Below are 60,948 nucleotides of genomic sequence, written 5' to 3' on the forward strand. Positions count from 1 at the left end.
TCCCTTCCCCTGGTGCTATTTCATGGCGCTTCCAGGTCTCCTGCTCCTTGGGTCCCCTATAACCATCAATCAGGTGGGTCCCTTGCCTTGGTGCCTGGATTGGATCCTGGGTCTCAACCCTATGTGCACACACCCCGATGCCCTTTCATGCCCTCCTGTCTCTCTCCTTCTGGCCTCCTTCCTTTTACTACCCTCCTTTGCCAAGACCCTGGCCGTAGATTCTTCTCTGATCCAGGACACCTTATGGGAAACAATGCCCTGCCCCTCCCCTGGGCCCCTTGCTCTCCCTGGATGCTTGGTCCTGCACCAGGAACCTTGACACCTGGAGGTGGCCCTGGGCCTGAAGCCTCCCCCCTGCTGGATCTCCTGCATTCCCTCCCAAATCTTGTCCAGTGTCCTTAGGCCCATGCCCAAGCCCTGGCCCTTGGCTCTCTGTTCCCTGGCCTGGCTCCTCGCTTGAGCCTCTGGTGGCCCTTTTGCTCACTGCATTTCTGGGCATGTCTGAAGGCCCCTTGCTGGGGCCACTTCCCTGCTCCCCTTGGCTTTCCTGTACCTCAGTACCCTAGTGCAACCCTGCATTCCTGGCCTGGTGATCCTTGCTCTACCCTGGCCTTGCCCTCTTCTAGGTTCTTTGCCTGGGCTCCTTGCTGGGTTCTGGCCCCAACCTTACCCACACCCATCCTGCGGCCCTTTAGGCTGTGTCCTCCTTTGGCCCTCCTGTCCTTTCTCTGCCATACCTGCTTTCCTGATCTCCTTCCAAGGCTGCTCACCTGGGCCAGGAGACTTGATCTGGCCTCTTGGCCCTGGGGGCTCCCTTTGAGAAAACGTAGCCCTGCCCCTTGCTTGGGTCTTTAGCCACCCTCAGCCTGGGCCCTGCTCCCGAACCCTGATACGCTGCAATGGACCTGGGCCTTAAGACCTTCTCCCCCTGGGCCACCCACTCCACTTTCTCCCCTCCCACTGCTCCCCCTCCATGTTTCCTTTCATTCACCCAGGCCCAGGTGTTAGCACTTGGCTCTCCATTACTGGACCCAGCTCCTTGCTTGAGATCCTGGCTACTTTTCTTGAGGACCCTTTCTCTGTCCCTTGGTTTCAGGTCCCTTTTGCCAGGCCTTTCCTGTGCCTCCCCTGTAATCCCCTCATGCTGTGGTATCCTGGCATTTGCTGGACTCTCCGCTCCCCCTGCTTTTTCCTAGCCTATGCTGCTTATTGGCTTCTGGCAGCCTGAACCCCCCCCCTCACACACACACACTTCTGTACACCTGGTATCCCCTCAAAGTACCCTCTTTTCTCCCTCCTTTTGTCCAGGCCCCTCTCTGAGGATCTATTCACCTGCAGAAGAGGAGCGGAATTGGCTTACCTCTGCTACCTGAATGCTCCCTATGGAAAACATAGCCTTGCCACTCGCCTGAGTCTCTTTCATTGCCTGAACCTTGAGGCCTGGCAGTTAACATGGAACTTGCCCCAAGCCAGCCCTGAGTGATCCCCTCCCTTATCTCCCCTGCCCTCTGGCCTTGCATGCTGCCCCTACCCCAAACCAGCCTTCCCTAACCCAGACCCTTGGTGCCCCTGTCCCCATCTTGTGAGCTCCCTTGAGCCCCTGGTGCTTTCCTCATGTCCCTTTGCATAGCGTAGTCTCTTCATGTTGGATCTGAACTGGGGGCCCCTTGCTTGGGCCCACCAGAGGGCTCCACTAGGTGCCTCTTGAGCTTCCCTCTGTCTCATGGTTCTTGTGCAGCTCATCCTCCCAGTCTCCTCATGAACTCCCCTGGTGCTCCTGAGTCTCCTGCTCCTTGGGTCTCTTCCTAAGTTGGTTGGTTGCGTACCTTGTCTCTGCACCTGGCTATGGTCCTGGCTTTCCTCCCACCATGCACCTACAGTGACTCCCAGTCATGCCCTCCCATAGCCCTCCTTCTTGCCCCCTTAAATTGCCAGGCCTACTTTGCCAGGTCCCTCTCCATGGATTCTCATCTAGGCCAGAGCACCCTACAAGAAACAGAGCCCTACCCCTCGCCTGGACCACTTACTCTTTCTGGAGTGGAACTGGGCATTTGGATCTGTTGGTTCCCTTTGGGAAAACATAACTGTGCCCCTTGCCTGGGATTTTGGACTCTCTCCACCAGGCTCTTCTCCTCGATCCTGACACCCAGCAGTGAACCTGGGCCTTGAGACTTCCTCTCCCTGTGCCACCCACTACCCTTGCTACCCTTTCTCCCTTCCCCATCCCTGTCTGTTTTCACAGGATTCAGGACCGGGTCCTGGCACTTGGCTCCCCATTCTTGGGCCTGGCTCCTTGCTGGAGCATCTAGTTGCCCTTCTTGAGGACCCTATCCGGGTTCCTTGATTTCAGCTTGGCCTCCCTCCTGTTTCTCCCCTCTGTTCCTCTTGTACTGTGGTATTTTGTCATTGCCAGAACCCTGCTCTCTCCCTGTTTCTCCCTAGCCTGGTCTCCTCCAATGGTTGCTGGCTCCCCACCGACACCCCCCCCATCCCAGATCAAAGGTATCCCTCACATTGCACTCCTTTGGTACTGGTCTCTGAGTATCTATTCACCTGGGGCAGAGGAGTGAAATTGGTTGGTCTTTAGACCCTGAAGGATCCCTATGGGCAACACAGCCCTGCCCCTCGCCTGGGCCCCCTTTGCCCTCCAAACTTGACAACTGGCAGTGGACTTGGGCCTAGTGATCACCTTGATCCCCTCCCTTCCCTCTCCTGCCCACAAGCCTTGAAAGCTGCCCCTAAGACAACCCAGCCCTTCCTCACCATGTCCCTTCACTCTACAGTCCTCTGGCCTAGCTGCCAGCCTGAGCTCCTTACTGCATTACATGGGTTGCATTCCTTTCTGTGGTGTCTCTTCCTGTCTCCTCTGACCTGGATGCTGCTTGATTTTGCTCCTAAGCTTGCTCCCCTAAGTGCTCTTTGCACAGCCCTCTGTATCCTTATCCTAGTGCTGATCCTACCTCTCCTTCCCCTACTGCTTTTTCCTGGAGCAGGGGCCTCCTGTTCATTGGGTCCCTAATACCTTTTGGTGGGGTCAGTCCCTTATCTGGGCTCCTTGTTTGGGTCCTGGCTCTTGCCCCTCTCTGAACTCACTGTGACCCTACACTAAGCCCTCACAGCATACTCCTCCTAGCCCCTGTCCCTTGCCATGCCCTTTGGCATGGTCTCTGGCCCTTGATCCTCATCTGGGCCAGAAAGCCTTATGGAAAATAGAACCCTGACCCTCAACTGGGCAACTTGTTCTCCCTAGGCTTTTGGGACAACACCCAGAACCCTGACACCTGGCAGTGGCACAGGGCCTCGAGCTTCCCTCCCCCCCTGCTGGATCCCCTGCCTTACCTCCCCAGCCCTGTCCACCGAAATGAGCTCAATGCCCCAGCGCTGGCCCTTGGCTCTTCATTCCCTGGACTGGCTCCTCTCTTGAACCTCTAGGAGTCCGTCATGCTCTGTGCTTCCCTGGGCTTGATCTATGGGCCTTGCTGGGGCCACTTTTCCACTCCCCTTGTCTTCCCTGCATCTCAGAACCCTAATGCAGTCCATGCCCACCTGGCCCTGCCCTTCCCTACTCTTCCCTAGCCTGGGCCCTCCTCTAGGTCCCTAGCCTGGGCTCCTTTCTGCGGTCCTGACCCGCACCCCACAAACACCCTTCTTCCAGAACTTCATGCTGTGTCTTCATTTGGCCCTCTGCTTCCCTTGACCCTGATGGGCTCCTTTTCCAGATATCTTCCCCAGGATCCTCACCAGTCCCACGGAATGGAACTAGGATGTTTGGCCCTGTGGGAAAAGAGTAGCAGTGGGAAAGAGTAGCAGTGCCCCTTGCCTGGGGACTTTGTCTTCCTTCAGGCTAGGCCCTGCTCCTCAATCCAGAAACCCTGCAGTAAATATGGGCCATGATGCCTCCTCTCCATGCATCACCAATTCCCCTTAATCTCCTTTCTCCCCATATTCAGCTGCAGCCAGGAGAGTAGGGAATCGCCCTTTCAGACAGAAGGCCACTCCCACCTGGGTTTTGTGGGAGCTCCTATAGCCCAGCAGCCAGGGTAGAGGGACTCCCTCCTCCACGCAGGAGACCCCTCCCACCTGAGCGTTGGGGGAGCTCCTATACTGCTGCAGCCAGGGTAGAGGGCACTCGCCCCTATAGGCAGGATACCCCTCAAATCTGGGTGTTGGGGGGAACTCAAAACAGCCTCAGCCAGGGTAGAGGTGACTCGCCCCTCCGGGTGGGAGACCCCACCCACCTGGGTTTTGGGGGAGCTCATATGCCACCACAACCAGGGTAGAGGGGATTCACACCTCCAGTCCTTTTATCCTGTATAGCTTGGTGTACAAGCTCCCTGCAATACCCAGGTGGGAGGGGTCTCCTTCCTGGAGGGGAGAGTTTCCTCTACACTGGCTAAGGCAGTATACAAGCCCCCCACTGGACACCTCAGAGGGAGGTGTCTTCCTCCTGGACGGGCAATTCCCCTCTACCTGGCTGCTGTGGTATAAGAGCTCCCCCTGACACTCTGGAGGGAGGGGTCTCCTGCCTGGAAGGGTGAGTATTCTGCTAAGATGGTATACAAGCTCCCTTTGAGACCTAGGTGGGAGGAGTTTACTCTCTGGAGGGGCAAGTCCCCACTACCCTGGCTGCAGTGGTATAAGAGCTTCCCCACCCTGACACCAAGGCAGGAGGTGTCTCCAGCCTGGAGGGGCGAGTTCCCTCTGCCCTAGCTGAGGGGGTATACTAGCCCCCTCCAACACCCAGGTGGGAGGAGACTCCGGAGTGGAGGGGCCAGTCTCTGTACCTTGGGCGCAGCTGTATAAGAGCTTCCTTTAGTACCCAGGTGGGATGGATCTCCTGTCTGGAGTGGCACATACCCTATACCCTGGCTTCTATTGTATAGGAGCTCCCCCCTGATACCTTTGTGGGAGGGTTCTCTCACCTGGAGTGGCAAGTCCTTTCTACCCTGGCTAAAGTGGTATACAAGCTCCCCAGGACACACAGGTGGGAGGGGTTTCCTGTCAGGAGGGGCGAGTCACCTCAACTCTAGGTGTGGCTGTTTGGATTTCCACCCAACACCCAGGTGTAAGGGGTCTCCTGCTTAAAGAGGTGAACCCCTCTTCCCTGGCTGTGGCAGTATAGGAGCTCCCCCTGATATTCAGTTGGGAGGGGTCTCCTGCCTGTAGGGGCGAGTCCCCTGTACCATGACTACAGAGTTATTCAATCTCGCACAACACCCCGGTGGGAGGGGTCTATATAGGAGAAAACAGAGTGAAACCTGAAAACTCAAACTGTTACTGGAAACGAACGCTTCAACCTAGAAGAACAAAATTTGGGCACCATGTGGGCTTAGTGTACTGATCATTACCTGAATGTATCATCAAGATTGGGTGAGAAAATATTTGCTGAGATTTCAGGAATCTCGTAGTTTGTTGGTACTTTGGCCACCCCTTTCAATTAAAGTGTTTTTCGCCAGTCTCTGCTTAGGGCTACATCAAGAGGAAACAAACTCTAGAGATAGAACTTAGAACTACTTTATTGTGTCAAATTTAAAGGAACTAGCACAAACAGTGTTTGATTTAGAGTTCCAACTACATCTATCAATATAGGACAAAACAGAGTGAAACCAAAAAATTCAAACTGTTACTGGAAACGAACACTTCAACCTAGAAGAACGAAATTGGGGCAGCCAAGTGGGATTAGTGTACTGATAATTACCGCCAAGTATCATCAAGTTTGGGTGAAAAAATTTTTGCTGAGATTTCAGAAAACTTGTAGTTTTTTAGAAACTTGGCAACCCTTTCAATGAAAGTGTTGTTCGCCAGTCTCTGCTTAGGGCTACATCAAGAGGAAAAAAATCCTAGAGATAGAACTTAGAACTACTTTATTGTGTCACGTTTCAAGGAGCTAGCACAAACCATGTTTGATTTAGAGTTCCAACCACATCTATCAATATAGGAAAAAACAGAGTAATACCTAATAATTGAAACTCTTATTGGAAACAAATGATTCAACCTAGAAGAACGAAATTTGGGCAGGCAAGTGGGCTTAGTGTACTCATCATTACCTGAAAGTATCATCAAGATTGGGTGAAAAAATATTTGCTGAGATTTCAGGAAACTCGTAGTTTCTTGGAAGCTTGGCAACCTCTTTCAATGAAAGTGTTTTTCGCCAGTCTCTGCTTAGGGCTACATCAAGAGGAAACAAACTCAATCATCACAAAGGGGAAGGCTGATGGGTATTTTCAAAATACAGAGATCTTACTCTACTGGATGCTTTGGATTTCTAGACTTCTTTATTATCTTGCAATTCCTCATTCTAGTAGTCTCTCATACACTTGCATCAGTTTTTGCTGTCATATCTATAGAAACCATTCTTCCCATGGCCAGAGCAGCTGCACATGACTTATTTGACTACTTCTACAAATCATCTATGCCACTGCTGCCACTTTTTTCTTTGTCCAGGGCCTGGGGCCTGGGCTTCAGCAATCCATTGATAGTTCAACTTCCAAGGTTCATGTTTGCCCACAGTGCAGTCAGAATTCTTATTTCTGTTTACAAGGAACTCATCCCATTATGTCACAGCTCTTTATAGGAGTTCACTCTAATAGGACTGAGGCAACTAAGTGTTGTATGCTTCTTGGTGTCCATAGGTGCCACCACTCCCCTAACAATCTCCATTAATCTATAATGACTGAGATATCTCTCACCTGCAAATATTCTGAAGACTATGCCAGTTGCTGTGTGGGTGTTGAGACCCAGGATGTAAAATTTTGGTCTCTAGCAATTGAGAGATATGAGGCAGAGTTGGCAGTGTAGTCATGCTTATGCAGAGGTAACAATAGCTCCCAGGTAGCTCAGAGCCTTCAGCCCTCAGACTCCTGCATCATTACATAGGCCAGAAAACAAAGGTGCAGGATCAATATTATACATAATGAACACATGCTCAGAAGAAAATGTTTATGACAATGAATGCATACACTAAATCAAGTTATTTATTACTTGAATAAATGATGATAATAATAATAATAATAATAATAATAATAATAATAATAATAATAATAATAACAGTAACCTGTTGGAAGCATCAACAACAGAGTAGCTATAGTCATGTCTGGCCTTTCCAATGATCCACCCTTTTAGGATTCATATTCAAAAAATCTACACACCTGAAGTCTTCTGCAATGATCTATTAGCAAGGAGGTAAGAGCTCTTCATCCACAGGCCTCAAAAAATATGTTGTATTGTGATATAACTAGAACACAATCCACCTGTCTAGGATTACTAAAAGCCATCTCCAGATGGTATATAAACAAGCTCATCATTCTTCCAACTTGTCATTGATCAACTACTCTGTGGCTGCATCTAAAGATATCATATATATTGAAGTCATACTGATATTATTTTGGTGATCTAGAATATGTATACAACTGAATATGGCAGAAACCCATTCCTGTGCTGCTGATAACAAACCAAATGCTATGTGATTTTGCAACACAACTTTTTGTATTTGACATTTTTATTTATTAACTAGAGATAGAGCCTGTTTTGTATGATTTAAGGTTTGGCTGTGTACTCTGTATCTTATTCACCAAGGATACATAACAATAAAGAAAATACCTCATCCTCATGAGTTTAAAATTTAATTTATCATATAATCTTCTCTTTAGCTATAACCACACCATAATTTTCCATAGGCTGTATGGTTTGAACCTAATAATGCCAGAAGAAAAACCAGAAGTTCAAACATATTGAGTAACATTTTCAAATTAAATCAAAGTTTAGGCAGTAAAAAATTGTCTGGATAAAATGGAGTTTAACAGACTGTTGACTATAATAGATAATATTGCCTTCAATATACATTAAAATATGGGTTTCAATATTTAAACATTAGGAAGTAAGCCAGAATTAATAAAGGGGTGATTATAACAGCTGCTTCTCTGCTTAGCATTTCATATTTGCCTATCCATAAACCAGGAAACAAGAGCCAATATTTTAATGCATGTCTGTAATTTCAGTGACTCAAGAGGCTGAGGAAGAAGGATTATAAGTTCAAGGCTAGACTCAGCAACTCAGTGGGGCCTTAAGCATCTTAGTGAGAACTTGGCTTGTCTTTAAAAACAAATGGGCTGGAGATGTGATTTGTGATAAAGTGTTCTGAGTCCAGTCTTTGGTACAAACAAACAAACAAACAAACAAACAAAAAAAAACTCTGCTTTTTTGTGTCACTATCTAACTTCTAAGACAATATAATGAAAGATTGATAATTTATGTAGTCTAGAGGATGTGAGTTGTGGCTTTGGGATCACATAGAATTGATCCTGAATTCCAGTAACGTTGCTTAATATTCATGAGACCTTTCAAATATTCTTTCACACTGAACAGCTATGTAAACCTCATCTATTACAAAAAGCAGAATGATACCAAGTGTCAACATATTAGCAATTCTTTAGCCTTATCTGTACACATAAAGTTGACAATGTGTTTTTACTCCTCTTGTAGCCAAAGTGCAGAGTATATTTCCCAAACTTTGGATCTGAGCTCTTATTTTTTGTGTGTGACTTATGTAAATCTGTGACTATGAAAGTGTATTAGTTAGGAAACATTTTGAATACTTTGTTTTTGCTTTCATAACACTGTCACCTCCATGAGAATGAGGCCACCTTAATTTATTTGATCCTGAGAAGAAGGGTGCTTTTTTTTGGCAACCATATCTCCCTCTGAAGTTCAGTAACCTTACCAACCATCACCTAATGCTGTAAAAAGATCCCATATGAACCCAGCCTTAATTGATGATAAGCCCACACTTGAGACAATAATTTTTACATAGTTTCTTCTTATTCAGTGATAGATATCTAGTTCACTAAACATAGGCTGAATGTCAGGATTTAATCATATGTGGAACAGAAGTTATGAGAAAAACATATTGTGCCTTTGAAAGGGTAAAGTTTCTTAGCTGCAAAGTGTGAGTTAAAAAGTATAGGACTAGGTATTGTAAAGTTTCTGAACTGCACACAGAACCTGAAATTCCTGAGGCAGTTAAGACAATGCCCAGTACTGACCATTTAGTTGTTTAATAACCTAGAACACTGTGCAGTTTGGCATGTAGGCATTCAGGGCCCAAACCAATCAGTTTGAATGTATCCCCCTCCTTAGGAATGACCTATCACTCCAGCCCAACCAGTTCCCACCAATGAATGTGCTAATCATGTTTGAGAGTTGTTGTTCAATTTTCCCGTGCCTCATGATGATTTGTTCTGATGTATGCAAAGTCCCCGCCCTCCCCCAAAAGTGTACTTAAGCACTGCTCAACCCCAGCTCTGGGATCTTGGCCACTCTCCCTTCTTGAGTGAGCCTGGAGCCCCAGCACACTGGATTGGATCCTCAATAAATCCCCTTTTGCTGATTGCATTAGCCGGTCTCTTGTTGGTCTCTTCCTCTGATGTTCGCCAGACCCTTACACCTTATAGGTACTGATTGAATTTTTATTAATTTAAATTTAAACTTTAATCTCTTGACAGGCTTTATTGAATTATATAGAAATATGTGTAGACATCTATGCCTTTAATGTTTGATAATATTCTCAGCATACCCCATACTAAAGAAGAAAATTGAAATCACAACCCTGCATTAGGCTAAAGACAAAACTGCAAAATATTTTTTTTTAAATATTTAGATTCTAGTTTCTGGGTTACTGATGATCTGAAGACCTAGAGTCTTCTCTCCAGTGATACCAATCTCTTTTGGTTAAAGTATGATATCTAAAATGAAAATGGATCTGTGCCCAGAATCCTGTGAGAAACAGAGTCCACTTTTGTACACTTATGAGATGTAGATGGCTGCTCTCTCAAAGTGAAGAGTCTGTCCTGTTCTTTGGCCCTGAGAGAATGTTGTTTGGTTTGTTTATTCCATAACCTATGACACAGAACTGAATTGTCCATTTTTCTCACCTTGTTGAGGTCAGGGTATTTATGGATCTCAAACATGGAATATAGCTGTGGTTAACATAGATATCCCTGAGAGGTCAAGAGTGAATTTTAGGATGAAACTTGAAAAATACATTTATTTATTAGTCAATTTATATTTTCAAAAATAATAATATTTTGGATATAGTGCTTTAAATTATTAAATTGATTTAAGCTGTCCTTAATTTTTATTATGAATACTAGAAATTTTTAAATGATACTAGTGCATTATATTGTTTTTCCCTCTGGGAAAATATTACTGCCTTAGGTCATTGCTTAGAAGTTTAAAATAAAATTTGCTTTCTCATAAGCCCAGACAGCACAAAAGTTAAATAAAATTTTAAAGTAATTTTGATAAATTTTTTTCATAAAAATATATATTTTGGGTGTGTGGGAGACCTTGCCTCTTGGTTTTATTTTTCCCATTTGGTTTCTCCCCACTGAAATTAAGTTTTCATCACATGAGAAGAACATCACATAGTCTTTTACCTTTCCCCCTCTCACTAAGGTGTGGCTGTAGAGGTTTAAGAGTGGTGAGGATAATGCAAATGATGAGAAGTGATGAGATGTCGTTCCAACTCCTCATCAGCCTCTCCAGCTCAAGTGCATTTTTTATTGAGCTGGCTGAACATCTGTCCATTTGCTCTATTATTTATACTCTTTTTTCAATCCTTGTTAATCCTTGTTAATTACCACCAGATTTTTCCATGACATCATTTACTCTAGGGCTAGAAACATCTGGTCTGGTGATCTTCACCTTGGTCTTCTCACCCTTTCCTCTTATTAGGTGAGGACAACCTACCAGAGGCCTCACTCTGTTTATCAAGTTGAGAGGAAGTAATTTGTTTATATCTGAGGGCAATATTGCAGGGCTTCTTTAGGCATGCCTGGTGAGACTGCATGTTTCAAACTGAAGTTTTTAAAATGGAGTTTTTTAGGCCAGGCCTAAGGCCATCCTCACAGTAGTGTAGTTAATTTGTCAAAAATTAAGGGTTTTTTGTTTGTTTGTTTGTTTGTTTAATGTATTTGTCCTCAATTGAGTTATTGAGTTTTTTTTCTTTTCTCTCTCTCTCTCTCTCTCTCTCTCTCTCTCTCTCTCTCTCTCTCTCTCTTTTAACCAGGTATTTAACTCAGGGGCACTGAGACACATCCCCAACCCTTTTTTGTATTTATTTAGAGAGAGGGTCTCACTTAGTTGCTTAGCGCCTTGCTTTAGCTGAGGGTGGCTTTGAACTCATAATACCCATGTATAATTCTTCTGAGCCACAGGGGTTATGGCCTGTGCCACCAAGTTTGCTTTCAACTGAGATTTTAAATATGTAAGACAACTTTTATTAAAATGACATTTAGAAGCATTTCTAATAATAAAGCAAACTCCTTTGTCCTGGTGTGGCAGGAAATAAAAGTGGAGCTGGACTTTAATTTAAATAACAACAAAGTTCAATTGCAAGGGCTTAATTAGAACACAGTTAATTAGAAGATTATAGGCCATAGCACTGTTGTACTTTTTTAAAATATTTTTTTCTTAGTTGTAGATGAACAAAGTATCTTTATCTTTATGATGATGATGATGATGATGATGATGATGATGATGATGATGATGATTAATGTGGGTCCAGTATCAAACAGACTGCCTCATGCATACTAGCCAAGCACTCTACTACTGAGCAACAACCCTGGACCCTTACCTGGTATTTTAAAAAATATTTATTTATATTTTATTTATTTATATATGGTGCTGAGAATTAAGCTCAGGGCCTCGTATGTGCTGGACAAGCACTGTACCACTGAGCCACACCTTCAGCTCTTTCTTGGTACTTTTTAAATACCTATTTTACATAAATTTTAATTAGTAGCTTTGACCCTTTTTCCAATATCTGTTTGGATTAAATCAATAACCTAGAAATCAGTCAAGCAAAGTCTAGTTTTATCTCAAACTCTGATTTTACTTCCTCTTTCTTCCTCAGACTCAAACACCTTATCACAATGTCTGAATTAAGATTCCCGCTTGAGGAATTTACTGTATGTTGTCCACATTCCAAACTCCAAAATTTACCTATTCCTTAGTTTTAGAAAAGTCTTACACAATTTGTCCAGAGTTACCAAAATCTCTTGGAGTACTCAGAAATATCCTTATCTGAGTCTTTCCTTTTAGGGAGCAGTTTGAATTATAAGTATGCAACCTTTAAGGCAAGTAGATAAAAGGAACCTTTTCATCAATACCTTGTATCTAAAATACACTTCATTTGATTTCTTTTATTAGATACTGTGAATAAACCTACAGTAAAAATGGAAATAAAGTAATGTCTTTAACAAAAATGTCCCAATTTCTTTAGATATATATCCAGAATTATAATTACTGGGTTATAGGGCATTTTTTAAACCAAGAATTGTTATTTATTTTTATTTATTTAGGCACTTATCCACTGTGATACATCCCTATTTTTTTTAATAAGACAGGATATCACTGAGTCACTTAAGTCATTGCCAAGTTTCTGAGGCTGGTCTTGCATTTAAGTTCCTCCTGTTTCACTCTCCAGAGCCACTGAGAGTACAGACATTCACAATAATATCCTGCTTTAAAAAATATTATTAGTGGATTATATGACATTTTTATTTTGAGCTCTTAAGAACCATGCTAGGGGCTGGGGATGTGGTAAAGCAGTAGCGTGCTCGCCTGGCATGAGTGTGGCCCGGGTTCAATTCTCAGCACCACATACAAATGAAGATTTTGTATCTGCCAAAAACTAAAATGAATAAATAAATATCGAAATTCTCTCTGTCTCTCTCTCTCTCTTAAAAAAAGAACCATGATAGTTTTTTCAAAAGTATCTTTATTAACTTTATATTGTAACCAAAATTTTTATCCATACATATACTCATATACTCTGGAGTCCCTACAATCTTTCAGGTATTTGTTTGGTTTGGTATGGTTTGGTGGTAGGAATTGAACTCCAGGGGTGCTTACCACTGAGTTATGTCCCCAGCCCCCCCTTTTTTTTGAGACAGGTGATATATCACTAATATCTCACTAAGTTGCTTATAGCCTTGCTATGTTGTTAAGGCTGTCTTTCAAATCACAATCCTCTTGACTCAGCCTCTCCAGCCACTAGTATATTTACCACCACAACTAGCTCTTTCATATTATCATAATAACCTTTTCAACAACACTGCCCAGGCTACAGAAAATCTCTTTGACTTATGCATTTTATCCCTGTGGAAAGTTTATATGAAGTAGCCAATGTAGGACAATTCTGTAAAGATTTGTTGGAATAAACAGGGATCATTGTTTTTTGGGGTTTTTTTAGGTAAATATATGTTTTTATTTATTTATTTATTTATTTTTATTGGTTGTTCAAAACATTACAGAGCTCTTGACATATCATATTTCATACATTAGATTCAAGTGAGTTATGAACTCCCATTCTTACCCCAAATACAGATTGCAGAATCACATCGGTTACAAATCCACATTTTTACATAATGCCATATTAATGACTGTTGTATTCTGCTACCTTTCCTATCCTCAACTATCCCCCCTCCCCTTCCCTCCCATCTTCTCTCTCTACCCCATCTACTGTAATTCATTTCTCTCCTTGTTTATTTTCCCATTCCCTTCACAACCTCTTATATGTAGTTTTGTATAACAATGATGGTCTCCTTCCATTTCCATGCAATTTCCCTTTTCTCTCCCTTTCCCTCCCACCTCATGTCTCTGTTTAATGTTAATCTTATCCTCCTGCTCTTCCTCCCTGCTCTGTTCTTAGTTGCTCTCATTATATCAAAGAAGACATTTGGCATTTGTTTTTTAGGGATTGGCTAGCTTCACTTAGCATAATCTGCTCTAGTGCCAACCATTTCCCTGCAAATTCCATGATTTTGTCATTTTTAAGTGCTGCGTAATACTCCATGATGTATAAAAATCACATTTTTTGTATCCATTCATCTATTGAAGGACATCTGGGTTGGTTCCACAGTCTAGAAATTGTGAATTGTGTTGCTATGAACATCGATGTGGCAGTATCTCTGTAGTACGCTCTTTTAAGGTCTTCAGGGAACAGTCTGAGAAGGGCAATAGCTGGGTCAAATGGTGGTTCCATTCCCAACTTTCCCAGGAATCTCCATACTGCTTTCCAAATTGGCCACACCAATTTGCAGTCCCACCAGCAATGTACAAGAGTACCCTTTTCCCCACATCCTTGCCAGCACTTGTTGTTGTTTGATTTCAGAATGGCTGCCAATCTTATTTGAGTGAGATGGTATCTTAGGGTGGTTTTGATTTGCATTTCTCTGACTACAAGAGATGGTGAGCATTTTTTCATGTACTTGTTGATTGATTGTATGTCCTCCTCTGAAAAGTGTCTGTTCAGGTCCTTGGCCCATGTGTTGATTGGGTTATTTGTTAACTTATTGTCTAATTTTTTGAATTCTTTGTATACTCTGGATATTAGGACTCTATCTGAAGTGTGAGGAGTAAAAATTTGCTCCCATGATGAAGGCTCCCTATTTACCTCTCTTCTTGTTTCTCTTGCTGAGAAAAAACTTTTTAGTTTAAATAAGTCCCATTTGTTGATTCTTGTTATTAACCCTTGTGCTATGGGTGTCTTATTAAGGAATTTGGAGCCCGACCCCACAATATGTAGATCGAAGCCAAGTTTTTCTTCTATCAGACGCAGAGTCTCTGATTTGATATCAAGCTCCTTGATCCATTTTGAGTTAAATTTTGTGCATGGCGAGAGGAGGGGATTCAGTTTCATTTTGTTACATATGGATTTTCAGTTTTCCCAACACCATTTGTTGAAGATGCTATCCTTCCTCCATTGCATGCTTTTAGCCCCTTTATCAAATATAAGATAGTTGTAACTTTGTGGATTAGTCTCTGTGTTCTCTATTCTGTACCATTGGTCCACCCGCCTGTTTTGGTACCAGTACCATGCTGTTTTTGTTACTATTGCTCTGTAATATAGTTTGAAATCTGGTATCGCTATACCGCCTGATTCACACTTCCTGCTTAGAATTGCTTTTGCTATTCTGGGTCTTTTATTTTTTCCATATAAATTTCATGATTGCTTTATCTATTTCTACAAGAAATGCCGTTGGGATTTTGATTGGCATTGCATTAAACCTATAGAGAACTTTTGGTAATATCGCCATTTTGATGATGTTAGTTCTGCCTATCCATGAACAGGGTATATTTTTCCATCTTCTAAGTTCTTCTTCTACTTCTCTCTTTAGGGTTCTGTAGTTTTCATTGTATAAATCTTTCACCTCTTTTGTTAGGTTGATTCCCAAGTATTTTATTTTATTTTTTTTTTGGAGAATAATGTGAATGGAGTGTTTTTCCTCATGTCCGTTTCAGAAGATTTGTCGCTGATATACAGAAATGCCTTTGATTTATACGTGTTGATTTTATATCCTGCCACTTTGCTGAATTCATTTATTAGTTCTAGTAGTTTTTTTGTGGACCCTTTTGGGTCTTCTAAGTATAGAATCATGTTGTCCGCAAATAGTGATAATTTAAGTTCTTCTTTTCCTATCTTGATGCCTTTAATTTCTTTCATCTGTCTAATTGCTCTGGCCAGTGTTTCAAGAACTATATTGAATAGAAGTGGTGATAGAGGGCATCCCTGTCTTGTTCCAGATTTTAGAGGAAATGCCTTCAATTTTTCTCCATTCAGAATGATGCTAGCCTGAGGCTTAGGATAGATAGCTTTTACAATGTTGAGGTAAGTTCCTGTTATCCCTAGTTTTTCTAATGTTTTGAACATAAAGGGAAATGCTGTACTTTGTGGAATGCTTTTTCTGCATCTGTTGAGATGATCATATGGTTCTTATCTTTAAGTCTATTGATGTGGTGAATAACATTTATTGATTTCCATACATTGAACCAGCCTTGCATCCCAGGGATGAATCCTACTTGATCATGGTGCACAATTTTTTTGATGTGTTTTGTATCTGATTCGTCAGAATTTTATTGAGCATTTTTGCATCTAGGTTCATTAGAGATATTGGTCTATAGTTTTTTTTCTTTGAGGTGTCTTTGTCTGGTTTCGGAATCAGGGTGATGTTGGCCTCGTAGAATGAATTTGGAAGAGCTCCCTCTTTTTCTATTTCCTGAAATAACTTGAAAAGTATTGGCATTAATTTTTCTTTAAAGGTTTTGTAAAATTCCGCTGTATACCCATCCGGTCATGGGCTTTTCTTGGTTGGTAGTCTTTTGATTGCTTCTTCTATTTCATCCATTGATATTGGACTGTTCAAATTGTGTGTATCCTCCTGACACAGTCTGAGCAAATTATATGACTTAAGAAATTTATTGATGTCTTCACTATCTTCTATTTTATTGGAATATAGGTTTTCAAAATAATTTCTAATTGTCTTCTGTATTTCTGTAGCATCTGTTGTGATATTGCCTTTTTTATCCCGTATGTTAGTAATTTGAGTTCTCTCTCTTCTTCTCTTCGTCAGCATGGCTAAGGGTCTGTCGATCTTATTTATTTTTTCAAAGAACCAACTTTTAGTTTTGTCAATTTTTTCAATAGTTTCTTTTGTTTCAATTTCATTGATTTCCACTCTAATTTTAATTATTTTTTTGCCTTCTGCTACATTTGCTGTTGTTTTGCTCTTCCTTTTCTAGGGCTTTGAGATGAAGTGTGAGTTCATTTATTTGTTGTTTTTTTTCTTTTTTTGAGGAATGACCTCCAGGCGATGAATTTTCGCCTTAAAACTGCTTTCATTGTGTCCTATAGATTCCGATATGTTGTGTCTGTATTTTCATTTATCTCTAAGAATTTTTTGATTTCCTCCTTTATGTCTTCTGTAACCCATTGATCATTCAGTAACATATTGTTCATTTTCCATGTGATGTAGCATTTTTCCTTCCCTCTTTTATCATTGATTTCCAGTTTCATTCCATTATGATCAGATAAAATGCATGGTATTATCTCCACCCCTTTATATTTACTGAGGGTTGCCCTATGGCATAATATATGGTCTATTTTTGAGAAGGCTCCATGTGCTGCTAAGGAAAAAAGTATATCCACTTGATGATGGTTGATATATTCTATATATATTAGTTAAGTCTAGGTTATTGATTGTGATATTGAGTTCTATAATTTCTTTATTCAGCTTTTGTTTGGAGGATCTGTCCAATGGTGAGAGAGGTGTGTTGAAGTCACCCATAATTATTGTGTTGTGGTCTATTTGATTCTTGAACTTGAGGAGAATTTGTTTTATGAATGTCGAAGCACCATTATTTGTTGCATAAATATTGATAATTTTTATGTCTTGTTGGTGAATGTTTACTTTTAACAGTATATAATGTCCTTCCTTATCCCTTTTGATTAACTTGGTCTTGAGGTTCATTTTATTCGATATGAGGATGGCCACCCCTGCTTGCTTATGAGGACCATGTGCATGGTGTATTTTTTCCCAACCTTTCACCTTCAGACTTTGTATGTCTTTTCCAATCAGATGTGTCTCCTGGAGGCAACATATTGTTGGATTTGTTTTTTTAATCCATGTTACCAGCCGATGTCGCTTTATTGGAGAGTTTAAGGCATTAACATTTAGAGTTACTATTGATATATGGTTTGTAATTTTAGCCATGTTTGATTATTTATCTTTTTAAAAAATTTAGTTTGTTTTTCCATGATTAGCTTTTCCCCTGCCCTCTGTCTTTACTTAGGCACTTCCCACTGATGGTTTTGGTTATTGTTTTTCATTTCTTCCTCATGTAGTGTTTTTCTCAAGATGCTTTGCAATGCTGGCTTTCTGGCTGCCAATTCTTTTAACTTTTGTTTATCACAAAAGATTTTTATTTCGTTGTCGTACCTGAAGCTTAATTTTGCTGGATACAGCATTTTTGGTTGGCATCCATTGTCTTTCAGTGTTTTAAATACGTTATTCCAGAATCTTCTCAATTTCAGCGTGTGTGATGAAAAATCCGTTGTTAACCTTATTGGAATGTAATCTGCCTCCTTTTCCTTGTAGCTTTTAATATTTTCTCTTTGTTCTGTATATTGGATATCTTCATAACAATGTGTCTTGGCGTTGGTCTACTGTGATTTTGTATCCTCAGTGTCCTGTATGCATCTCCAATTTGTATATCCGTTTCCTTTTTTATTTCTGGAAAGTTTTCTGTAATTATTTCATTCAGCAGGTTACTCATTCCCTTGATTTGAATCTGTATACCTTCCTCTATCCCAATGACTCTTAAGTTTGGTCTTTTTATGTTATCCCATATCTCTTGGATGTTTTTCTCCTGATTTTTTACCAGCCTTTCTGAGTTGGCTAGACTCTTTTCAAGATGATATATTTTGTCTTCATTATCTGACATTTCAGCTTCTACTTGCTCCATTCTATTAGTGATACTCTCAATTGAGTTTTTAATTTGGTTTATAGTTTCCATCATTTCTAGAATTATTATTTGATTTTTTTATAATCTCTATCTCCTGATAAAGATGTTTAACTTCTTCTTTTATCTGTTTATGTAATTCAATTTCAATGTGTTCTTTCACTGTTTGAATTTGCTGTCTTGTATCCTCTTTAAGGTTCCATTACATCTGTCTAAGGTATTCCTTGAGTTCTTTATATGATTATTTTTCTGATGACTCTAGGTCCTCCTAAATATTTAGGCTGTCCTGCATTGTTTGCACTCTTTTTCTTCCATGCTTTTTCATGCTGCTCATGTTACTTCTTGTTCTGTTTGACTGCTGAGTTACTGTTTACTCCTGTAAATTTATTTGATGCTTGGGAGGAAAGGTATTAGAAGGGAAGGGAAGAAGTCACTAAAGAGAATAAGAGTAAGCAGGTAGAAATCAAGGAAGGGGGAATAAGAAAATTGAAAAGAAATGAAAAGACAAAAGACAAAAATAGAAAAGAAAAAAAGAAAAAAAATTTAAAAAATAAGAAAATAAAAATTTAAATTAAAAAAAAATTTTAAAAACAACAACAACAAAAAAATGAAAATGAAAAAAACCCACATTAAAAAAAATAATAAATGCAGTCTTAGAGTTTGATTAACTTCTCTTCCAGGAGGTGGAGCTGTGCCCACCGTGCCAAGCTTCTCCTCTTCGTACGCGGGAACCAATCACTGTGCAGCAGCTCCTCCTCCCAGACTGGGCAGGACTCCAATCCTAAGTGCCTAGGGCCTTCTCTTGTGTCTAGTCACTTCCCCACTTTTTCTCAAATCAGGCCCCCGCTCACCGGTGACTCTCACCACCATACTGGTAACACGCCAGGTCTGCTGCTCCCGGGAGCCCTGTTTTCATCAACTCCTGGGCACACTCTTCCTGTTTGCCATTCCCTTAGACCCTAAGTTTGTAGAACTTGGGGCTGAGAACACTCAGTGAAATTTGCTTGCCCTCCAGTAGCCACGCCCCCACTAGCTGGTGCAAGAGACCTCAGTTGTCAGCACTGGTGGGAGCAGTAGCCGGGAGTTCTGCACTGCGGGTCTTGCGCCACTCCTGATTCCCTCGGTCTGGCTATCGCGCTCATGGGAGAGCTGGGAGGGGCCCTTAAGGTTTCCCCACTGTATTCAGAGGGAAGGCTAGGGGATTACACACCTGTCACTGCTGGTTTCAATGAAGTTATCTCCTCCACTGCATTCTGGTGATGTCAGTTCTCTGACATAGTGGTATCCCATACAATTGGCGACAGTTCGTTTCCCTTTGCCGGGTGACCAATGCAACAGGTGGGTCCTGACTGGTTCTCCCAAGCCCCGTTTCAATCCTGTGGCCACTGCCTATGAAGGCTTGGTTGGCATTTACCTCCATAGGTGCAGAAAGGCCAACCAGTTGTTTCAGCGGGATTGTTTATTGCTGAGTCACAGCAGTTTGTCTGCGAGAAGTAGGCAAACGGGAGTTTGAATTCAGTCGATCTGAGCTCCGTGTGTGTTCTGAGAGGCCCAGACTATTCGCCCCAGATCCACGTCAGCTCAGCATTGCCTCGGATCATTGGTTTTCAACCTCCTTTTTGAACTACTGTTTGGTATCATAGTTCATAAAAGTGCTGGGAAAAGAATGGAAATTCATTTGTTTGAAATCTACATAAGCTCAGTCACCTTTTGCTCCAGAGTTTGGAACTTCAGGACATAGTAATGTAAACAAAATATGTTAAAGTTGAGACATTCAGTACACACATCCACACACACATCCACACACACCCACACACACACACACAAAAAAAAAAAAAACTTTCTAGGAACAATTGGTAGTTCTGGCATTATTACTAGTGTATCAGGGACATAGTAATATAAACAAAATATGTTAAATTTGAAACATTCAATACACATATACACACACCCACAAAAAATTTTTTTTTCTAGGAGGAATTGGTAGTTCTGGCCTTATTACTAGTATATCAGGGTTGGGGCAAGATTCAGGAAGTGCTATGATCTCACTCAAGCTAAGAGTAGTTTACTGGATTCCTCCCTATATCACCTATAATACAAGCTAGAGTGAACTTCATCTATCAGCAATAGCAGTTGGGAAAATATGCTGACAGATGTTTGTTTTTATTTAGATAAGTTGACAACTTTGGTATTTGGGTATTTTTGTGTCTTGGTCACAGCTGATGAAACACTTGTGAAGGCTTTTATGGCTCCTAGATATCACCACATTTTTTTGGTATCATTTCTTTCATATTTCCTTCTTTTTTTTTTTATTTTGTGGTGCTAGAGATTGAACCCAGGGCCTTGTGCATACAAGTCAAGCACTCTAAAAACTGAGCTACATCCTCAGCCTCTCTCTCACATTTCTGTTCACTAGAGGTGATGATGGTAATTGGGGATTTTGTCCCAAATGTGGTACATTTCTTAAGACAGGACTAATATCCAGTGTATGTAAATCTCTCTACTCATTCATGTTTTTGCCAAAGAGACACTCATAGTAGTTTTTTCTTAAATGTATCTATAGATGGAGGGAGAGTGTCTCATTTGATATTCTGCTTTATTTTCAACATCATTCCCTCTCAATATTTGCTTTTTATAGTGTTGCTAAGGTTGGAACTGACTATCTTGCACATTCTGCATACACACTCTAACAGTGAACTTTGCCACTAGCTCCCAATTCTAACTTTAGGTTGGATAGATTCATTCATTCACATCTAATGTTATTTTTTATATGATCAGTTTTATATATGCCTTTCTATTGCTCTTAACAATACTATTGATCTACTTATGGTTTCAGATTTGATTAATATTATGATTTATTGGTCTGCATTATTGCAATATAGTTTCATAATATACATTAAGTGTGTCTCATAACAATAACCATATTATTTTTTTTTTATTAAAGGTTTTGGGGTATTTTACATATATTTTATTTCTAAGATAATTTTTTTGGTTCCTTCTTTTCTTTTATTTGCTACTTGGAATTAAACTAAGGGGAATTGAGCCACATCCCCAAGCCTATTTTGTGTGACATTTAGAGATGGTGTCTCACTGAGTTGCTTACGGCCTCACTTTTGCTGATGCTGGCTTTGAGCTCACAATACACCTGTCTCAGCCTCCCAAGGTGCTGGGATTACAATTGTGCACCAACACGTCCAGCTCTCTTCTTGTATTTAAAGAAAAACATGCTATAATTTTGATAGGAAAATATTGTATATTAAATTGGGTTAAAATAGTTATCTTTGTAATGATTAATTTTATTTATGTACATGGTATTTTATGTGCCTTTGTAAATTTTTATTTAGTTTGTAATAACTTCCACATATTTTTCTTGAGAGCCATTATACATGTGATGTATTTAACAGATATAACTTCAGTATTATACTTATGTGGTATTTTGTTCTCTAATTAAACCAAAAATCTTTCTGGGCTCTAGAAACTAATCTTTCTCAAACTTTATTATTTTTATTTTTCTTAATCACCTCCTCTTTCTTCCTAGGCTTCAGATTTCCACTGTATTCACAAGTATAGCTCTAAATTTATGCTATCACATAACTGTACACTGTCATTGTACACACATATTATAATTTCTACAGGTCTAAGCTGCTTGGTGACGAGTATTTCATCTATATATAAACAGTTTTCATGATGAAATAACCGCAATTTCTACTCCATCTTTAGTTCATGAGAATTTATTTTGTGTCCTCATCAATACTTTGTATTCTTTTTGTTGTTATTGCTTCTTACTGAAATTTTAAATCAGGGGCACACAGAGATTGGGCCACATATAGTTGCTTAGGGCCTTGCTAAGTTTATGAGGCTGGCTTTAAACTCAGGATTATCTTGCCTTAGCCTCACAATCCAATGGGATTAGAAATGTGTGCCATGGAACCTGGTTCTATTTTAACTTTATATTGAAATATATATCACTTCTGAAAATAATTTATTCTTGATTTTAAGAAAGCATAGAATATCATTTTCCCCACAAATAGCCCTTCCTTTTTTTTTGGAAAAGAAGTCATTTTTTTTTTTGTTTTTTTGGAAAAGATGTCAGTAGTGCCAGATGTATAATTTATTAATGTCTAAATGGCAAGGTTACTATTATTATTATTATTATTATCATTATTATTATTATATGTATTAGTTACAAAACTTTATAGGTTCATATTATTATAAAGCATATACTCTTTTCTATAACTTCATAGCATACATCAGTGTGTATAAAAATGACATTTTGGGGGTTGGGAGGTGAGGGAAGGGATCATGGGGTTAGAAATGATGGTGGAATATGATATATATTATTATATAAAGTACATGAATAAAGAGGTGAATTCATGTAAATATAATTTGTATAAAACCAGAGAAATGAAAAATTGTGCTCTATATGTGTAATAAGAATTGTAATGCATTCTGCTGTCATATATAATTTAAAAATAATTAAAAATTAAAGATAAATGATGACATTATGTTCTAACTGAAAATAAATATTACTCCTTTAAAAAATTGAAAAAAAAGGTCTGTTGGTCAGTTGTAAACTTTATAAAGTACAAAATGTATCCTGAAAATTTGGTAATAAATAAACCTAGATGTAGATATTTATAGTGTTGTCAGCAAAATTTAAAAAAAAATACTGTAGAGTTAATTTTTTGCAATGAATACTCATAATTATATGAGATGCATTTTTACATGTATGTGTATATTACCATTATATATAATTAATAAATGATTACTACATCTCGCATTAACCACATTTATTTCAAATTAATTTATCTTTTGAAAGCACCAATATATGACACTCTTTGATATATACACTTGGTGTGTCTTCAAATTTGTCACTTTTATGTATTATGTTCTTTTCTTTATTCTCCTTTTTATAGAATTTATTTTTCCAAATTATTGCGATTAATGAATTTTAGACACTTCAGTTTAACAGTGCAGTCTATAGATTTTCTTTTTTAACCTCAGATAAAATACATTCCAATTTTAATAAGCTTATTGTTATGTAGATGACTTCTAAAAACCTGCATATATAACACCCTAGCCTGATCTTACTCTGGACTATTGATATCTGGGTGGAGGGGATCTCAAAGTGATTCATGGAAAAGGCAGAACAGGGATGGGTCAGGATGTGAGATGATAGATGCTGAGTATGTACTAGTGAGTATTAATGAAAAAGTATTGGTAGAATAGGTACCGGTAGAGAGAAAAAAAGTGCTGTAAAGAAAAGCGGGAAAGAATGACCAGCTCAAGAGTTCAGATTTAAAAAGTCTAATGGTGGATCAATGGTAGTATGAGGGTACGGGGTAGTTTCTTTGGAGGCAGAAATAAGGTAGAAGTGAAAGAAGAAGGTAACTCTGACACAGTCCGCAAGAGAAAGAGTCAAATGAATGGGTTATGTATTTATTTCTTCCCACCTTGAGGTGGAATTGATAATTCAGAGTATGTTTCAGTAGGTAGTATAAAACCATTTCCAAGTAGCTTTACAAATTTATATGGCCACAATCAACATTTGATAATTCCAGTCACATAAAATCTGTGTACTTTTTTATCTGTTTTGTTTATTTATTTATTTATTCATTTTAGTTTTTTCATTCACTTTTGCTTTACTATTATTGTGTAATAGAAAAGCAAAAGTGAATATATATATATATATATATATATATATATATATATATATATATATATAAATGCACACTTCTATAACATTAAAGTCAGCCAGCCTCAGCAACTTAGTGAGGGTCTAAGAAAATCAGCAAAACCCTTTTTCTTTATAGAATAATTTATTAAAGGCTGAGAGTGTTTCTTAGTAAAAAAGCATATCTGATTTCAATTTGTCATATGAGAGAGAGAGAGAGAGAGAAAGAGAGAGAGAGAGAGAGAGAGAGAGAGAGAGAGAGATCTTGCAAAAATAAAAAAAATAATCAGTGACACTCTTAGTGTCAAGGATGTAAATAATTTCAAAGTAACAATGAGCTAGTTGGAAAACTCATCTAGGTTATTAACTATTGCTTGGGAAGTTGGTCTGCTCTCCAAAATATAAAAGTAAGAGAGGAATTCTTTATTAAAGTGTGCATAAGAAAAGAGAGGAGTTTTGACACACCTTTTAGTTGATCCAGACTGGGTCAACTTTAGTGGGTGATTAGGGTTCTGCCAAGATGATAAATCCTTGAGTTATTTGGAATAATATGATTTTATTTAGTCTTCATAAATGAAGATTGAGGTATAATATAAATAAGGCTTGGCAAAGTAAAAACATTTCAATGAAAAGTAAATGTATGAATAAACACATAAAACAATATTTAACAAAAAGTTAACATTCAGAATATTTATGCAATTATGTAATCACCAGTAATGTAAAAACAATGACAACTAAAGAAAAAGTGAATTAATTAAAAACAAATAAATAATGTAGTGAATGAATTAATTAATGAATAACTAACAAGTACAAAGATGTAATGTGACTGGAATTGTCAAAGTCAGCTTGTAGCCAAGAAAAAGTGTAAAGGTACATAGAAATGGTGTTTTACTACTTACTGAGACATACCCTATGAACTATAAATTCCACTCCTAGGTGGGAAGAGTTGAACACAGAACCCATTCACCTGGCTCTCTCACTTGGGAACTGTGCAAAAAATTACCTTTATCTTTCCCCTCAAATTTTATTGCTGCTTCCAAGAACACTACCCTCTATATTCACGCTATCATTGTAGACTTGATCATTGTAGAACCCCTCTACTGTTCAAGTTTTTCTTCTTTTTTTTCATTGCTCTTTTTCTCCCTACCCCCATATCGTCCACCAGTACTTATTTTGTATAGAAAAATCTACATACTCATCAATCAATAGTCTTATATCTTACTGTATCCATTTCCTACCTTGTGCATGACCACTTTGAGATCCCCTCCATCAAAACATCAGTAGTCCAAAGTGATCAGAATGGGGGTAAAATATGCAGAATATTAAAGGTCAGTTACACAACAACAAAGTTATGAAAAGTGGACTTCATTTAAAGGTGAAAATAAAAAGAAAATCTTTAGACTTCACTAGTTAAAATAAAGGATCCAAAATTTATGAGTCTCAATAATTTGAATTATACCTGTGAGTCACTTTTTTTTGGGGGGGGAAGGATATAAGGACATTGCTAATGAGTTTAAAGCTCAAACAGTTTTTTTTTATGAGACAAAAAACAAAAAAATTTTAAAAAACATTAAAGTAATTGTAATATCCTTTTCATAAAAAATGCATATTTATTCACAAATTGCTTTAACCTTATAAACAGTTATAAGTGTCAGTACACTTCTCTCTGGGCTAGGTCCTATTATTGGGAGAAAACTTTACCTTAAAATAACCCCATACAGTGGCATTTAATGCAATTAACAGGACATCAAATAATAATAATAATAATAATAATAATAATAATAATAATTGAGGTGTCGGGGATTTCAGGGTTGTGAAACATACCTGTAATATGTTACTTGAAAAGCCATCACAGGAGAATTTTAAACACTGTCTGAAGACATATATGTAAATATTATTTATAAAAAGTGTTTATGGGTTCTGTAGTCAGGGTGCACAAGTCCAATACACAGTCTTTTTGTTTTCTTGAATATTTTTGTTGTAGATGGACACACTACCATTAGTAATTTTTTTGTTGGTTGGTTTTTTAATGTGGTGCTGGGTGTTCAACCCAGTACCTCTCGAATGCTAGGGAAGCACTCTACCACTCAACCATAACCCTAAGCCCCCAAATCCTTTACTTAATTCATTTTTTTTTGGCGGGAGTGTATGTGTGTAGTGCAGGACATTCAATCCATGGCCTTATATAAGCAAAACAAGCACTCTGCTGACTAACCTATATCCTCCGTCCTGATCTGTAGTCTTTTTTTTATAAAAACAAACAAACAAAAAAAAGCAAGAAAACGAACTTCTGCAGACACAGCACCTTTATTTGTAGGTCTCAGCAAGGATCGAACCCGGGTCTCACGCATGCCAGGCGAGCGCATTACCACCTGAGCCACACCCCAAGTGCTTGTTTTGTCGTCTTTTAATAGTGACAATGGAGCAGCCTGTCATTCAGACTTTGATTCTGCGCCCACTTGGCTGAGGTTGGAAGCAGTGCCTGAAGCCTTGGCCAATCAGTCTCTTAGGCGAGAACTGTCCAATCCTGGTGCAGCCGGTGATGAGGGGGTGGGCTTCCACGAACTTCCATTCCCTTCGCGTCCGGAGCGGCCATTTTTTCAATCTTTTTTAGGCTTTCTGTCCTGCATCTGGAGCCCAGGTTTCTGTGCTATGGAGAAGCTGAAAACAAACCACAGGGAGACCGCTGAGAACCCTGAAAGCCAGGAAGTGGTAAGTGTGCCTTGTTATTTTGAGACTGCGGAGGAAGGTGGCTTAAGGCTGACAGGAGTGGCAATGGTGGAAACTGGCAGTCATGGCTAGAGACTTCTCCTGGTCCTCTCTAGAGTCTTGTGGCCAGAGGGTCTCTCTGTGGTAGCCTAGCCTTCACCTCCCTCTTACTAGTCTAGTGAGGCTTACATCAGCAGTTGAAAACCTGGGCATTTTGTTCCATAATTGTATGGTGTTTTCAGCTTCTTTCTAAAGCCCTTTGTGGGCTTCCATGTCCCATGAGTCCAGCATGACTCTAGATTGCATAGTGAAGACTGAGATAATTATCAGGAGAGGACCCCAAATTTATTTTTTGTACTCATGCATGAGATAGGCTGTTGATTTTAGGGCTTGTTACTCATAAGGGCTTGTTTGTTTGTGTGTTGTTATCTTTTTGGTAGCATAAATTCAACTCAGAGGTGTTCATTCACTGATTCACATTCCCACCCCTTTTTAAAATATTTTTATTTAGAGACAAGGTCCCTTTGAATTTCTTAGGGCCTCACAAATTTGATGATGCTGGCTTTTAACTCATTCTCTTCATGAGTCCTGAGATTTTTAAATGTAGGGGAAGCAGTATCTCAAATCCAGAACAGACATCTGAAATCCAGAACTTCAGTTTAGCTCTCCATAGGTCTCAGAATAAACCCCTAGTTTTCTAGCTCTCTGTTCACACATCCAAAACTAGGATTCTCGGTTCACAGTGAATAAGTATAAAATAGAATAGATAGTATAATAAACCATGTAATGTGGATAATGGGTCTCACTCAAACACACCTGGCTGCTAACTGAAAGATATGTTAATGAGCACCATTAAGTCCTATTTCAAATGTGAAAGACCTTGAAGCCCACTTGTGGGAACAATTCAACAAAGTCCTTTGTCCCAGGGGTGATTCCTGATTGAATTTGAAGATAAAAGAATTGGTCACAGAAAGAATGAAAGTGAACCCCTGTGGTAGTCAGGATGCCTTTTCCAAAGCCTATTCTAAATGCATTCTGCCCAAAACCATTAGTAAACTTCTAAGATGGCACATCAAGATGAGGTTTTTTTTTTTTTTTTTTTTTTTTCTTTTCTGGTATCATTACTCATATCACATAGTGGGAATTCTATTTCTTAGATTTTTTTTTCTTCAAAATTTGTGAGACAAGCACCCAGATGCAATTGGCAAACTGAGAAATTTTGCTTCATCTCAAAACTCCACTTTCAGCATTATCAATCATTATTTTTTCATGTTTTATTTCAATTAGATGCATTTATGTTTTTCTACAAGAAATGAAGGGCATTTTTAAAAGAGTTTAATTTATCATTCTGAGATTTTCACATCATGAGAAGCAGAATAAAATTAGGTGACATTAAAAGAATGAATCTCTCCTAAATGAGGTTTATGTGTCCCAATTAATAAATTTTAAAAGCTGTAATGGGTCATCAATTGATGTTTTATTTATTTATTAATGTATTTGTTTGTTTACTTATTTATGGCCAGACCATTTTATTAAAATAACCCACAGAAGGGTCTGGGGTTGTGGCTGAGCTATAGAGCACTCACCTAGCATGTGAAAGGTCCTGGGTTGGATCCTCAGCACCACATAAAAATAAATAAATAAATAAATAACCCACAGAAACACTCCAAACATTTTAGGAAACTCTTTTCCTGCCTGGTGTGGCAGGAAAAATAAAAGTGGGACTAACTTGAATTTAAATTACATGTAAGTTCAATCTCTCTCTCTCTCTCTCTCTCTCTCTCTCTCTCTCTCTCTCTCTCTCTCCTGGGGATTGTATCTCCTTTTGATACATCTTCCTCAGCCTTTTCAGCAATCTAGAAGGCAAGCACTCTAGAAGCTGAGCTATTTACTCAGCCTCATTTTTTTTTCAGAGCGGAGAAACCAGGGACTCTACCACTGAGCTACATTCCTACCCTTATTTTGTATTTTACTTAAGAGACAGGGTTTGAGTTGCTTAGTGCCTCACCATTGCTGAGACTAGTTTTGAATTCATGTTCCTTATGTTCTTGTAAACAGCTGATATTACAAGCATGCACCACCATGCCTGGCCAATTTCAATCTTATGGGCTAAAATACACAGCAAATTAGATCAAAGTCCATGTCAATAACTCCATACATTATTTAAAAAAAAAAAAAAAATATATATATATATATATATATATATATATATATATATATTCTCTTAGTTGTTGAAAAACCTATATTTTATTTACTTATATGTGGAGCTGTGCCTCACATGTGTCAGACAAGTGAGCTACCACTGAGCCTCACATGTGTCAGACAAATGAGCTACCACTGAGCCCCAGCCCCAGCCCCAGCCCCCTGGAACATTTTTTATGGGGGATATTGGAGATTGAACTCAGGAACACTTGACTACTAAGACACACCCCCAGGGTTTTTTGTTTGTTTGTTTGTTTGCTTTCTTTCTTTCTTTCTTTCTTTCTTTTTTTTTTTTTTTGACTTTATTTAGAGACAAGATCTCACTGAGTTTCTTAGCACCTCATTTTTGCTAAGGCTGGCTTTGAACTTTTGATACATCTTCCTCAGCCTTTTCAGCAACTGGGATTACAGGCTTGCACCAACACACCCAGCCCCTGGAACATTTTTAATACCTGTTTTATATAGATTTTAACCAGTAGCCTTAACTTTTTTCTATATATGTTTGATTTGAATCCATAACTCAGAAATCAGTGAAACAGAATCTATTTTTTATCTCTAACACTTCTTTCAATTATGACAGTATCTGAGTTAAGATTCCCCTTAAAGAATCTACTATATGTTGTGTTCTCATTCTGACCTCCCATATGACCTAGTTCTGAGTTTTAGAATATCTGAAACAAGGTTTCCAGAGATTCCATTTTTTTTGGAATATTTAGAAACCACCACTCTCTGAGTCTTGCCTTCTAGGGACCAGTTTGAATTTTAAGTGTGTAGCTTCTGAAGGGATGGACTAATTGGATGCTTTGCAGCTGGAAGGCATTTCTAATATACTTTCTATCTAAAAGGTACTTCATTTGTTTCCTTTTATTAGATACTGTGAATAAAGATACAATAAAAATAGACACGTGGCAATATCTTTAGCAAAAGGATTCAAATTCCTTTATATATATATCCAAAGTTGTTATTAGTGGATTGTGTGACTTTTTTTTTTTTTAACCAAGAATTATTATTTATATCTTTTTATTTATTTAAATACTGGAGATTAACCCCAGGGCATTTTACCATTGTGCTACATACCCAATCTCCAACACTTTTATTTATTTATTTATTTTTGAGAGAGGGTTTCACTGAGTTTCTTAGGACCTTGCCAAGTTCTTGAGGCTGGACTTTAACTTGAGAATAAACCCCTAGTTTTCTACCTCTTATCCTCCTAAGCCACTAGGAGTTCAGGCATGTAGAATTTTGCACTGCTATCCCAAATTATGACTAGTGGATTATGTGGCATTTTTATTTTGGGCTTTTAAAGAACCTTAACACTTTTATAAAAAATATATTTATTGGTTTTATATTGTCATCAATATTTTTAAGTATTTGTGTACCCTGGAACCCCTATTAATTATGAGATATTTACTTGGTTTTGTTTGGTTTGGTGCTGAATATTGAATCCAGGGGTACATACCACTGAGACACATCCACATTACTTTTTATATTATATTTTGAGACAGGCTCTCACTAAGTTGATTGTAGCCTTGTTATGTTAATGAGGCTGTCTTTGAACTAACAATTCTCCTGCATCATTTTTCATAGCTTCTAGAATTTCAGGCATATGCCACCATACATGACAATTTTAGATTTTTATAATAACCATTCCAACATTTTCTGCATAGGCTGCAGAAAATTTATTTGATTAATGCATTAAATCCCTGAGGCAAGTATATGTGAAGTAGCCAATGTAGGAGTGTTTTGTAAAGATTAGCAAGGATTGTGGAATGTGATAGACATTATTATCTAAAGTACATATATGAAGATAGGAATTGATGTGAACATACTTATGATGTGAACATACATATGAAAAATTGTTCTATATGTGCAATAAGAATTGTGATGCATTCAGCTGTCATGTATTTAAAAAATAAAACCAAATTAAAGATTTCTTTATATGTATTGCTGAGAATCAAACTCAGTGCTTTGCACATGCTTGCAAAGTAGTCTACCGCTGAGACACAACTCCAGTCCATGTACCCAGCTTTTTATACTCTTTTTGTAGTAGTCAGAAACAACTTTAAAAATTGCATTTATATCACTTTTCCTAGTACAGTAATGTATTACTAACTAAACTTATTCTTAGTATTTTTTAAAAAATAATCTAATGGATGACTGTTATTTTTTTTCCAGAGATTATTTTATCACTTCTTTAGGGCTTGGTAAAGGGTCTTCTTTTTTTCAGAATGTAGATGCCTCCTATTATCAAATGGTTCCATGCTAAATGAGTTGAAAATAATGATTCTAAAAGTTTACAATTCACACATTTTCAAGACTATAGGGGAAAGGGAAAGGACAATATTTACAACCAAGAAACCATTTCCCATGGAAGCATAGTATCAGTGTCCAACCTGGAGTGTAATCCAGATCTTTCAGTGATAAGGTTGTTTAAGAACTACAAATGTAGGTTTTTGGAATCCTCTAAAGTACACTGAATGGCTTTAAATCATTTACTCTTCTTCAAAATAAAATTTCTACTACCTACTTAAATAATAAAGCACTATGAATGAGAAAGGTGAATGAGACTTAAGTTCTGTGGAGGTACTAAGATTGACCTTTAATTATAGTTTATAAATAGTCAAATAAGAAGGACCTTAGAGTTGTCTCATCTTTTCCAACACATGATATGGAATACTTAGATGAACTGACATGAAATAATGAAAATGCATTTCAGGGAAGTGATATCACAGAAATTTTCAGGGTAGAATCTTGGAAATGTGGGAAAATATATTCATATACATATGCATTTCTATTGAAAAAATAAGTGATAAATACATGAGTATCAGAGTAAATTCAGTGTGCCTCATGCATTGTATGTTGAAGGTAATGATAAAGGAGTAACTGAGGGATTCAGAACTCTATAATTGTGGGAGATATTAATAGCAATTTAGAAAAAGAAAATATAGTTAAATCCCTTTAGATTTGCCTCTGTCCTCTGTTCTTCTTATAAATTTAATTCTGTCAAATGAGATTATGTGGGTATGGTTCTCTCTGAATTTATGTTTTCTCTTGTTTTTAGGATTTTGTCAGCTATGTCATGTAAAGCCCTGTCCTAAACTCACTTTGGGGCTCTTTTACCACATGTTCTGGACTGCAGAGCAGAGACTCACCTCACTCGTTCTGTGCAATGAATTGACTTTTGTCAATCTTTGCAAACAATGGTAGGGAGAACAAGGATATTGGAGGTCTTTTATATCCTATAATATGGTTGTCAGACCCTGTGGGTTAAAGGGTAGTTTCTTGCTATGTTAGAAACACCTTCCCTATGAGAAGGGTTTATCTATATTTTATGTTTTGGAAGCCCCATAAACACAGAAGAGAAGCATTTATGGTCACAAACCAAGGAATGCCAGAAGCCATTAGATGTGAGAAAATACAAAAAAAAAAAAAAATCTTAGAGCTTTCAGAGGTAAAAAATTTATTTCTGTTTTCTGTAAGAAAACTAAAATTTCTCTTTGGCCTGACAATATTTTGATGTTTTAAACTTGCTTGCAATTTCTACCTGTGTTTTGAATTCACCTATGCCTGGCTATCCCTTACCAGATATCAACCCTCTCTAAAACCTTACTGGTGCCTCATAAATCCTGGCTCCCACTGACCAAAATACAATTCTCTCTAAATCTCAGTGGCAGCTCATAAATTCTAATGTCTGGAGCTGAATTTATTCCCTCCCTTGAAATGTTAGCCTTGTAGATCCTTAACCAGCTATCTGCCTTTGTATTATGATTGTCAAAATCTTGTTAGCTGTAAGGACCTTAGACACCCACCTCCTTTGTAACCTTTTGTGCTGTAAAAACTTTATTCTGAAGATCAGGGGGATGATCTCTAGCATGGGATCTTGTAAGAGACAGTCCTGGCCAGCTTTTGTGTGCACAATACAATCTTGATTTAATTTGATTTAAAATTTGAGTTGGTGGTCTTTTATTTGTGTTTTGGTTTAACATTAACCTTTTTTTTAACTTCACTGTAAATAAAACCAAAGAACACAACAAAACTCCTGTAAATGAGCCAGGTGCATAATAATAGTCATTCTTTCCTGAAAGCACAGTAGTCATTAAAGAAATAATATAAGCTTAAAAATTAAAAGATAGCTCAAATATCAAGGGAGTTTAGGAGTTAGAAATTTTTTTCTTTCAGAATATAGGTAGTAAAATAGGAAAAAAAGATAAAATGTGAAGTATAAATATTAAATAATATGTGAAAAAAATCACCAAAATATTTATTACAATAAATCATATCTACAGAAATGGTTCAAAAGAAGCAGTCTTTTTGTCAGGGAATAAAAATTTGGACAGAAATGGAAGTTTTGGTTCTCTTTTTAAGTAGTTTTACTCATAGTGAATAATCTTTACACTATTTCTGCATTTTACTGTTTGGAATTAATTATAATTCATATATCTGTAAAAAAGGTACTGAATGCAGAAAAATATTATTACTCATGTTTAAATCACCTACATTATTTGATCTTTCCCTTTTTAAACTAAAAATCTGCATAAAACCATCTCTTAATAAATATGTTTATCTCTGTATATTAGCAGCAACTGAGTTATAAAATTTGCTATGATAACTTGTCTCTTCATGTACTTAAAGACTATGAATTTACTGCTTAGCATTTAGGTATAATTTTTTATAGTGTTCTCTAGTTATTTACGTCTCTGTGCCAAGTTTTATACCAAGCTCTTAGTATGTGCCTTAATTACTCTGTGTAGCAATGTAGGAACCATGTCTTATTTGTGACACTTTGTTCCCAGAACTGTGTCTAAAGGGAAATATGTACAAGATGATTATTCAGGAAAAAAATCTACCTAATATTATATTTTATTTTATATTTATTTATATATTTATGTACACACATTATTTTTATTATTTAGAAACACAGTTTGGTCTTAAACTACACTGATTCTAGTGTATTTTAGCTTGAATTGGTTGTGAAAAACAAACTTATGAGACTTTTCTCTTTGTTGTTTGGTGATTTCTGCAACCTCAGGAACCTAGTGAATAATGGCAGAAATAAATAAGTAATTCTCTAGTTTGAGGCAGAATCATCAAACTAGATGATGTTTTGCTTCTGCTTTCTATCTTGATCATTAGACACATACCTTTAAATTTACATGGAACACTTTTGGAATTCTGTTCTGCTTTCTATCTTGATCATTAGACACATACCTTTAAATTTACATGGAACATTTGGAATTCTGTTTTGTTAGTTCTTCTAAAAAAATCAAAGAAAGTGAAAAATAATATAGGAAAGGTAAATAATTAATTTAAAACAATTCACTTCTTAAAATAAATAATTTTTTTTAAATTACAAAAAATTCTGAAAAGTTAGAAAAGTTAAAAGATTTAGAAATAGCCTAAGGCAACTTCTCTTTTACTCAGGACAGTAGACTATATCTCCAACTCATTCCTCTCTAGAATTGGACTGTGTGCAAATATGAAAAAAAAAAGTACTAAGATGCCCCACATGGCTTATAAGTTTCAAAATTCTGACAGGAGCTCAAATCTGCCATTTTTTCTACTTTACAAAATACAAAATCTTAAATTTGTATACTTAACAAACATTTGCAGAAGTGTAATTTAAAATGACCTAAAAAAATGAAAAAATCATTGAATGACTGACCCACTGAACATGAGGGACTTATAGTATTGAAGCCTTTATATTAAATGTCTTTTTAACATTGTCAAAATTTTCCACGTTTATATTATCAATATATTAATCAAAATTTTATGCATTTAATAACAAATAGCTTAGTTCCTGTTTTACTCAGTCTTTTAAAAAATTGGTAATAATTAATATTAATAATTTAATGCTCATGCTTGTTAAAGTATGAAACATATACTTTAAATGCTATGGCTATAGCAAGTGAAAAATCCAGCCTAATTTCCTCTTAAGATTGGAAGCCATCTCATCACAAAGGCATGAAAAGTTAATTTCTGCTTCATTATAAATTGCTGTGATTTGTAAACTTGCTTGAAATGCCTGCCAGAGCCTTGAACTCACCCATGTCTTGTTTTCCCTCATGAGATAACAACCCTCCCTGAAACTTTAGTGATGACTCATAAATTCTGGCTTTCCCTGACCGAATAACAACTCACTCTGAAACTTTAGTGGTGCATCATAAATTCTGATGTAGTGATCTAAACTTACTCCCTAAGTGCTGAACCATTTAGACCATTAACCTACTACATGCCTTTGTATTATGCTTGTCAAAATCCTGTTGTCCATGTAAGGTCTCAAACACCCCCATTTTGCAAATTTTTGTGCTATAAAACTGCAGTCCTAGAGAACTGGAGTGCTGTCTTCTTTTCCCATGGGTTTCAGGAGAGACTGTTATGCTCAAATGCAGTACCCCCAAAAGACAACCAGAGACCAAGATAGATGTATGCAGCAAATAGGTGTTTATTGTGTTTATTGTGACTAAGAGGCCCTGAGCCCGGGGTTTGCAGTAGTTTTATACACTCTTTGGGGAAGGCAGGTACCCCACATACATCATAACATCTCTTAGCAAATCATCACACACCTTGGGAAAATCATAAACAACTCTAAAACATGATTAGCATTTTCACTGGTGGGAACAAGTTGGGTTAAGGGTGATTGGTTAGTACAAGATGGGGATTCATTTGAACAGATTGGTACAAATAATTATGTTTTTTTTTCTTTTTTTTTTATACTGTGTTTCTAATAAAAATGTTCTCAGCTCCAAACCTATATTTCCCATGTCCAGCTATGTTAGAATATGACATAGATAATTCTATTTGATAATTTATAAAGAAGAGTTGAGAATATCTCTTGCTTGTGTCTCCCTTCCTTAGAAACTGAACCAGAACTGTTCTTGGTCCTGAAAATGGAGGACCATAACCAATCAGATATATTAAAAAAAAATGTTGATTGATTGTATATTCTCTTCTCTGTTCAGATCCTTGGCCCATTTCTCAATTGAGTTATTATCATCATCATCATCATCATTATTATTATTTGCTTAGTTTTTTGTTTTCTTTATGTACCTTGGAGATTAGTGCTCTATCTGATGTGTGAGAAGTAAAATATTCCTCCTAAAATGTAGGCTCTGTCTTCACCTCAAAGATTGTTTCTTTTGCTGAGAATAAACTTTTTAGTTTGATTCTATTTCATTTATTGATTATTTGTTTTAATTCTTGTGCTATCAGTGTCTTATTATAGAAATTGGGGCCTAATCCCACATGATGAAGATTAGAGCCTGTGTTCAATACCATTAGACATAGAATATCTGGTTTAATTCCTAGGTTCTTGATACACTTGGAGTTGAGTTTTGTGCATGGCGAGAGATAGTGGTTTGTTGAAGAGGCTATCTTTTCTCCAGTGCATGTTTTGACACCTTTGTCTATTATATAATAATTATAATTTTGTGGGTAAGTCTCTGTGACCTCTATTCTGTACCATTCGTCTGCAGTCTTTTTTTTTTTTTTCAAATGCAATGCTGTTTTTGTTGCCGTTGCTCTGTAGTATAGTTTAAGGTCTGGTATAGTGATGCCACCTGCATCAATCTTTCTGCTAAGGATTGCCTTAGCTATTCTTGGTCTCTTATTTTTCCAGATAAATTTCATGATTGCTTTTTATATTTCTATGAGGAATGCCATTAGGATTTTGATCAGAATTGCAGTAAATCTGTATAGTGCTTTTGATAGCATTGTCATTTTGATAATATTAATTGTGCCTATTCATGAGCAAAGTAGATCTTTCCATCTTCTAAGGTCTTTTTTGATTTTTTTCTTTAGGGTTCTGTAGTTTCCCTGTATAGACCCTTCACCTCTTTCATTAAGCTGATTCCCAAGTATCTTTTTGGGGTTTTTTGAAACTATTGTAAATGGGGTAGTTTTCTTCATTTCTTTATCAGAAGATTTTCACTGATATACAGAAATGCCTTTGATTTATGGCTGTTAATTTTATACCCTGCTACTTTGCTAAATTTATTTACTAGTTTAGAAATTTTCTGGTAAAGCTTTTTGAGTCTTCTAGGTATATAATAGTATCTGGCATTTGCAGGTAAATGGATAGCATTGGAGAAGATTATGCTAAGTGATGTTAGCCAATTCAAAAAAAATGTCAAATATAAGGAGCTGATTCATAATGGGGTAGGGAAGGAAAGCATGAGAAAAATAGATGGATTCTCAATAAAGAAGAGGAGTGGGAGGAAAAGAAAGAGGGCAGGGGATTAGCAAGAATGGTGGAATGTGATAGAGACCATCATCAAAAGTACATGTACGAAGACACAAATTTGTATCACCATACTTTATATGCAACCAGAGATATGAAAAATTGTGTTCTATACATGGAATAAAAATTGTAATGCTTCTGTTGTCATTTATTTTAAAAAAATCAATAAAAATATGAAAAAATGTTCATAAATTATATACATTAAATATGTGCATGTTATATATAAAATATATGCATATATATATATACACATACACATATATATATGCACATATGTTTATATATAGATCTAGGGAAAGGCAAGACTCTTTCCTGAATTTTTAAAAATCAATTTATTAATTTGTTCTAAGTTGCTAATAGAGCAGAATGCATTTCACTTCATAGTACACAAATGGAGCACAAAATTTTATTTCTCTTGTTGTACAGAAAGTATAGTTACAAAACCCATGTAACTCTACTTTGTGTGCAACAAGATTTTCATCTCATTCCACCATCTTACCTAACTCTATACCATCTCCCATCACCTCCCTCCACTTTGTCTTATTCAAAGTTTCTTCATTTCTTTCATGCTACCTTTCACTTCCCTCGTTGTGGATCACCATCAACTTAGCAGAGAAAACATTAGGTCTTTGGTTTAGGGGGATTGGCTTACTTGCCTTAACGTGATATTCTCCAACCCTTAAGAAAAGAAAATGTTATAGACAGGCCTTTGGGTCTAAGGCCATGTCATAAAATAAGAAATATACCATTAATCAATTTAAATAATAAACTCAAATCTTTGGATCTGGGAAAATACACACACACACACACACACACACACACACACACACACACACACACCCCATACACTTTCTGGTTAAATCTCCTTGCTGTCAATCAGGGCAGTTTCTCTCTAGTTTATATCTCAGGAGAAATATTGGTTTAAAAAAAATGTATCTTTCACCTGTAGTATAAAAAGAAGTGATCATATCCTTCATCTTCCTGAACTCAGGACAAGCATAGCTCTCAAATATGGTTCTGTGAACTGAGATTTTCTGTAGTCTTGACATAATTTTTGAGGGTGCTGTTCCAAAAATACATATACTTTATTAGTAATATTTTAAATACATAATGGTAATTTTCACATAGTGGAAATTTTGGGTTATACTATAAAATTCAATTTTTACTATTTTTATATGAATTCTAAAAAATAATTATCTTTCCACCTCATATAATTTTAATGTTCAATCTGTTTCCATACAAGAGAAGTGAACTAAAATTTTATGGGATTGTCACTGTATTATTTGCATTCATAAAAAATGTATTTACATGTATAATCTACAAATTAAAAAGGCCTCATATGCAACTTTAAATGCAAATACTTTTCTGGGTTGGCTAGATTTTACTTCTCCAAGGATACCTTGCCTTAAATTTGCTGCAGCCTGAGGATCTAAATTTCAATTTCCAGAGCCTCAAAATAAATAAATAAATAAATAAATAAATAAATAAATAAATAAATAAATAAATGTACAAACAAGATCCTACAATTGTGACACCATTTATTTCTAGATTTAAGGTTATGTCCTGTCTCTCAAAAAACTCACTAAGCTCAGATTGAGCATATTAAGACATAAGTTGTGTCCAATTGAGAGCCCTTATATAAGTATTGTTCAATCTACACATTTCAGTAAAGAGAAGCAAGTTTTGACCATCTAGTGTAAAGTCTGCCAGAGTGGGTATCCATTTCTAGGCTCCCTCACTTATGTTCAGTGCACCTGATTTTTTTCTCCTGTATAAGTACTTTGTGATTTATAGAGAGGACATGTGGTTCCTAAAAATACAGTAAATGATGAGTGTGCAGTGAAATACTGAGACTGGATGGTGAATCTGGTTGAAACTGGCTGCACTGACTATGGTGGGAACTGGCAATGGTGGACTAGAATCCCTGGTGTAATCTTTGGTTTCTGCAGTCCTGCATCTTCTGAGAAAGATCAACTATGAGTCTCCACTGGCCAGTCAACTGGACCATATATTAACAGTAGACCCAGAAGTCCTATGTATCCTATAGAATATCTTCATCCCTACCTTAAATTCTATGTGAGAACATTTGTGGCAATATTTCCGAATCTTCTCAGATTGTGTTGTGGATTCTGGAGTGGGGAGATCATCACAATCACAACTCCATGTATTTTTTCCTCCAGGAGAGGGGTGAGATACTCTATAGGTATCTCAGTTTTTCTTTCCTCCTGAATTCATTCTCCTTCTTTTTGGAGATTGTGGTATTGTGGATTGAGCCAGAGGTACTGTACCACTTAGCTACATACCTGGTAGGTTTTTTTTTTTTTTTTTTTTTTTTATCTTCAGACAGTTGCTGAGTGTGATTTTAAAATTTGTGCACCAGTATTGTGAGTTGTATTTATATATAAAACTTTAGCTTCCTGTTCAATGACAACTTCCCCCTTTCTCAGTATTATCAGTTACATTTTTGCAGTATTATCAGTTACTTTACCCATCTTATATTTCAAATGAACATGGTATTTTCAATTGTTATACCAAAAACTGGATGAGACTTTAAAGTATTTTTTTCTCTCTGAGTGCAATGATGCATGCATATTAATTTCAGAGACTCAAGTGCCTAAGTCAGTAATATTTCAGTTTCAAGGTAAGCATCAGGAACTTAGGTAGACCAATTAGACAATTAGAAAAACCTGTCTCAAAATTTTAAAACATTGCTGGGTACGTAGGCCAGAATTAACATGCTCCTGTTTCAAATCCCCAGTACCATAGAAAAAAAATCAAAAGCAAAATTTTTTGTTGTTGTTGTTGTTTATGAGCATTTTATATGATTGAAAAGTAAAGAAGAATTGCTTGATCTTGGAAAAATCATGTGTTTTTATTCTTCTTTTGTGTCTCCAAAGGCAGACAACCTGTCAGAGTGTCTTTATGCTCAGATTTCCTTTTGTGGAATGTATATGAGAGCATTCTCATTCCCTACTCTGATATTTTCCTGGAACTGTGTTTCAGAACTATGTAATATGAGGACCCCACATCTGGCAAATCTAATGTCTCTCGTAAGTCCAGACCAGTACTTGAGGCTTTTCTTGTTCAAGAGCAGTATAAATGTAGACAGCTTAGTTTCTCAAAGAAATAACTGAGAGAACTCTCAACTTCCATTTTTTTTTAAATGTCTTCACTAATTTTATAGTCTAGCACAGTGTTTCTTTCTTCCATATTCATATAATTGGAGTACTACTTACTCTTCCACTTTTTCAGAGTAACCATTCTAACAGCTGTTCTCAAGCTGCAGAAGATCTTATAGTTGGCTGGTGCACTAAAATTTTGATGCAAGCTTTTTAAATTCCAGGGTGCCTTATGCTCACTGGAAAAAAAAATTGATGTGCACCTATTTTAGAAATAAAGAGGGATCTGTGATTGTAACAATTTTTCTTCACTAATATTTGAGATTTTAGCCCATTACAATGTTTGCACACCAATGTGAAACCACTCCTTTTTGATCTAGGGAGATTTGCACCTGCACAGTTACCAGTGCTTTCAATGCTTTGAGGTTTCAGTTATAGTCCATTGTATGGAAAAAGTTAATATCAGGACAAATTACTTACAGAAATAATTGGTTAGGTCTGATGTTATTAGTAAAGTGGGCTGGGTGAGAGAGCTCAGGAAGTGCTAAACTGCTACTTTGGATTTCAGTGGTGGTCTGTATTTCCCTGTTAATTTTTTGGTACTGTCTAGATAAAAGTTCAACTGTCAGCAACAGCTATTTGCATTTTTAGAGAATGTTGGCAAATCCCTCTAAGGGATTAAGGGGTTCCCTTAAGATTTAACACCTCTTCCCCTCTGGTCTAATGGAAAAAAGCCCATGGATCTTGCATGGCCATAGAAAACCACTTATTTTTCCCCCCTGGAGTTGATACTCATGCATATCTTATTCCTTCCTCTGTGTGTACAGATAAATTAACATTCAAACTACAGGCAATTTAGAGTTAAATAATATATTTCAAATTCAAATGAATCTTCCTTTATTTATATTAACACTGGATTCAGGCATTTCGTTCCAGTAATTTTGCATATTGCTCAAATCAGGAAAATCTTCAAGTGCATTCTACTCATCTCTTGGTAGATATTTTTTTTTCCAGTTTTCCAATGTGTGTGCCTCTAATTCTTTTACAGTTTTAAGAAGGACTCAATACAGGAGTATATACTTATTTGGTGTATCCATAAATGGAGGGAGATTTATATTCTGCTTTTATTTATTTTTGTTTTATTTTTTAAAAAAATATCTCTCTTTATATCTGCTATTTGGTGGATGCTTGTGTATAATACCAATGTCACACACATTCTGCACACAAGTCCCTTCTTGTGATCTATGCCTTTTATTCTAACATCTACCTTGAGGTTGGATTGTGGCATTCACTTACATTAAATATTTTATTGATATGTTTTGATTTATGTACTTATAATAATTAACAATAAAAAGATATTTGCATACATATGAATTGCCCTATGTACTTTTCTATATTGTGATTTCTTTATGTTAAAATTAGTATACTCTTGTAATATTATAACATGCATTAGTGTCAGGTAATGATCACTAGTACATTTGCTCTTATTTTTGTTTTTTAATATTTATTTTTCAGTTTTCGGCAGACAACATCTTTGTTTGTATGTGGTGCTAAGGATTGAACCCGGGCTGCATGCATGCCAGGCGAGCGCACTACTGCTTGAGCCACATCCCCAGCCCACATTTGCTCTTATATATGAGAGAGTTCTTGCCTAATTTTATATACATTTATCTTTCCAGGAAAATTTTAGAAGTTTTTGCTTTGATTTCTTCTTTAACAAAAGGTAAAGAATGCTAAAATTTTGACCAGTTATTATTAAAGGGTACCTTGGGAAAATGATCATTTTTATAATAGTTTTATCCTTTGTAAATATGTTGAGTATTTGAGTCTTTTATGTTCTTTTCTGTATTTTTATTTTCTCAAATACTGCATATTTCTTTTGTAAACATACTTGCGTATGAAATGCAACATTCATGTGACATCAACATAAAACATACATGGTATTTTATAGTATTTGTGAAACTGGATATAATACATCAACAAAAATTCTAGCTCCTAGAATTTACAGTTTACAAAATTTAATAATTATTTCTTCCTCTTTAGCCATGCCCCTTGGTTTCACCGCTGGAAGAATATGGCTGTATTCTCATGTACAGTTGCTATAATTTTAGTCTCTGTTTCCTGTGTTGGTGTATCATATACATTTTATTACAAAACAGTTTCTACAAATGGATAATAAAAGCTTAATTATTATTTTTCTCTTTTGTAAATGCATTTATTCCACATATTCATCAATGCTATTTAATTCATCTATATGATGTGATTTTATTCAATGTTACCTAATTTCTAAAGATTTTGTTTTTATGATTATTGAACACTTAGGTGTATCCTTTTTAAGGTGACTCTTCAAGAACTTTTTCTGTTTTTCTTTTGCAATCTGTATTATTTCTTCTTCTTATAAGCGTTTGATTATATGTGAGGAAAGATTTTTTATTACCTTGTCAATTTTGCACCTTTTAATGTAATCATTTGATGAATATATATTTTTTGTATTAATATTTTGTAATTCATAAGTTTAAGCCTATTCTATAATTTTGAAAAAAAAACCTATTTATTTTCTTTTGTGATATTAGGGATTCAACCAAAGTGTCTTAATGCTGAGCATATGCTCAGCTCTGTTTTAAATTTTATTTCTAGATGGGGTTTGCTCAATTTCTTTAGTTGGCCTTAAATTTTGAACTTTATGCCTTAGACTCCAGAATAGTAGATATTTCAGGTGTGAACCACCATATGAACCCTATTATGTAAACTTTTGAGCTTTGTACTTTCTTAAATATTTCAGTATTATTTATTAATAACTTATATTCACCATTTAGTGTGTCAAAATATGTTGTTATGTTTTATGAGTGAAGGGATAAAATAGCATTTTATTATTACACTGTTTTCCCAATATCCTAGCATGTTTTAAGAGTTTTGTTGTTGGTGTTTTCTGTAGTTCTACCATTTATTTTATTATGAGGTTTACCCTGATTGATTTTACTTCATAACATCAATCATGTGGCATCATGGTATTTTGGAAAACAGTAGACTTTATGTACAATCATGGATCTCACAAATATTTTTGCCATGTACTAGTCTATACCATCTAGATTCTGTCATTGCACTCAGAGAATTGGAAAATTGCACAAGATTCTTAGGATAAATTTTCCAGAGTGTATTTCTATAAAATGAGAAATCATTATATAGGCCTATATTTGCAATTATACACTGCACAATTGATATAATTTTTATTTGTTGAATTTTCAAATTTGCTAGTGCTTTCTTTTTTAATTGTATCTGCTTTTTTTTTTTTTTATTTGTACTGAATATTGAACCCAGGGGTGCTTAACAATAAAGCCACATCCTCAGTCCTTTTTTTTTTATATTTTATTTAGAGACAGAGTTTCTAAGTGCCTCACTAAGTAGCTCAATACAATATATATAAGACAATATTATATATAGTATTGTCTTAGAATTTATGATCCTTTTTTTCTTATCCTCCTCAGTCACTGGAACTACGGTTGTCCATCACTAGACTGGGCTCATTTGCTTTTTAAAAGCATCAACATTGATATTGGTAACTCTGTGTTATGTTTATCTTTAATAGCCTCTAATTTTGCTCTTTTGCTTAAGACTTTCTTTACTTTTAGTTTTTAAATTTTACTTTTTATTGGGATGGATAATTCGATAATAAATTCTAATCATTTTGTGGATTACTAATATTTTTTATGTTTTATTTTCACCTTAGTTATAGATGAATTCCAATTTTTGCAGCTGTACGGAGGTCTAAGTGAAACATAATAACCTGTATGGATATTGCTAAAGAAATGGAACCATAATGTTACCCAGTTTTTCGACTGCACTGTATATACTCAAAGGACATAAAATCAGCATACTACATTGACACAATCACATTAATGTTTATAGCAGCACAATTCACAATAGCTAAGCTATAAAACCAACCATTCAATGATGAATTAGTCCATTCAATGATGACAGGATAAAAAACTATTGCTTATGTACACAATAAACTATGAATCAGCCATAAAGAAGAATGACTTTATGGCATTTGCCAGGAAATGGATGAATCTGGAGATTTTATGCTAAGTAAAACAAACCATTTCTTTAAAACCAAAGGTTGAAAGTTTTTGCTGATATGTGAAATCTAAAGCTTATAAAGTGGGGAAGGGAAAGAAAAGAAGATCAGTAGGTTGCACAATAGTAAACAAAAAATAAATAAATGAATAAATAAAAGGGACAGGGATAGAAATATAAAATATATATCTCTAAGTAAATTCTACCTGCTGAGGGCCATTGCCAAGTAGGAATGACGCAGAGATGCTGAGGGCCATTGCCAAGTAGGAATGACGCATCGATATTTCCTTGCCAGGGTACCCCATGTTAAATGGACTTGCCTTGGAAATTTGCTGTGACATTGCATGTGTGTTTGAGAAAGGTGACCCTACTGAATGACCAGGGTGGATCTAGGATTAGGGTGTATCCTGCAGGCTTTAAGAAGTATTCATGTTTAAGATAATTTGGGTTTAGGGCATTCCCAGTTTAAGACAATTTTAAGGCATTCCCGGTTTAAGACAATAGGGGTTTTAGGGAAGTTGGAGGTTGAAGATTATTGCTGCTGGGATTAGGGTGTTCCTGCTGCTTGTTCCCGTTGAGTTCTCATGAGATTAAAATGGGATTTGGAAAAAAGCCTCGTGGAGTAGGTAAATTGGGCGGACAGAACTGGGATTGCCCCAGAACGTGTTTGTACAGGGCCGGTGTGAGTTCCAGAATAAAGAATTGCTGTTTGAATCTACAAGGTGTGTGGTGGCTCGTGATTCAGTGCCAAGCCAAGACACTGGCATCTACCATCGTCTCCACCAACAAGAACAGAATTTTTATTAGGATAAGATATATCCCATGCTTGGATAATACCATAAAAATCGATTTTACTGTCAAGTAGAACTAGAAAGAACCAATAAAATAAAAAACAAATTATATTTGTTTGAAGAGCTCTATGTATATTCTATATAAATATCATACAATATAAACATCAATCAATCAATATATATATGAACTTTATATATAAAGTTCATATTTATATAGTATGTTAAAAATCTTAAATTATAAAAAGGAAAATTTAAACAGAATTATTGTTGCTATTTTTATATTAATAACATACATAAATACTATAAAATGTTTCAACTTAAATAAACTAATAAATATTTCCATTAAGTGGTCTGTCTACCTTGTTACATTTCAAAATTTTTCTTATACCATTGGTATTGGAATTACTAGAGATCTCACTACGCATTCAGAACAGCCAACTCTATCAGAGAAATAACAAATAAGATTCTACACATTAGTAAATCTCTGATTAGTGGTTGTACAATTAAAATTTGAGGATTTCCTTTCTTAATTACCATAATTTTCTCACCTGAATAATATACATAATTTAGATCATGATATAGAAAATTAGAAAATATATATATTTTTAGGGTAATGCCTGAGTTTTATATTGTGTTTCATAAATGTGGAGTATATATACTTTTTTGAACTTTAATCACTTTTTCTGCAGAAGTAGATAATAGTATCATGGTGTTCCAAAACACCACCTACATGATAGTCTACTAACTCTCATTTCAACTTCAATAACATTACAGACTGTGCAAATGTTCATGTGGTCAATGTGTTATTTATTTACCTATTCTTATTTTAGGAACTGTTAACATTCAGGGATGTAGTCATTGATTTTACTGAAGAGGAGTGGGAATGCCTTCAGCCTGCTCAGAAAAATTTATATAGAGATGTGATGCTAGAGAACTATAGAAACTTGGCCTTCCTGGGTAAGATTAATTTCCCTTTAAAATTTTTAATTAATAATTATTATTTAATTTACTTCTGTTGCAGAGTATCTTCTGGGAACTTCTCAATAAGAATGAGTTTCAGATTTTTGTTTCAAAAAAAAAGGGCATTTTTATACAGATATTTTACACTCTCTCTCTCTCTCTCTCTCTCTCTATATATATATATATATATATATATATATATAGATAGATAGATATAGATATAATTTTACTCTTTATACATCCTTCACTTTAGATAAGTAGTACCTAGTATAATTTAGTGATGTAAACTATTGTACTACACATAGCAGGGGACACAGTTGAGTCATTCAAATGTCAAGGAGAAAACCAAACTAAAAAATGTTGAAAGAGTAGTTATCCAGCAGAAGAAATTTTCAGAAGCTTAGGTTTATTTATTTTGATTGTAATCATTGAGTACATACTGCCCTATATTTATCACATTTTCAAATTTATTGTTGTTCTCTATTTTCTTCTTTAGTGATGTCCCAGTTTATTCAGATTAACCACCAAAACTTACCTTTTGTTTTGAGGGACAGCATGATATGTTTCAAATCCTCTTTTGAGTTAGCCTTTAAAGAAGAAAACAGAAGAGAGAGACACACACACAGTAAAAAGGAAAAAAAAAAAAACTGGCCATGCCTCTTAACAGCTGCACATATAATACCCCAAAATTACATAGCTTCTGATACCATGACTACATTCTAACCCAGTGTTTCTTTAACCCCAAGTGCTAGATAACCAAGAGTGGGTACAGTTAATACAAATAAAGAGCCCCTTCTCCCTGAGGACATTACCACAGAAACTAGATAGTGCACCTATAGAGTTGTCTTAATAGCTTCAGGGAGAAACTGCTGGGCATTACAATTGTGGGACTCAGGGTGCCAGTTACCATCACCCCCACACTTTCCTGTCTATTTCCAAGGTCAGAATACCTAATACCTCCCCACTTTTTAAAGGCCTTTTGAATAAATAATATTACTTATCTCCTTAATGCTGATGGGGCAAAAAATAGGGCAGGCATAGACAACAGCAAGTTCCAACATCAGTAAACATCCACCAATGAATATTTTTGACCCAGATGAAATTGAGTAAACATGAAGTTAGCTATTCCAACAAGTCTAAACATCCATCATCTTGTTGAACCTTCTTAATTATATCTTTAAGGTAATCTAAGTCTTTTGAAATAAAATTACTATTATATCTTAAATTGAAGGAACACATGTTATTAAACTTCTGATATCCTTTATGATGTAACAATAACACAAAATCAATTGCAGCATGATTGTCAAGTATGGCTTGACAATGTTGTTTTTGTTCTTCATTAAGCCTATTTACATCCATGGAGGCATGATTAATACTGTTTATGATAGCATAGGCGAGTTTCATAGTAGTTTGCACAACTACTGAATCATTACAGTTTTTATCAAGAGCAATAGACCTTTTATGAATAAATTCCACAGGATGGTGACCTATTAAATACTATGTGGATGGTAAGGACACATTATTCTGCTAAGACAACAATGAATACCATGAGACATTTTTATAAGTATATAACAATTTCATGCAAGTGAGTCAAGATATTGTAATGGGTTGTAGAAGTCCAGGATCTGACAGTACTGAATTTCCCACAGCTGGTGTACAAAACACAGAGCAACATTTACAGAGTTTTGTGTGAGTTTAGCAATCAAAGAAGTAACAAAATTATCTAGAGTACATTCTAACCCCATTTTAGCCAACACCTGTTAAGCTGAGGCTGTTAATGGTTTTATACCCCTCCCCCCCTCAAGTAACTAGAATTCAAGTATCTTGGGGTCCTCTTTTAATGTATCTCCTCTTTTGAGAATAATTATTCTCTTGTTTGGATGGACTCTTCTCATCCAGGGTTAAATGAAACTTGGAGATCAGCTTGTGAAGTCCCTGATGTTCATTTATAATTGCTATTTTTCATACATGAAGCTAGAGTCCAAACAGGACATGTTGGCATGTGATCAAAGGCATAGGATCTTGTCATGCTGGTGAGGTGGAACCTCATATATTACATAATTTTTTTGGTAATGACTGTTTGAGAATAAAATGTCTATTCAATGCAGATGACCAATTTTGAGTATTTACTTTATGTTGTATATTGAGCACATTAACTGTAAATAAAACAATATTTAATACATATTAATATAAGAGAGGCTAGATCTTTGTTTCTGTTTTAAAAGGCAAGTATTAGGATACAATTTTCTCACTCAACCAAAGCTCGACCAAAAGAATTATGAGAAATTTCATGATTTAAAACTATATCTCATTGATTAAAACTTGTGCAAAAGGATGAGATGTAAAGGCAGGGGCATTATTCATCTTTAAACAAATAGGGCCTCTAGGAGCAGATCATGCTTGGTTTCTTTCCATGCTCTCTGCTAGAACTGACTTGACATTTTCTTTTTTAAAATTCAATTCTGTTAGTAATTTTTTTTTCTTTTGTTTTGTGTTTTGCAATAATGCATTAGTAATCATAAATATTTTGAAGTGAATAAATCATTATACTTCTACTTTGTAATTTTTTTATATTTTTGTTTTTTTCTATTTTGATTACTGATTTAATTTCTGGATCATTGTTTTTTTATTGTGGCATGCTTGGATTCTTTTCACACTTCATATATGTATATATTTAAAATTGTGTCTTTGACTATAATATCAATCCTACACAAAATGCAATGATTTTTAATTTTTATAGTATTTTACAATTTGCTTAGACTTGTCTTAAACTTGGTACTGCTTGATAAGCATCTCCCATATTGGTAGAATTTCAGATTTGCACACTAGAAATACCCCTCTCATTTTTTTCTTAAAGAATTATTCACATAAACATTGTGCTCATTGATGTTAATATTTTTCAATTTCACTCTCTAAACTTTTGAAAATAGTTTTTTAGTTTTCTTTGAGTAATTCATAACTGTCAGTATCCTAATGTTAAATTATTAATGTTTTTTTTTCTTTTTTTGTCACTTGGATTTATCCATGCTTCTCGTTGTTTATATTTGCTGTACTATTTTTTATTTGTTCATTAAAGGAGCCATCAGTAGATTATATAGTCCATTTTTTGGGAAAAAAGTATAAAAACTTTTAAATAAATAAAAATAGGCAAGAACAGTGCTGCATCCTTGTAATATTTGCTAATTGGGAGGCCATGCAAAAGTACTTCATGTTTGAGAGAAGTCACAGAAATTTAGAAACAGCATGGCTCAAACAATTTTAAAAAGACTTGTGTTGTAGTTCGTGATATAGAATTTTTGGAGTAATCTCAAGCATTACACATGAAACATTAAAAGTTGGATGACCTAAAGACCCAGAATTGCCAGTACTAAATATGTATCCATGAACAATTAAATCTGAAAATTGAAGAGATACCTCTGCTTTTGTGTTAGTGCAAACATTTTTCTCAGTATTAAAGCTAGGGACTCAATGTGTGTGCCCATCAATGTCAAATGTGTAAAAATATGTACCTATATACTATTATTATTTAGTTATAAAATATTTTGTCTCTTAAAGTGTTATAAGAAATATATGCAGGACTTTCAATTAAATGAAAGGTGGCAGGCAGATATTAAGTTGTAGGAGCATTTGATTCACATGTGGAAGTCAGAAATTTAGTGAGCAAAATTTTGCTCACCAGGTACTATGTTTTATGTAGGGTTGATATTATAGTCAAAGTCTCCATATTTTTATTTTATTGAGCATAATAGGGTGAAGAGTTTTATTTTACCTAATGGTGAGTGTATTATGTTCTTCATAAATACTAGTAGAATGAATACAATACCTTGTAAGAACAAAACTGATAATTATGTGAAATAATGATTGTGTTAATTCATTCTATTTAGTCATTTTACCTTGTATATATAGTATAAAATACCATGATATATTTATAAATAAACAAAGTTGTATTTGTCAATAAGGGAAATTCTCATATCACACGAATGTAAAAATATAAAAATCAATTTATTATACTTGATGGTCATGTGTTGAATTCATCCAAGTATTGTGGCCGTAGGCTATGCAAGGTTTTTATAGTCTTTTAAAATGTTTTTTATAAAAAATTTTATAGACATATATGAATATGTTTCTTAGTAAATTTTTTGTTCATATTTCTTTTTAAGAGTCCACTGCCTCTTTACCCTTGTTGAATATTTATGGTATTATCACTCAAAATCTACTAGTTATTTTCATGTCTCTATGTCACGGTAGACAAAAACCATGTTTTGAACACTATTTGAAAAAGCCAGAAATGTTTGTATATGTTTTACATTTCTCTTATTCTACTGACAGTGAAGGTAGCTGGTAGATATTTCCTAAATACACAATACTATCTTACGAAGGACAGAAGGTTGTTAACTACACTTTATTATATTACTCTTTTTAATGATGTACTCCTCTTGGTTACTGTGGTCTCTACAAAAATTTGGGTAATACTCTCAAGGTAATTTTGTCTGTACATTTTTATTGAAGTAATGTATATTTTTTTGATTTATGGTGACTTTGGACTTACTAATCTGCTACATTTCTGATGTACTTATTTTACCTTAATTTCATGTTATGTATGCAAAATATATTTATCCCAGTCTAATAAGTATTGTTGGTTTTTAAAAAATTTTTGTTTTTTTCAGCCATGACTTCTAATCCCACCCAAGAATATTCACCAGAAAAGGACCTAAAACATATATTTAATGAAGTGATAAGTGCAAAATATAGAAGTTGTGATCTTGACTATTTGCAACAAAAGAAAATATGGAAAACTACCAGTGAGAGTGAACACCAGAAATCATATAAAAAATCAGGCCTTGTTCACCACCAGAGAATTTTTACTGGAGAGAAGTCCTACAAATATGAAAAATGTTGCAAAGCTTTTAGTAAAAAAAAAGGTCTTATTTACCACAGAGGAACCCACAATGGAGAGAAGCTCTACAAATGTAAAGAATGTGGCAAAGCTTTTGGTCGAAAATCAAATCTTATTCGCCACAGCAGAACTCACACCGGAGAGAAGCCCTACAAATGTAAAGAATGTGGCAAAGCTTTCAGTCAAAAAGTAGGCCTTATTTACCACAGCAGAACTCACACTGGGGAGAAGCCCTACAAATGTAAAGAATGTGGAAAAGCTTTTGGTCGAAAATCAAACCTTATTCGCCACAGCAGAACTCACACTGGAGAAAAGCCCTACAAATGTAAAGAATGTGGCAAAGCTTTCAGTCAAAAAGAAGGCCTTATTTACCACAGCAAAAGTCACACTGGGGAGATGTCCTACAAATGTAAAGATTGTGGCAAAGCTTTTCATTACAAATCACACCTTGTTAACCACAGCAGAACACACACTGGAGAGAAGCCCTATAAATGTAAAGATTGTAGCAAAGCTTTTGGTCGAAAATCATACCTTATTTACCACAGGAGAACACACACTGGAGAGAAGCCCTACAAATGTACTGAATGTGGCAAAGCTTTTGGTCACAAATCACAGCTTATTTGCCACAGCAGAAATCACAGTGGAGAGAAGCCCTACAAATGCACAGAATGTGGCAAAGCTTTTGTTGCCAAATCAAACCTTATTCACCACAGCAGAACTCACAGTGGAGAGAAACCCTACAAATGTAAAGAATGTGGCAAAGCTTTCAGTCAAAAAGTAGGCCTTATTTACCACAGGAGAACTCACACTGGGGAGAAGCCCTATAAATGTAAAGAATGTGGCAAAGCTTTTGGTCGAAAATCAAACCTTATTTGCCACAGGAAAACTCACACTGGAGAGAAGCCCTACAAATGTGATGAATGTGGCAAAGCTTTTGGTCAAAAAACAGACCTTTTTAGGCACAGCAGAACTCACAGTGGAGAGAAGCCCTACAAATGTAAAGATTGTAGCAAAGCTTTCAGTCTAAAATCACACCTTTTTCGCCACAGCAGAACTCATACTGGAGAGAAGCCCTACAAATGTACAGAATGTGGCAAAGCTTTCAGTCGAAAATCATACCTCACTTGCCACATCAGAACTCACACTGGAGAGAAGCCTTACAAATGTAAAGAATGTGGCAAAGCTTTCAGTCTAAAATCACACCTTATTGGCCACAGCAGAACTCATACTGGAGAAAAGCCCTACAAATGTAAAAAATGTGGCAAACCTTTTCGTCAAAAAACAGACCTTTTTAGGCACAGCAGAACTCACACTGGAGAGAAGCCCTACAAATGTAAAGAATGTGGCAAAGCTTTTGGTCAAAAAACAGACCTTTTTAGGCACAGCAGAACTCACAGTGGAGAGAAGCCCTACAAATGTAAAGATTGTAGCAAAGCTTTCAGTCTAAAATTATACCTTCTTCGCCACAGCAGAACTCATACTGGAGAGAAGCCCTACAAATCTAAAGAATGTGTCAAAGCTTTTAGTCAAAAAGTAGGCCTTATTTACCACAGGAGAACTCACACTGGGGAGAAGACCTACAAATATAAAGAATGTGGCAAAGCTTTCAGTCAAAAAGAAGGCCTTATTTACCACAGCAGAAATCACACTGGGGAGATGTCCTACAAATGTAAAGATTGTGGCAAAGCTTTTCATCACAAATCACACCTTGTTAACCACAGAAGAACTTACAGTGGAGAGAACCCCTACAAATGTACAGAATGTGGCAAAGCTTTTGGTCAAAAAATAGGCCTTATTCGCCACAACAGAACTCACTGGAGAGAAGCCCTACAAATGTAAAGAATGTGGCAAAGCATTTTCTGAGAAAACAGGTTTTATTTGCCACAGCAGAACTCACACTAGAGAGAAGCCTTACAAATGCAAAGAATGTGGCAAAGCATTCAGTCAAAAATCACACCTTATTTGCCACAACAGAACTCACACTGGAGAGAAGCCTTACAAATATAAGGAATGTGGCAAAGCTTTTAGCAATAAAACAGGCGTTATACACCACAACAGAACTAACACTGAAGAATAGCCCTACAAATGTAAATAATGTGGCGACACTTTTAATAAAAAATAAAACTTTATTCACCACAGCAGAAGACATCCTGGTGAATGTAAAATGTGAATAAAGTGATAATAACTTTTAAAGAAAAACTAAACCTTGTGGCTGGGGTTGTGGTTCAGTGGTAGAATGCTAGCCTCGCATTTGTGAGATCCTGGTTCAATCCTCAGTACCACATAAAATAAATAAGTGAAATAAAGGTATTGTGTCCAACTACAACTAAAAAATAAACATTAAAAAAAGGAAAAACTAAACCTTATTAACTACAGAATTTATACAGAAAAGAACCCCTACAAATTAAAAAACGCAGCAAATATCTTAATAAGAAATCAATTCTTTTCACCACTAGGCTATTTATCCTGGAAAGAAGACATGTAAATGTAGAGAATGTAGAAAAATTTTAAGTTATATATCATACATTACTAGACATCAGAGAAAACACTGGAGAGAAGCTCTACAAATGAGACCATTGTACCATTACTCTAAGAAAGGGACAACATTTAATCATCACCACAATAACCATAGCATAGAGAAAGTTTTGAAATGTGAAAATTAACAATGTGTCAATGCCTCCAAAATTTATTCACCAATACTCAGTACCTGTGGATACATACTGGTTAGAGAAAATACAAATGGGAAAAAAATTGTAGCCACATGTTTCTTAAACACTGCTTATTTTTGGAGAATTCATTGTGCCCAGAAACCCTAAAAAGTTAAATAATATTTCCAAAACGTATTTAAATTTTAAATTCATTGAACATCTGAAAACTCATACTAGTAGTGAACATTGAACAGATTTTGTCCAAAATGTATGCCTTATATAACAATGAAACATTTATAATAAATGTGAGAGTATAGTAAATTTATTATCTATACATTACACCTTGATGTATATGAGGATCAGTAAAATACAGAACTCAAAATTTAAGTTTAGAAAATAAGTAGTTGTCTTTAACTTTTGCTTAAATTTATTAAGCATTATCAAGTTATTTTGTAGAAATATCAGTCATAAATACCGTACATAAATAGTGAAGAAACCTCATCTTTGAAAGAATATAGTTGTTTTTCTAAATCAATATTTACTTTTTCACTTTTGAATACTGAGAAAAGAATTATATGAAATCTATTTTTGATGTTTAACACTGAAGTGTAATATTTTAAACTTTATTTTTTTAAATTTCAGTTTAAATTTAGGTATTTTTAAACACTGAGCCACATTCCTAAGCCCTCTCCACTTTTTCAAATTTTGAGACTGTCTAAGTTGCTTGAAACCACACTAAGTTGCTGAGACTGAATTTAAACTTCTGAAACTACTCAACTTCACAATTTTCTTGGATTACAAGCATGGACTATCATGCCAGGTTTACAGTGCATTTTTTTAACCTATATTTACCTTATGTAGGCAATATGTCTTTATAACTGAATATTTATTTATATGTTAACACTCATGTATTGCATCCTGTTGTTAAATGACAGACATCACAGTGTTCCACTTGACTAAATGTTCTATGTAACAGTAAAACATACTATTGAGTAAATAATACTCTAGCATCTCTTAATACTTTTACAAATTTTAATCAAACTTAATGTGGAATTCAATTTGCATAAGTCAGATCATTATTTTTTTCTGTTTGTATTTATGGTGAAATTAAGAGTTATAAGAAGGATATAGATATAGGAAAATAAGCCCCAGATTTTTATATCTTGAATTATAAATTTTAACTTTTTAACATTTTAACATTTCCTAGTGATTTGAATAGACTGAATTTCCACAAACTTAAAGGTAGCTCTTACAGGAGAGAAGATCTTTATCTTTCTTGTGTGTGCATAATGGCCTTCTAGACTTCAGTCTCATTGGAGACATTTCATTTTTCTGTGAATGAGGTCAGTGATCAGTGTTTTCATGTGCATTAGTAAATTGTGACATCATTGTTATTCTATAGGTAGTATTGTTTCAGGGCAGGAATCAGAAATGGATGTGGAGTCAAGGTTGAGTGAGGCCTTATACTTATGACAAAATAATCAATGAGCTATGTTTTATAGTCTCATTTTCTGTGGACCAAGTAGTAAGAGGTTAACTGAGAAGGTTGTATGTAAAGATGAAGTTTCTTATCATAAATTGTTGGCTTACCAGCTACAATGTGGTAAAAGCTTCTTATACATAGAATTCATACAAAAATCATATTGAATATCATTCACAATTTTATTAACATTACATATAATTCATGAAGAACTGAGTTTACAACAACATATGCCTAAGAACAAGAACTGAGGACATTGTACACTCTCCAATATAGACATATTTATACCAATTTAATTATACATGAAGCTACACTAAATGAGAAGAAAAATCAATTGGATTAACACACAACAATATTCAAATAAAAACTTGTAAAGACTTAAGCAAGAGACCAATAGTGGATGAAGTGTGGCTTCCAAATGCTAGGGAAAAAATGGACATATAATCAGTTAAAGGTAATTGAAGAAATATAAGTTACCCACTTTGAGCTAGACCTGCATTTGAAAGAAAAAGAGTCACAGAAAAGCAAAGATTATTCACTTCCATTTGTATGCTTTGTAATATTTTCCAAAAGTTTTCTGCATATTTTATTGCAGTCAAATTGGAAACAATCCAGAAAGTTAAGAAAGACAAGTATTGCTCCTATGGTTTTAAAATGAAGAAAAGGAATAGAGAGATTTATTGAGCTAAAAAAAATTATTAGTTAGAGGTTAAAAAAAAAATTGAGATTTCCAGAGTCTAAGTATAATGTATTTCAGCCATCCCTGGCTGCACAGGGCATTTTTGCTTAACAAAGAATTTGTTCACGTATGTACAGCTTAAATAACATTGCTGTTTTTACTCAGTCTTTTTCATTAATAACAATGATGCACCTTTCAACAGTTTCCAGCTACAAAAATGCACAATTTCAGAAATCTTCTGGTTCATCTTCCATATATTCTGCCACAATATTCACCAGGGCAAGATAATATAAACGTTTTGGCAGCCCCATCAAGGCATTCACTTCTTTTAATTTTAAGGCCAAACATATACTGCATAGAAAAGTATGATACATGGAACAACATAATTTTACTTAGTAAACATTTTTTTTTTCATGAAAAATATATCCCAACTCCTTTGTCTTGGGATTACATTAGAAAAATATGAGGTAATTATACTGTGTACTATGACCTTAGGCTATGAGCCTTAAAATTACCTTAAAATACAAAAAAAAATGTTTATTTTTAAATATAGTTTTTATATTTCAAAATATTCAAATCAAATCCCACAGCAATCAATGATACAAAAAAGATGAGAAAAACAACTGCAGTTTGGTGTCTCATCATGACATTACAATATCTGCTGTAAATTGCCTGTGGCTTTCACTTTTAATTTAAAATATAATTATTTTTCCATACAATTTGGGTGAAGTGGAGGACAAATTCTCCTGCATTGCTTTCCTGAGCAAGCCGTCATACTTAAAACAACTGAACCCCAAGTCAAAATATGTTTTCTCTACAATCTAATTATACCCGTTCTTATCTAGCATAAAACAAACCCACTTTCTTCTGGTTGAATATATTGAGCCCAAAGATATGGAACCTGGCAGCTAAAAGAAGTATGACATAAATAACGAGGGCTTTTTTTGCATAAGGCAAATTGCACTTTTTGTATTTGATTTTTCTGCCTGTGAAGATCTACATTCTCTTCCTACAATGGTATTATGATTGATGGTGACTTGTGTGATAACAGGAGGCTTAAAATTCAGCTACATGTTTTTGAGTCCTTTCACTGGTAAAAATTACTGTAATTTGTACTCTAATAGGAGACTCAAAATGGTGCTAGACAAACCTACTTTTTTAATTTGCCTCTTTATTCATGGTTTTCTAATGGTTTTGATCTGGTCAGTTCAGACCATTTCTGATTAATGGGTATCATCAAGGTGTAAATTCCCTCTGATCAGTAGCAATGAGACAATTCTTCCCATTAAAAATAAAAACATTCTCATAGAGTCTTTGCTATATTCCAAGGAACAACTCTTGATTTTGCTTTACTAAACAAAATAAATTTCACATATTTGAGTCCCAAAGTAAATGGCAATACATTAACCTAAGCACCATGAGGAATATAAGAAATACAACATATCACCTTTGAAATATATATAAAAAAAATAAGAATCATAAATGCTAAGCCATTACCATCTAAACTATCCCAGAGCTTTTAAATTGTAATCTTAGATGTTCTACTCACTCTCTCATAGTAAGAGGCCTTAAACTCAAAGATATTTAATCACTCACTAAAGATCACTCAGTGAATGCATAACACTTCTTATTGTAAAGCTTTTACAGAATTTTTTGATAATACATTGCAAAGTCTCACCTGTCTTCTTTAGAAATAAGACACAGAACTTTTTTAGTCTGTTTTATAATGCTATACAAAATGCCAGAAACAGGCCAATGTATAAAAAGAGATATAAATGCATAAAAATATTTTCTGAGGGGCTGGCATTGTGGCTCAGTGGTAGAGTGCTTACCTGTCACATGCAAGAAGTTGGGTTTAATTCTCAGCACGACATAAAAATGAATAAATAAATAAATAAAATAAAGGTATTGTGTTCAACTACAACTTATAAATAAATAAAAATATTTTTTGAGTACATAGTTCTGAAAATTTAAGTGCATTGTACCATAATCTTCTCAGCTCCTGTGACATCCCCTTCACCTGCATTACATTTGAGGTGGCATTATGGTCAGGGCTCATTTGAGAAGTAGAGAGAACATAATGAGAAAGGAATTCAGACAAATTCAGAAAGAAGACTTGCTCTTTTCCTAACAACTGGCTTTAATAAGAACTATCTTGTGTCCCATGAAAGTTCCATTAACCCTTTCCAAGAGCATCTCCCCCAATGATCTAACCACAATTTACTAGATCTCACTTCTTAAACATTCCACTATTTTCCAACTCTCTCCCTTTGAAACTAAGTTCCAAACACATAAGCATTTGGGGGACATACTCAAATCACAATGAAAGTAATATGAGAGAGATAATGGTAAAAATGAGACATAAAATGTCATTTCTTAGTAGTTATAAAGATTCTAGATATTACAATAAAATGCTTTAGAGTATGGAAATCATTTTAGGTTGATATTTTAAAGACACAGAATTTCACTAAATTGCTTTTTGAAGAATGAATGAATTTGAATGTGACAAGACTAATGGGCTAGGTATATTAAAATAAGGGAAAAGTCTGTGCAAAAACTCAACGGATGTTTAGTAAACCATGCCTAGGTATAAAAAGAGAATGCTGGGCTTTCTGATTATGCTATATCAAGCCAAATTTTACTGACTAAAATCTGGTGGCCCTCAAAACCAGAGTAAATATTCATATGAAAGATGCTGTGGACATCAGTCTCAAAAACTTCCTACTTAAAATATCTGCTTCCAAATACTACATGATTCATAGTAATTCTCAGGAGTATTATCTTTCTTTCAATTTCAATTTTTAGCTTTCTATATAGTTACCTCACCATCTCATGGCCAGATCAATATTTTCTTGAACTTCTTCATATATTAATCTATACACTATCTCATATATGTTTGTTTCTAGATTGTCAGGGATCCCTCCTAGTGAATTCTGAGATGTGCGAGAGGTTGAACAAGCATAGAAATTTGCTTATGAAAAATAAGCCATGTAGTAGGTGGGAAGTAAAAGGAGAAAAGATGCAAAAGTCCTCATCTAAACTTGTATGTGCTGATACTACACAAGGTTATTCCAATGATGTCTGTTTTGGGGTAGGGAACTAACTTTTCTTATACACTATGACACAAATTTCATCAAAAATGGTTGTTTCAGACTTTTTGAGAACATCTAAATTTATCTTAGTAATTTCTACATTGAAAAACTACTGTTACTTTTAAACAAAACTATCCATTGCAATAAATCTGAAATAGTTCTTTAATATTGCAGAACAGAAAGTTGATGGCATTATTCACTAAATGCCAATATTTTCCAATAACACCTCACACCACAGTATATGTACCTTATATAGTTTAACACCTATAGGAGTTCTTAACAAAACGGATAGATAATTAAAGTAAAGAGTGAAATGAGACTCAAACAACTAATTATAGTAAAAATTATTATTACCTTATTTCAAATACTAGTGTACCCTTTTGCTTTTTTCCCCCAAAAGTTATTTTCGTTAACCTTTTGGTATGATATTTCACTTCATTTATATAACATGATAAATAGTACTGTTTTTTCATATGTACTCTCTGATGCATCTCAAATATATTTACATACCCCAAGACCTTAGCAGATTTCTATACAATTATTCACTAGAGAAACCGTAGTTACTTCTGAAATCTATATTGCTCTTTTCAAATGAGATCTTGCAGTTTTTTTTGAAATATCTGAAATAATTATAGTGAACTTATTTCTAATTAGCATATAGTAAGTGCCTGATAAATATTTGTGAAAAGGATGAAGAAATAATAAGAGCATTTATATAATCTATACAATATGGTATGTGGTATTTCATGATTATAGCTACAAATTATTGAATATTATAACAATCTTACTATGTGAGTGAGATGTGGGTATGATGAAACAATAATATATAAAAATTGCATGCTGCATTGTTAGTAATTCACCAAAAAATATTTTCAAAAACAGACACTCTGATGTGTGGTTTTTGTCAACTATTATATTATGAATGAATGAAGCTCAGTAAATGAATAATTGGAACTACATACTGGCTTAGGGTGCCTATCATTCATTGTTAAAAAGCTTTTAGCTATATAAAATTTTATATACTGTATGTCACATTGTGATAAAATGGAATTTTGATAAAATGTACATTAATAATGCTGAAGTCTTTCATTGAGTCTTATATCAGTTTATGAAATAAACTTGCCATATGTGATTTACTAAATTCTAAGTGTCTTTTGTTTTAAGAAACTGTATGAACAATGCAGATTAAAGTTAACATACTAATATTAATAGCAGAAGCACCACAGGAAAAATGAAAACAAAGAATTGGGAGATTCCACCATTATAGATGTAATTTTCTCAACATCTATTCAATGTACCTAACCCACTATTGATACCAAAATTAATGAGCAACCTCTTCTCATGCTGAATGTGCATGATGCTACTATATAAAATGAAAACAATTACAAATGTGTCAGAGATGCATTTTGCAACATTAGTTAAAACTAAAATTGATTGATCAGTATCTCATTGTGTTTGACCCCAGCAAATACCCTCTCAGTGTGCAAGATAAATGGGTTAAAAATTTAAAAAATTCAAGTAAAATCCATGTTAAAGAATAACAACTATTTTTTTCATAAGGAAACTGTCAATGTCTTTTGAAAACAACATGAAAATAAACTGTGCCCTATCACATAAAGGAAAGCAACAATTCTGGTAAAAATCTTTATTTTATTCTTTGAATATGCCAAGTATTCTTTGGCAAACTGTCAAATATATTGTTTCAATTTCACAGGTGTAAATTATATTTGGTTTTCTCTAAATTGTTACTTATTTAATTTTCTCTAATTGTTACTTATTTAATATAATTTGTTGAGGAATTATTTCTGCATGTGCTGATTATTAAAATATAGTGAGAAATGTAAGTCATTTAAAGTTCTATGAATTGCAATCCCAGAATTGTGGGAGGAAGCTGTATATAATCATGAGAAATATATTGAGTATGATTAATTTTTTCCAGATATTTATTTCTCTTAGTATCCACTTTTTACATAAACTAGTGCTTTTAAATGGAACAGACTATTAAATATCATAGGAAAGGCCACCCCAGTAATCAGAAGAAGAAATTTAAAAGAAAAACTATCAAATCATAAACACCTGGTTGAAACAAA

The 60,948-nt window shown here is 35.5% G+C and overlaps 1 protein-coding gene across 1 annotated transcript; it reads left to right on the top strand.

Moving 5' to 3' along the window:
- Positions 1-26,527: 26,527 nt before the first annotated feature.
- Positions 26,528-59,999, top strand: LOC101972175 (uncharacterized). Its single transcript, XM_078020425.1, is given in 4 exon segments — positions 26,528-26,683; positions 45,933-46,059; positions 50,730-52,773; positions 52,775-59,999. Coding segments are annotated over 4 exon segments (2,493 nt in total). The 5' UTR covers positions 26,528-26,623; the 3' UTR covers positions 53,037-59,999.
- Positions 60,000-60,948: the final 949 nt, after the last annotated feature.

This window comes from Ictidomys tridecemlineatus, chromosome 8 (assembly GCF_052094955.1).
Source record: "Ictidomys tridecemlineatus isolate mIctTri1 chromosome 8, mIctTri1.hap1, whole genome shotgun sequence".
Lineage (NCBI taxonomy): Eukaryota > Metazoa > Chordata > Mammalia > Rodentia > Sciuridae > Ictidomys > Ictidomys tridecemlineatus.